A 72,089-nucleotide genomic window follows, 5' to 3' on the forward strand; every position below is an offset into this window, starting at 1 on the left:
GGTTTTGCTTCTGGAATCTCAATTCTATTCCATTGATCTATAAGCCTATTCCTGTACCAATACCAAGTTGTTTTGATGATTGTAGCTTTATAATAAAGTTTAAGTCTGGTAATGTGATACCACCTGCTTTGTTTTTTTTTTTTTTTTTTTTTTGCTGAGGATTGTTCTGGCTATTCTTGGACATTTGTGTTTCCATATGAATTCCTGTGTTGTTTTTTCTAGGTCTGAGAAAAATGTTGCTGGTAATTTGATGGGTATTGCATTGAATCTGTAGATTGCCTTAGGTAAGATGGACATCTTCACAATGTTGATTCTTCCCATCCATGAGCATGGGATATTTTTCCACTTGTTTGTGTCATCTTTGATTTCTTTTAGCAGTGTTTTGTAGTTTTCATTGTAAAGGTCTTTCACGTCTCTGTGAAAGACCAGAGGTATTCACTTTTTTTTGTGGCTATTGTGAATGGAATTGTGTTTTTATTTGGGGTTCTGTTTGTTTATTATTGGTGTAAAGAAATGCGATTGTCTTTTGCACATTTATTTTGTATCCTGAGACTTTGCCAAAGGCCTTTATCAGTGTAAGGAGGTTTTTGACAGATTCTCCTGGGTTTTCAAGGTACACAATCATATCATCTGCAAAGAGAGATAACTTGACTTCCTCTTTTCCTATTTGGATACCCCTGATTGCCTTCTCTTCTCGGATTGCTCGAGCCAGGACTTCCAATACTATGTTGAACAGGAGGGGTGAGAGTGGGCATCCTTGTCTTGTTCCAGTTTTCAGGGGAAGTGGTTCCAATTTTTGTACATTTAGGAGTATGCTAGCTGTGGGTTTCTCGTAGATGGCTTTTACTATTTTGAGGTATGTTCCCCATATGCCTAGATGTTCGAGGGTTTTTTATCAAGAAGGGGTGCTGGATTTTATCAAAAGCTTTTTCTGCATCTAATGATATAATCATGTGCAAACAACTGATTTTTAGTCAAAGTTTTTAACCTGTTTTCTTTTCCACTGTGATTTAACTCAAACTGCAGTCCATTAAGTCAGATCTTGTTTTAGAATTAGACTTCATTTGTTATAAAAATAAGACATTTTTAATTCTCACCTTTCACATGGATTTTGGATTCTTATAACCTGATATGGATAGCCATCATAAATGATATATGTTTTAAGTCTTGCTTAATCAACATTTTATTATATTTTATACTATCTCTATTATACATTGAGATTATTGGTTGGCATCATTGCAAATGCTATATACTTTATTGTCTTATTTAGATTTGATGGCCATTTAGAAATTCTATATCCTAGGAAAGTAGATATCAGAATTTTGACATAAGCTTCCTTTTTAAGTCATTTGACTAAACTATCTTTTATTTTTTCTTCCTAAAATGTATAAAACCAAGTAAATCATAATTTTAAAACATGTTATTCAACTTCCCTTTCCCCTTTTTACTTTCTTACGGTATATGATCATCCTGACTTGGTTTTACTTTTTGGGGACCATTTAACTTACAATTCTCATTAGTCTTTCTTTACTACTGTAGTTAAATATATATATATTTCTCTGCCAGGCACAATGGCTCGTGCCTATAAACCCAACACTTTGGGAGGCTGAGGGGAGAGGATTGCTTGAGCCCACAGGTTTAAGACCAACCTGGGCAACTTAGTGAGACCTCGTCTACAATAAATCAAAAATTAGCTGGGCGTAATGGCACGTTCCTGTAATTACAGCTACTGGGGAGGCTGAGGCAGAAGGATCACCTGAACCCAGCAGGCTGAAGCTGCGGTGACCATGAGTTTGCCACTGTCCCTTCAGCCTGGGCGACAGAGTGAGACTCTGACTCAAAAAACACAAAAAGTTGATTTTATAGTTGAGCGAAACACATGTATCAAAAAGTTGAGCGAAACACATGTATCTAAAGGAAGGAATTGGGTGGGCACAGTGGCCAGTAATCCCAGAACTTTGGGAAGCTGAGGAGGGAGGATTGCTTGAGCTGAGGAGTTTGAGACCAACCTGGGCAACATAGCTAGACCCCATCTTTACAGAAAACTTAAAAAATTAGCCTGATGTGCTAGCACCCACCTGTAGTGCCAGCTACTCAGTAATCTGAGGCAGGAGGATCACTTGAGCTTAGGAGTTTGAGGCTACAGTGAGCTATGACTACACCACTGTACACTAGCCTGAGCGACAGAGTGAGATCTATCTCTAAATAATAATAATAAGGAAACAGAATGATTTAGACAGATTAATACACAACTAATTTATTAAAATATTTTATTACATTTTTGAAATACATTTTAAAAATATAATCTATATACTCATCTTTATACATTTTTTATCTTAAGTATCATTATGAACATATGGTCTTGTAAAAAGCTAATTTATTTCAATTATTTAGTGTACTATTATTATTTTCACGACTTGGTCAAAAGAAGCCCTTTCAAATGGACTCCTATGCCTTTTGTCTTAAATGTTTCCTTGATTTCAGATAACAGTAAGACATTTCCAGTTTAACCTTAATTCTTTCCTCTTTACACACGAAATCAGACAAATTCCAAAGAGCCCTGGGTCTTTAAAGAGGCTGATGCCATTCGTGTCCAAATGCTTGGCACTAATTTGGGAGTGGACTAAAATGCTGTAACTTCTGTTTTGCTGAGGGATCCAGGAGAGATGGGTCATTTTATAGTCATGAATTTATCTGAACTCTTAAAATTTTATTTGACATATCAGTTGCCATTTTCTACTTTTCCTATAGTAAGAGTCATAAACCACAAAGGCTTTCCTCAATCATGAAATTTCAAATTGTATCTACTCACACCATCTAATATATCTTCCACACTACAGTCAACCTCATCTCTTAAAATGCAGTTCTTACTCTTTCTCTCCTCCATTAAAATAAAACTTCAATTATTTGCCTTATAAATTTAAGATAAACATCTCCAAAATAATTTCATCATCTGTCCTCCAACCAATTCTTCATCTTCATTTTATGACTCTCCCTAGTCTCATAATCTCCCTCACAGACCTTCTTTTAGATCTCAAATGCACAAAGATGGTATTTGGAAATAAGTTCTGTTCTTGAGGATTTGTTAGTCTGGTGGAAGAAAGCATGGCACTAAACAACAACAAAATACTGCATCATCTTAGCATCACTGACACCAAGCACAGCACCTGGAACACAGTTGACCTGCAAGTAAACAATTTGTGATTATACGACAGCAAGAACATATTGGGGTGAACATATACATTAAAAGTATTATTGCAATAATGTTTCAAACAAAACAAATATTAATTACCTAGGTCAAAACAAAATTACAGAAGCATAAAATTATTGAGAATGAGAGCAGCATGATGTAGAACACTACCCAATAAAAGATACAGAAAAAGATGAATTTAGGAAAATCTTTCATCAAAACATGCTATGCACATGCTGCAGTCTCTGCCCCAAGTTGCCTAATGATTGTGTTTGTGCACGGACACACACACATATGTAAGTATTTACATATACAGGTAATAACTTTCTGCATTATCTAAGAATAAATAGCTAATGTGCAGGATTTTAACATTTAAAAATCATTAAGGTAGGATGATATGTTTCTCATACTCCTAAACCCACCTTCCTAATGTCACCACTACAAATTACAATATATGCGTTTACTTTTTTTTTTTTTTTTTTTTTTGAGTCAGGTACTCATTCTGTCACCCAGGCTTGAGTGCAGTGGCATGATCATGGCTCACCGCAGCCTCAATCTCCTGGGCTCAGGAGATTCTTCTGCCTCAGCCTCCCAAGTAGCTGGGACTACAGACACATGCCAACATGCCCAGTTAATTTTTTAAATTTATTGTAGAGATGAGGTCTCACTATGTTGCCAGGATGTTCTCCTGAACTCAAGGTACCTTCCTGCCTCAGCCTCCCAAAGTGCTGAGATCACAGACATGAGCCATCAGTGCCTGGCTCTTTTTTCTTTCTTTGATTTTTTTTTTTTACAGCTGCTATATGACAAGAGCAAAAATAATTACTAATCAGATTTTTATATGAAAAATATGTCCTGAAGCTTTAAAAGAAGCCATAGAAGACAAGGTAGTTCCTTGCAATTCTTCCGCTGTTGGAAGCAAGTCTCAAAATGAAGCATTCACTTGGATTACTGAGAAGAGAATGGTAATAAAGGCCTAAACAGTATTGTATAACTCTTTGTACAATTCCTTGATATTGCTATTATTTTCCTAGATTACAAGTATTTTAAATCGCAAACATATGTTGGCTCAGTGTCAAATAAAACAAGATGATCTCTTCCTGTGTTTTCTGCACTGAATTAATCCACCAATCCATGATGAGCTGTTCCTCTGAGATGTTGGACTCAGCCTCATTAGGAATGTTATGAAGATCAGTTCTTCTTTACCATTAAAAGGTGTCTAAATAGACCCAGGGCATATCAGATGCAGGAAGAAATATTTTGATTTAGAATAAAGTAAAATATCCTAGGAGCTGTTAAATTTCAAGACTGACTACCTTGGGGAAAAATGAGTTATGTTTTCCTGGAGGTATACAACCACAGTAGACAAGTGCCTGACAAAGAAGTTATAAAAAGAAATTCACAAACTCATTGGGTTATTGGACATACAAGATCCTGTCCAATACTTATTGTTCTGTGAGAAGAGATGCTTACTATAACCATATTTCCTGTCAGTAGTTCTGGACTGTATTTTTATCTTTTGCCATGAGATTTCACCACTGTGTAAATATCCTCCTCAGTCATTACTATAGAGTTGAGAAACATAATGAGATGTGGAAAAAAGAGAACTTCCTCTTTAAAGGTTCAAGAAAGCAATCGTTATAATTCACACATCTCATTCAACATATAAGAAGTAGTTGCTAATGAAAATAACATTTGAGTAGAGTTTCTTCACTTACAAGAATTTCTTTGACGGGCCTTTCTGAGTAAAGTGTCTACTGGAGTTCCCCACCACTTGCGGTCTTCTGTAGGCCTAAGGGATGCTATTGCGTCAGTGACGGGTGGAACAATAGTTTGATTTGAAGGGGACAAAACTATAAGATGTTGTCATTTCAAAGAGGCTCTTCTTCTACTATACAATCAGGAGAAAATTAAAATAACAGGTCAGAATACATAAAAGCAGAGCTATCAGGGAAAGGGCAGGTGGTGAAGCAACTTTTGAGAGGTTTAAGACCTGGTTAATTTTTAAACAGCAAATCACAAGTGTTTCCTGTTTTATTTGGTCTTGCCTTGTTTTTAGTCTTAAATTATGTTGTTTGTAGCACAGTACATCCTTTGCATACTGCATTGCCCAATTGTAAGAGTACAATTTATAGCTACAGCAATAAAAAATCCAGAATTATTTTGATTTCCCCATTCTGCTTTTCCTATTAGTCCATTTCTATCTGTCAGATAATCTGTTTGTATTTTAATTTAGGGTGCGTCCACTCTTCTGTGTGAAATAGATACCATGGGTAGGTGGTTATTAGACGTGTATTTGAACACAATCCAGAAGTCAAAAAACTAAGAGGTAGTACACAGCTCAAAAACATCATCAGTGCCGTTGGCTCTCTAAATTTTCCTAATCTTCTACCCTTCAGTATGTTAACAACCTTGTGGTCACACACAGCTGCCACAGCCTTACATCAGTATTCACGACAAGAAGAGAATAGAGGTAAAGCAAGCCATTCCTGAACTCTTCTAGCCAGCTTTGTCTTAAGTTTAATGGCTAGAAGTGGATCCCTGGACACTCTAGTTACAAGATTTTGGGAAAGTGAGTAACTTGTAAAATGTCAGAAGAAAAGGTGATTTCAAATGACTCGTGGATTGGCCAACAGTCTCTGCCACCTTAGGCTAAGAATTATACAAGATTTAGCCAGATATCAATGAATTTTTGAGAGTCTACTATATATACCCAAAATATATGTGAACATCAGAATCCAAGAGGGCTCTTCACAGTACATAATGGATAAAGAAAAACATTATACTGCATTACTCATGTGGTATTGTTATCTTCTGCTAATTTACCTGCAGCAATTATCCGTTTAAAAAAAAAACTTTTTAAAAAAGGATTGAGTAATTGCCTTTGGGAAAATAAAGACATGAAGACAGCAGAGTTAGCAAGAGCCCACCTGGGGTGTGTGTCAGGGTTAATGGTGATTTCTAAGGGGTACCCTAGGTAGTAACAACATTAAATAGAAAAGGAAAGAGGGATGAGTTTCTGAAACCTGCAGCAAAAAAGAAAAGAATAGTTTGCATGTGAGCAGAAATCTTTGGATTTTTTAAAATCTGTCTACAGTATTCATGCTTATGTTTATTCTTTATTTGCCTATTCGAGCTAAACACTCAACACTGGTTGTCCCTATCCTTAACTCCTCCGATAACGTCCAATATTTTACCTTCCAGCAGGGTTCATAGTTCATGGTAAGTTACACACATTTGTGCTATAATCACGGTGAAAGAAATGCTATTCTCTTTTTTATTCAACTGACAAATGTACACTCTTGCTCCAAACTCGGTTGAATGGATTTCTTTAAAAAGACCTCCCTGATAACATCTGGCAAGTTATTTGAACAACTTAATTATGGCCCAACTGCCTATGTCTTAACATTGTATTTCAGCTCTTTGTCAGTATTTCTGCCCTTTGAAGTTTTAGCTTCCTAAGGGTCAGGTCTTTGACTTACTTACCTTTATAATTTTAGTACCAAGTGAAATGTCTTTCACACAGTAAGAGTTAAATAAACAACTGTTGAACAAATGAATAAAAAGACAAATTATATATTCACGAGTTGGACAATTTTTAAAAAGAAACAAGTGAATGCTCCATTAAGGAAAGCAATTATAAACAAGAGAAACTAAAAGAAAGGAGAAATTAATTCTATTGTAAGGCATCTAAGAAAGAACAATGTGATTTCCTTGAATGACTTTGTTTCTTTTTTTTTTTTTGAGCTGGAGTCTCACTCTGTCACCCAGACTGGAGTGCAGTGGCCACTTCCGGCCACCGCAGCCTCGACCTGCTGGGCTTCGGCGATCCTTCCACCTCAGCCTTCTGAGTAGCCGGAATTACAGGCGTGCGCTACCATGCCTGGCTAATTTTTTGATTTTATTGTAGAGATGAGGTCTCGCCTGCCCAGGTGGGTCTCGAACCCACGGGCTCAAGCAATCCACTCACCTCAGCCTCCCAAAGGCGTGGGATTACAGGCTGAGCCACCAAGCTTGGCTGACTTTGTTTCTAAACAAAAATATGAAATGCACATTTTTAAGTTTTCAACTTATAAAGAAAAGATAATTCAAATAATAGCTTACCTGTATACCTTTAGAAATTTTTTTAAAATCCTCATCTAGATTATTATAATTTAGATTTATAAATGAAGAATACCAGCTAACTAAACAGAATGATACAAAACATTAAACAAAAATAATATTATCCCAAAAGAAAGGGAAAAATAAACTTGTATCTTCTCCACTAAAATGCTAGTGTTCTGAGTTTACTGTCCTTGAATTTCAATTATTAATTCCCATTAGATAGAACTGAAGGTGTTAACAAAACTCTAGAAATAGTAGCTGATGATACCGTTGCCCTTACCTGAAAGCTCCACAGACAATTTGGTCAGAAATTGAGTTGAGAGTGGCTCACTTTCCCTGATAAATGCTGAACAGGAAGAAAATATCCCATGTCCAGACAACAACAAATGTTCTCAGCACTAGAATAGAAGATCTTGACATTTAAGAGGCATTCTGACAGTTTCTATTCTGGCAGAATTCTCACACATTTTGTTACAGGACATTGGCTCTTCTCTTCACCTAGTTAATAGACCCAAAAACAAGTACCCATAAAATAAAGATCTTTAACTGAAAGACGGAGGAAAAAAATAACATCATAGATAACTAGACAAGTAAGGAAGGAAAACAGGAGAAAAGAAAATGGAAAAGAGAAATGATAAGGGGAGAAAGGGAGGGAAATGAGAAATAATCAAGTCAAAACTGTAAATGTCTTAGTTAAGAATCTCTGTAATCACTTTCCATATAGAGATCTTGCATTTCCTTGATGCATGCATGAAGACAGTGAAAATCTAAGTGAAAACTAAAAAAAAAAAAAAAAAAAACAAGAGTACTCTGCCAGCACCTCTGGTGGTATGACAGAGTCAAAAAAGAAAATACACAAGAGAACTCCATGCAAAGTAAAAAAAAATTATGGCCCAGCACAGTGGTTCAAGCCTATGTTTCCAGCACTTTGGGAGGCTGAGGCAAGAGGATTGGCTGAGCCCAGGGGTTCGAGACCAGCCTGGGCAACTTGGTGAGAACTCGTCTCTACAATAAATTTTTAAAAAATTAGCTGGGTGTGGTAGCGTGTGCCTGTAGTTCCAGCTACTTGGAAGGCTGAGGCAGAAGGATCGTCAAAGTCCAGCAGGTCGACACTGGGGTGGCTGTGAGCATGCCACTGCACTCCAGCCTGGGTAACAGAGTGAGACTCCCAGTCAAAAAAAAGAGGAAAAAAAATTGCAAATTCAAACCATGGGAGAACAGGGAGAAGACAAATTGTTTCTTACTTAGCCATAAAAAAAATGAATAAAACTGAAAATTGTGATTTTTTTAAAATAAATGCCATTGTTCTTATTTTTGCTTTGCTAAATTATTTGGAAGGAAACAACACAACCTTCTTTTATTTTGATGAACAGACAACTGTCAAAATATTTAAATTATATAATATGTATTATATGTCAATACAACCACTAAGTCTGAAAATATAATAAAATTATTTAATAATGGTTTATTGCTATCACTTTGAGATACAATTATGTTACATGATATATTCAATGTGTTGTTTCTCTTTAGCTATGTGTTATTCATAATAGGAATAATTGTGGTACATTAATACAATATTCCCATCAATCCTTGCACATGCTTCTGTGTATGTTGCCTCCAATGATTTTTGTCTCTGATTTCCACAGTATAAACCTTCCCCTCTAGCATATCCCAGAAGAAGTAATCAAGTGGGTTAATCTGTGAAAAGCAAAAGAAAATGTTATCTGTATTTCACAACTTTATAGTCACCCTGTACTTAAAGTCTATGATGCAAAATCTGACCATCTCCATAACTGGAATATTTATTACTCATTAATAATTTACTTGCTATCTTGGATCTCTTTGCCAATTAACCTAGGTTTTAGGCGGTGATTATGTCATTCTCACTTTGAAGTCCCAGTATTTACCAGTTTCCTATACACAGTAACTGCTTAATAAATATTTCTTGAATAAAAACAACTCTAAATATTTTCTTATCATTTTCTGCAAAGTACACCTTATATATTTGATACTGAAAGCATATACTACCCAGATACTTATTTCTTTGTATAGTTTTATCGTAATTACTCTGAGAGATTTTTTTAAATAAAGTCTTAGAGCTATCACTACTCTGTTTATACTTGCACCACTGAGAAATAGCTGTCTTCATATTCAACCAAAGAAATGCTTTCTTTTTTAAATGTTCACTTTTCTTCTAAGATGTCTTTTATCTAATGGGGTTTGTTTTGTATTTCTTTAATGAAAAGGTCAAACTACTAAGTTAGGAAATAAACTTGTTTAAAATTTGTACAAATTATAAAAAGTGTGTGAAAAAAATATTTCTCACTTCAATTCAAATGACAAACAATGTAATCTAAAGTGACACAATAAAAATCAAAGCATTTCATAGAACAGGAAAATGAGCAACTAATTCTGGCTGGGCTGAAATGTGACCAACTAACTGCACAAGAATGTGCGACTTAAGCTGATTCTTGATAGAAAAATAAGTTTAGCTATGGAAGTAAAAAAGAAAAAAGCACATCAGTCCAAATGAAACATAACTGGAGCAAGTAATGGGTGAAACAAGCAGCATCTAGCATAGAGAATTCAAAGCAAAGAATAATCTCTTAAATTTGAATTATCTTATGGATTTTTGTGTAAAATATCTGAATTCTACTTTGGGATCTTGAAAGACATGGCAGATGAAATTTAAAAAGGAAAAATTGAAAACAACCCCACTCCACCTTACTGATTTCCAGTGTCCTTTTTGCATCATGAGTCAGTCTCTACCATTGAGGATAAACTAGGTATCAGGCTCACACTTTTTCCTTTTATATTTTCCAGTTTGTAGCTCCACTTGGTCTTACTACTACTGTAGCATACTGAAAAGCCTGTGATAAATAATTAACATAATAAATTATGAAATCATAGCACCTGCCATTTTTAGATGACTCTGACATTTATACCCATCTTGTACTTGGAAAAATTATCTATTATTCTCAGTTTAGTAAAATAATGGAAAGACACCTGAGCTAAGGACAAAGATCAGATGTGTATCTTTGTCAGAGTAGAGTCAGGCAGCCAGGGTTAAAACCCTAACTCAGACTATTAATTGAATAATCTTACTAAGCCTCAGTTTTCTCATCCATAAAATGAGGATAAAGATATTATCTCATAGAATTGTTATAATGATCCCCATATGTGCCATATCCCTATAACTTCCATAAAAGGTTCAGATGACTTTAAATATGAGAGAGGACCCCCCAAAAATGGAATTATCTTTTGGAGGGGAGCCCTTGGTAGTACAGCCTTCCTCTGCTAGGTGAGTGTTCTAAGAATCCATTAGCATCAGAGTACCAGCTAGCATTGTTGTGTGAGGTTGCATTCAGCTTCAGTGAATTTTTTGTGTTCATTTGCTTGAGATCTTCCCATTGCATGTGTCCATTTCATAATGGGTGTTTTATGAATGCACCTGCCCACACTATGTTCAGAATTTTTTTGACCAAAAGCAGCATGACACCCCTATGCCCCACCCTCTTTATTCACCCAATCTCACCCTGAGCAAGTTTATTTTTGTTTCTCTGGATAAAGAAAAACTCCTCAAGGGAACTGCTTTGACCATGTGGAAGAGATGAAACAAAAAAAGACAGAAACACTAAAAGGCATTAAAATTGACCAGTTCAAAGTCTGTTGTGAGCAGTGGAAAAACCATCTCAATAGGTGTATTGCATCAAATAGAGAGTACTTTGAAGGGACTAAAGTTTAAACATGTAAAAATAAGTACACGTTTTTTCATAAATAAATTCTGTTCTTTGGAGGAATCCCCTCATCATATTTCTAGCATTGTGACAGAAAAAAACAGTATGTGAAATTAAATATGAATTAATGTCCAAATAAATACGGAAAATGCCAATTTGTATAGATCCAGTAAATTATAAGAAATTCTATTTGCCAAGTAGAGAAAAGATAATGACAAAAATTCTAAGGAATTTAAGAAAATGAAAAGACAAACCCTGTACAGACTAAGAGAAAATATTTGCAAAACATACATCTAAAAGAGGACTGGTATCCAAAATATACAAAGAACTCATAACACCCAACAGTAAGAAAACAAGCAACCCAATTTTTGAAAGGGGCAAAAGTTTACCTATGGAGGGATATTTTGTTTGCTTTCATGGTTTTTTTTATATTATAAATAAAGTTAGTATGAACAGGAGTAGAGACAAGCTTCACAGATAGCAAATAAGGATATGAAAAGACATTAAATATTATATACCACTAGGAAATTGCAAATTAAAATAACAGTTTGATACCACTACACAACTATTAGAATGGTAAAATCCAAACTATTGATAGATACCACCAAATACTGACAAGGATGCAGAATGACAGCAACTCTCATTCATTGCTGGTAGGAATGCAAAAATAGCATGACTTGTGGAAGATGGTTTGGCAGTTACTTAAAAAACTAAACATACCATATAATGCAGCAGAAATACTCCTAGTATTTATTCAAATGAGTCAAAAACTTAAATACACACAAAACCTGCACAAGAATGTTTATAGCAGCTTTATTCATAATTGCCAAAAACTATCAAGGTGTCCTTCAATAAGTCAGTTGGTAAAACTGTGACACATCCTGACAATGAAACACTATTCAACTATAAAAAGAAATGAAGTATCAAGTTACAAAGAGTCATAACAGAAACTTATATGCACATAATTAAGTAAAAGAAATCAATCTGAAAACTATAGACTAAAACACAAAGAGTAAAACTAATGTAAACTATGAACTTTAGTTTGTAATAATGTATCAATATTGGCTCACCAGTTGTAACAAATATGCCACACTACTGCTGGATATTAATAATAGGGGAAACTGGAAGGAGGGGTAAAGAGAAATATGGGAACTCTCTGTACTTCCCACTCATTTTTTTTTTTTTTTGTAAAACTAAAACTGCTCAGAAAAATAGTCTACTAATTTTTTTAAACTTTCTAAAGAAATCATTACATATCTATCAAAAGGGACAGAATTTTAAAATAATGACAACAACAAATAATGGCCAGGATACTGACAAAATGAGTGGAAAGTGGAACTCATCCATTGTTAGTGATGTGTAAAATGTTATAGTCTCTTTAGAAAACAGTTTGGTAGCTGCCTATAAATCTAAACATTGTAACTTCCATAGGACTTCAGTAATTGCTCTCTTGACACTGATCTCAGAGAAATGAACTGTGTTACGTTCACACAAATATCTCTGTACCTGTTCATAGCAGTCTTACTTGCATTAGCAAAAAATAAAATAAAATAGCAAACAAACAAAAAACACTGGAAATAACAAAAATATTCCTCAATGATGAATGGTTAATCAAATTGTGGTGCATCTATACCTATTCATCAATAAAAAGAAACGAACTATTGATAACTTGCAACGCCTTGTATAAAATTTTAGGAAATTATGTTGAGGGCACATACCATATGATTTCATTTACATTTTTATAAAATTATAAAAACAGAGAAGGAGTCGAAAACAAAGAATGGAGAAAGAGAAGGTATGGCTATAAAAAGGCAAGAAAAGGAATCGTTGTTATGGAACTACTCTACATCAATATCAATATCTAGGTTGTGACATACTATAGTCTTGCAAGATTTTACCATGGGGGCCTATGGTTAGAATGTTTCCTTCAAAACTCATGTTGAAATGTAATAGTCACCGTGATGGTTTTGGGAGTTAGGACCTGTAAGAGGTAATTAAGTTATGAGGACTCCACTTTTATAAATGAATGATTGCCCTTATTGTGAAAATGGGTTTGTTATCATGGGAGTGGCTTTGTTATAAAAACAAACACAGTCTCTTCCACGTCTCTCCCCATGTATGCCTTTGCCATAGGACAAACCTTGCCAGATGCCAGCACCATATTCATGGACTTCCTTGGCTTATGGGTGTGTAACTACAACCTCCGCCTCTGAGCTCACATGGTTTTTCCCTCTGTTTTTGTGTGTCTTTTTATATCTCTTATGAGGATACCTGTCATTGAATTTAAGGTACACCATGATCCAGCGTGAGATTGAGATTACCTGAATTACATATGCAAAGACCTTTTCCCAAATAAGGTGCTGGGGGTGAGGACTTGAGTCTGTGTTTTCCGGGCCACAATTTAACCCATTACTCTGCTGAGTTAGAAACTCTGACAGTGAAACACATCAATCTGTGTTTTAACAAATTCTTCAGGTGAATCTGATGTTCACTACTGTTTGAGATCTATCAGTATGTACCCTTGAATTATTTTCTTGGCTTGCCTAATTTCACTCTCAGTATCAGACGTGGCTTCGAGATCTCCGCCCCCGCTACCGGTGCCTCTTCTGCTGCCGCTGAGCCGGAGCCGGCCTGGGTAGCGTCCTCGGTTGCTGTCCCCCCTCCGAGGACCAGGCTCTCGCGTGGACACCTGCACACCCCCAGCAGCCCGGTCCCCCGGCCCACGCGGCACCCTCTCCACGTGCTGGCCCCGCCGGGGTCCGCGTCCTGTCCCGGCGGCCGAACTGGGTCGAGCCGTAACCGGTGCCATGTCGGTCGTGGGCATAGACCTGGGCTTCCAGAGCTGCTACGTCGCGGTGGCCAGCGCCAGCGGCATCGAGACCATCGCTCATGAGTATAGCGACCACTGCACCCCGTTTTGGAATAAGATGGAAAACATAGGCCGGTGCGGGCGCTCAGCTTGTAATCCCAGCACTTTGGGAGGCCAAGGCGAGAGGATTGCCTGAGCATCCCAGGGGTACGAGACCAGCCCAGGCAACTTGGTGAGACCTCGTCTCTACAGCAAATCACAAAAACTAGCCAGGTGTGGTGGTGCGTGTCTGTAGTTCCAGCTACTTGGAAGGTTGAGACGGAAGGATCACCTGAGCCCAGCAGGTTGAGGCTGCAGTGGCCGTGTGTGTGCCATTGCACTCCAGCCTGGGTGACAAAGGAATAATTCAGTCACTGAAGACTTTTCGGAGCATTTTTTTTAGGAGAAGCAAACTGAATGGGGGCTTGCATTTCTTTTGGTCCTAAGAATCGTTCAATTGAAGCAGCAGCTAAAAGTCAGGTAATTTCCAATGCAAAGAACACAGTCCAGGAATTTAAAAGATTCCATGACCGAGCATTCTCTGATCCGTTTGTGGAGGCAGAAAAATCTGACCTTGCATATGATATTGTACAATTGCCCACTGGATTAACGGGCATAAAGGTGACATATATGGAGGAAGAATGAAATTTTACCACTGAGCAAGTGACTGCCATGCTTTTGTCTAAACTGAAGGAGACGGCAGAACGTGTTAAGAAACCTGTTGTTAACTGTGTTGTGTTGGCTCCTTGTTTCTATACTGATGCAGAAAGACGATCAGTGATGGATGCAACACAGATTGCTGGTCTCAATTGCCTGCGATTAATGAATGAAACTACTGCAGTTGCTCTTGCATATGGAATCTATAAGCAAGATCTTCCTGCCTTAGAAGAGAAACCAAGAAATGGAGTTTTGTAGACATGGGCCATTCTGCTTATCAAGTTTCTGTGTGTGCGTTTAATAGAGGAAAACTAAAAGTTCTGGCCACTGCATTTGATACATTGGGAGACAGAAAATTTGAAGAAGTGTTAGTAAGTCACTTCTGTGAAGAATTTGGGAAGAGATACAATCTAGACCTAAAGTCCAAAATCCGTGCATTATTACGACTCTGTCAGGAGTATGAAAAACTCAAGAAAGCGATGAGTGCAAATGCTTCAGACTTCCCTTTGAGCATTGAATGTTTTATGAGTGATGTTGATGTCTCTGGAACTTGCACTTTCAGAACAACAGCAACTCTCATTCATTGCTGGTAGGAATGCAAAATGCCATGACTTGTGGAAGATGTTTATTCCATACCTGCGAAGAACGTGTGGACACTGGCCTGTTTCTCGGGCGCTGGACATGGAAGGGACCGAGGCCCTTTGTTTTAAGTGAGGGGAAGGTTACTAAACATAAGTTGCTATGTAAAAGTTACTGTGTAACCAGCATGCCTGTCACAAACTGTAGTAATCTTTCTCCTGTCCAGCCTGCTGCCTCTGGACATCTTGTGTATAAGTCTCCAATAAACCTTATGTCTCCCCTGCTGTCTCCAGATGTTTATTTCCACCTCTCAGACACTGTGCCACCCTCTTAGACTCAATAGGGGTCTGTCATGAGACCATTTAAAACAGCATCAAAAAACCATAAATTTAACAAAATATGTGTAAGATCTATATTCTAAAAAGTAACATATCGCTGAGAGAAATTAAGACCTACATAAATGGAGAGATAAATCATGTTCATGAGTTCTAATACCCAATATTGTTAAGATATCATTCCTCCCAGATTAATCTATAGTGACAATGCAATCCCAGTAAAAATTCCGCCATGCATTTTTTTTTAAGAGACAGAGTCTCACTTTGTCAACCAGGCTGGAGTGCACGGGCGTGATCATAGCTCACTGCAGCTTCCAACTTCTGGGATAAAGCAATCTTCTTAGTCAAGACCTCAACCTCTTGAGTAGTTGGGACTACAAGTGTATGCCACCATAGCAGGCTAATTTTTTCATTTTCTATAGAATGGGGTCTTGCCATGTTGCACAGGCTGGTTACAAACTCCTGGCTCTGGCAGTCCTCCCACCTCTAACTTTCAAAGCACTGGCATGACAGGCATGAGCCATTTTACCATTCATCATGGGTCTTCTTCTTCTTCCTCTTCCTCTTCCTCTTCCTCTTCCTCTTCCTCTTCCTCCTCCTCCTCCTCCTCCTTCTCCTTCTTCTTCTTTTCTTTTTGAGACAAGGTCCAGGCTGAAGTGTAGTGACATGATCACAGATCACTGCAACCCTAACCTCCTGGCCTCAAAGTATCCTTCCAACTTGGTGTTCTAAAACTAGAATTTATAGGCATGAGTCACCATGCCAATACCATCATGCATTTTTAAAGAAATTTCGGGAAAATGCAAAGCCTGTAAATAACCAATATACTTGTGAAAAAGAACAAATTTGGAGAATGAGCACATTTGATTCCAAGGATTACAGTAATTGAGACATGGTATTATTACAAGAATAGGCATATAGATTACTGAGACAGAATAGAGAATTCAGAAATAGACCCACATAGTCAATTAATATTCTACAAATGAGAAAATTCAATGGAGAAGTAATTCTTTTTTTTTTTTTTTTCTTTTGAGTTGGAGTCCTGGCCACCGCAGCCTCGACCTGCTGGGCTCTGGCGATCCTTCCGCCTCAGCCTTCCGAGTAGCCAGAATTACAGGCGCGCACTACTATGCCCGGCTGATTTTTTTATTTTATTGTAGAGATGAGGTCTCGCCTACCCAGGTGGTTCTCGAACCCGCGGGCTCAGGCAATCCACTCACCTCAGCCTCCCAAAGGCGCGGGATTACAGGCTGAGCCACCGAGCCCCGCTCATTTTAAAAATATTTTCAACAAATTGTACAAAAACATCTGGATATCTATATGAAATAACAGTGTTACGTTCCCACATATATAATATAAATTAATGTTCCCATATATATAATTTTCTCATATATATGGAAACATTAACTTGAAATGAGTAAAAGATATACATATAAGTTAAAACTATAAAACTAGCCAGGCTCGGTGGCTCAGCCTGTAATCCTGCGCCTTGGGAAGCTGAGGTGAGTGGATTGCCTGAGCCTGAGGGTTCAAGACCCACCTGGGCAACTTGGCGAGACCTCATCTCTACAATAAAATCAAAAATTAGCCGGGCTGGTAGCGCGCGCCTGTAGTTCCAGCTACTTGGAAGGCTGAGGCAGAGGGATCTCTGGAGCCCAGCAGGTCGAAGCTGCAGTGGCCGGGAGCGGCCACTGCACTCCAGTCTGGGCAACAGAGTGAGACTCCAACTCAAAAAAAAAAAAACAACTATAAAACTTCTAGAAGCAATCATAAGAAAAAAATCTCTGTGATCTTGATGTAGGCAAAGACTTCTTAAAACGTTAGAAAGAATAAAAAGATAAATTAGGCTTCATTAAAACTATAAAACCTCTGCTTCTCAAAAAACACTATAAAAATGAAAATGCAAGACATAGAAAATAAAGAAAATATTTTAAATACATATATCTAACAAAGAAAGGATTGGTATTCAAATTATATAAGGAACTCATACAACTCTATTATAAGAAGACAGATGGCCAAGCATGACGGTGCATGCTTGTAATCCCAGCACTTTGGAAAGTTGAGGCAGGAGGATCGCTTGAGCCCAGGGGTTCAAGATCAGCCTGGGCAACATGGGAGGACCTTATCACTACAAAAAAATAAAACAAATTAGCCAGTCATGGTAATGCACACCTCTAGTCTCAGCTACTCATGAAGCTGAGGCAGAAGAATAGCCTAAGCCCAAAAGTTTGAGGCTGTGGTGAGCCATAATTATGTCCAACCTGGGTGACAGAGTGAGACTCTGACTCAAAAAAAAAAGATAAACCTGATTTTTTTTTAAAGTGGGCAAAAAATGAAGGCTTTAAAAATATACAAATGTCACATAAACACACGAAAATATGCCCAATATTAGTCTTTGGGGAAATGCAAATTAAAAATCACAATGAGATACCACTAAACACTCACCAGAATGGCTAAAATTAAAAAGACTGACAATGTCAAATGTTGACAATAATGAAGGCACACTGGAACTCTTATATGTTGCTAGTAGGAAAGTAAAATGATGCAACCACATTGGAAAACAGTTTAGAAGTTTCCTATAAAAGTAAACATGAACTTGCCAAAGGACCTATCAGTTAGACTTCTAGGTATATACTAAAAAGAAATTGAAACCTATGTCCACAGGGACTTGCACATAAATGTTCATGGCAGCTTTATTCATAATTGTGAAAAGTTGAAAACACATCAAGTGTCCATAGGTAAATGAACAAACTGTGGTATATCTGTACAATAGAATACCATATAGCAACAAGAATGAACTACTGTTTATACACACACACACACACACACACACACACACACACACACATACATGGACTAAGTTAAAAGACATGTTGAGCAAAAAGAAGCCAGATACAAAAGAATACATAATTCATACAATTCTAGAATAGGTGAGACTAATTTATAGTGATAGAAAGCATATCACTGGTTGACTGGGGTAAAGTGAGAGATGAGGGGCAAAAAGAAGTGTTTTGGAGGTGATGAAAATGTTCTCTATCTTGATTTGATAGTGTAAGAGGTATATATATCAGTTAGAATCCATATTACTCATGAAAATGGGTGCATTTTACTGTATGAAAATTATAACTCAATAAAGTTAATTTTTTAAATGTCAAGGTCAAGAAAGACAAAGAAAGCATGAAGAACTGTTACAGATTAGATTTGGGAGACTAAAGAGACACCACAATTAAATGAATTGCATGATGCTGAGCATGAATAAAATGTAACTATAAATGGCATTATTGGAACAATTGACAAAATTTGAACATGGATGATAGACTAAATCTCAGTACCATATTGATGCTAAATTTTCTAAGTTTTATAACTGCAGTATGACTATAATAAGACAACATCCTTGTCCTTAGAAAATATTTAGACAAAGGGACATGAAGACCTCAATTTATTATCAAATGATCAACAAGGATTGAGAGAGAGAGAATGAACCATGAGTAAAGGTTATATGGAAGTCTCTTGCACTAGCCTTGCAACTTTCAGTAAGTTTGAAATTATGTTTTACAGAAAAATAAATTTGTAAAAGATGAGGTAAGTTTCTAGCTGGGGAAAAAAGTATTCTAGTCCTTAATTATGCTGTCTTTCAAAGCCAGAAGTCAGTAAAATGATTTGTCCTCTTGACAAGGAAACAATCCAGGTTATTTGTCAGGATTCTCCAATTGGTTCTGTGATGACTCCAGAAAATAGAAAGAATAAATAATTCTTCAGGACCATTAAAGAAAGGGGCAACTGCTCTCCAAAGACAAAATCTTTGCCTCTTCCCAGAAAGAATAATGGTATCTGATCCCTTAAGTTGTCATCTAAAAGAACATTTTCTTTCTCTTCCAGCTCATCTCACTCTGTTTCAACTAAGTCCTGCAGTTAAAAACATTTATTTGTTAGAAATCACAAATGACTACAAGAAACAACAAAAAAAGACATTACATTTTCACCTTCCATTCTTAGTGCACGTCGGAGCAGGGAAAATACAATCAATTCTCTTTTCACAGATACAATTGTAAGTTTTAAGGCAATCAATAGTTGCTATTCTTGTTGCGGCTAAAAATGCACAATCTCCTTTCCCAGAAAGCAAACTCATTATTGTAGAATTGCTGTAGAAGAGAAAACAAACATGATCAATTGTTTAATTCTGAAGCTTACAATTACAAAAAATTGGTGATTTTTAAAAAATTATGTTACCTAAATATCTAGAATATTGGAAAGCTAACCATAACTTCATCAGTAATTGTTTTTTTTTTTTTTTGGCTCTTAGTTCATTAAGTTCACTAAAGAGAATTGTGGCCCTTAATCGCACCCATGATCTCCCATTTTATTCCACATTGAAAATTTATGGTCAGAAGTCAAAATTACTTTGCAATATTGTGATGAAATTGGAATATGCCAAAATTGCTTTCCTATGTTAATTTTCTCACTAAAAGTTAGAAATTAAAAAGGAGAACTGAATTTCTGTGACAGAGATAACTAGGTCTCATATATATGTATAAATACATATTTTGAGTTGGGGGTATCATTCTATCACCCAGACAAGTGTAGTGGCACAATCATGTTTCACCACAAACTTCTGGGCTCAAGAGATTCTCCCATCTCGTCCTACTGAATAGCTGGGACTACAGGTGCACGCCACCACACCTAGCTAGTTTCTTTAGTTTGAGGTTTTTGTTTGTTGTAGATACAAAGTCTCATTATGTTGTCTAGGCTGGTCTCTAACTCCTGGGTTCAAGTGACCCTCCCACCTCAGCCTCCCAAAGTGCCAGGATTACAGGCATAAGCCACCACACCTGGCTTCTGCATATATTTTAAAGAGAAAAAATTAGAACTGGAATGTAGTCAGAGATTATGTTGCTTGATTGACATTATTGTTTTGTATCTTTTCCTCTCCCACCCCACAGCTAATAATAATCAGCTAAAACATGACAATCCAATGAAAAATATCTATAACCAGGACTTGTATTTCAGTAAAATGGTGAATTAGTTGCCAAAACTACTTCCTATTGAAAACAATTTAAAATGCTGCTTTAAAAAAAATTAGCCCAGCGCGGTGATTTATGCCTATAATCCCAGCACTTTGGGAGACCAAGGTGAGAGGGTTGCCTGAGCCCACGGGTTCAAGACCAGCCTGGGCAACTTGGCAAGACCTCATCTCTACAATAAATCATGAAAAATTATCAGGGCATGATGGCACATGCCTGTAGTTCCAGCCACTTGGAATGCTGAGGTGGAAGGATCACCTGAGCCCAGCAGATTGAGGCTGTGGTGGCCATTTCCAAGTCTGGCCCTGGAAACCACACCATCATCAGGGGACGGTTGTGCAGCAGAGAGACGTAGGCCATATGAAGATTGCCTAACCCAGGCAGGTGATCCTCTCACCTTCTTGCACCTTATCTCAAATGCAACAACCTAACCTACTTCTTTCCCTTTGCACTGTGCTATTGATATAATTAACTCTGATTCGAGCACTCCAGCCTGGGTGACAGAGTGAGACTCTGACTCAAAAAATTAAATTAAATAAAATTAAACTTCTTGATTACATTCACAGACTGTCAAAAACAAGGTTCATACTCAGGCTGAAGGTTAAGTAAAGGTGGAAACCCACAAGATAAATGAAACATTGAAGCCAGTTTTTCCCTTAATGGAAACTCTGCTTGAAAAGTAGGCTGAATAATGAATTCCACCCGAGATGGAATTCCTTTTTTTTTTTTTTGAGTTGGAGTCTCACTCTTGTCACCCAGACTGGAGTGCAGTGGCCGCTCCCGGCCACCACAGCAGGAATTTCTAAGATAACAAGTTACATAGGACTGAGACCCCCAAAGGTATATATCCTCAGTATAAACCACTCCAGAACTGTCTTGAACCTTGTATTTAAGCAAAACAGAAGAAGAATAATCCCACCTAAGGATTCAAAATCACAAAGCATTTCTCATGTAATTTCATTTGCTATATTATTTAAGAATATTCAAATCTGCTACAGGAAAAAAAAAAAGAAACAAATAAACAAGGAAGATAAATAAAACCCAGCAGCTTGTGAGATATAGGCAGAATCCTTAATAAGGTGTGCTAAGTATGGATAGGTAAATTAGTAACCTATGAAACACGTTAAGTAAAGATACAGTAAGTAAAGCATGTATGTGTTAAACATAGACAAGATAGGAAGAAATATACATGATGCACATACACACTCAAAAATCACGAGGTCTTAAATTCACCATCCATTGGTGATACCCATTCTGGTCCTGCCCAAGAAATACAAATTAAATCTATCACCACTTATCAGGTGAATTAGAAAGTTACATTGTGCGTCGGGCGCGGTAGCTCATGCCTATAATCCCAGCACTTTGGGAGGCTGATGTGAGAGGACTGCCTGAGTCCATGGGCTCGAGACCAACCTAGGCAACTTAGTGAGACCTCATCTCTACGATAAACCAAAAAGTTAGCCAGGCGTGGTGGCACACACCTGTAGTTCCATCCACTTGGAATGCTGAAACAGAAGGATCACCTGAGCCCAGCAGGTCGAGACCGTGGTGACCGTGAGAGTGCCACTGCACTCCAGCCTGGGTGACAGAGTGAGACTCTGACTCAGAAAAAGAAAGAAAGAAAGTTACATGGGCCCAGGCTTACAAGTCTCACCCCAGTAGAGAAACTGTGTGTGCTGGCTGCATAAACCTTCTGTCTGTTGGAGTTGGAGTTGGAGTCTCACTCTGTCGCCCAGACTGGAGTGCAGTGGCCGCTCCCAGCCACCGCAGCCTCGACCTGCTGGGCTCCGGCGATCCTTCTGCCTCAGCCTTCCAGGTAGCCGGAACTACAGGCATGCGCTACCACACCTGGCTGATTTTTTTATTATTATTATTGTAGAGATGAGGTCTCGCTGCCCAGGCGGGTCTCAAACCCGCGGGCTCAGGCAATCCACTCATCTCAGCCTCCCAAAGGCGTGGGATTACAGGCTGAGCCACCAAGCCCAGCTCAGCACTATTAATCAAACCTCAAATCTGGCCTTGGAAACCACACCATCAGGGGAGGGTTATGCAGCAGAGAGACGTAGGCCATATGAAGACTGCCTAACCCAGGCAGGTGATCCTCTCACCTTCTTGCACCTTCTCTCAAGTGCAACAACCTGTCCTACTTCTTTCCCTTTGCATTGTGCTATTTGGTATAATTAACTGTGATTCGAGCACTTTGATTCCACCTATGAGACTTTCTGTTCTGTGACCTTCTGGGATAGTTTGCCTGGGAGTGTGCTTGGAGAACACAATTACATCAAGTTAATTTCCTACATGACATCTTTTGCAAGTTTGCAGCCAAACCATAATACTTGCAAGTACTCAAATTTAAAATGAAAAGTGTCTCAGATTCACAATGTCCCAAGGGATCCAACAAAAGCAAATTCTTTCTTGAGGAAGCTACCACTTTCATCTCAGACCTCAAGCAGTTTCCACAACTCAAAAAGAAAAAAACGCATTTAACAATATAAAGAAAACTCCATCGTGAACAAAAGCCAGCAGACGCAATAGATTAGACCAACAAAACTTCAAATATTAGAATTATCAGATACCGAGTATAAAACATGTTCAATAGCTTTAAAAAATAAAAGACAGCTTAAAAATATAGTGATTAACAAAGATATTTGAAAGCACAAAGGAGAATTCCTAGAAATAAAAATTAGAACAGCTAAGTTAAAAAAAAATCAGTGAATAGTTTAATACCAAATTAGAGCTAAATGTAAAACCAAGAGTTTACATAACACCACAATTCAAAATAGAAGGACTATAGTGAAGGTATATACAGATACATAAACAGATGTAAATGTATAAACTAATTATATAAAGGAATTTCAAATGAAATTTAGGGATACTCAGGATGTTCATTTGTGGTTGTGGAAGGGATCACTGTGACTAAGCGAGGATGGTTCAATCACTTCATATCATCTTCACGAATTTGTTTCATTTTGTGTACCTTATAACACATACTTCTTTTTTTTTTTTTTTTTTTTGAGTTGGAGTCTCACTCTGTCGCCCAGACCGGAATACAGCAGCCGTTCCCGGCCACCACAGCCTTGACCTGCTGGGCGATCCCTCAACCTCAGCCTTCCAAGTAGCTGGAACTACAGGCGCGCACTACCACGCCCGGCTAATTTTTTTGATTTATTGTAGAGATGAGGTCTTGCCTGCCCAGGTGGGTCTCGAACCTGCGGGCTCAGGCAATCCACTCACCTCAGCCTCCCAAAGGCGCGGGATTACAGGCTGAGCCACCGAGCCCGGCTATAACACATACTTCTGAGCATATGCTTACCATCAGACTTTTAAAATGATTACATGTAACTGACCTTCCTCTTCCTTTTCTAACTGTACCACCTAAAACATCCTTACCAAAAATCTCTACTTGGAAATGAGTTAAGCTATGTCAAATGAGGAGAGATTCTTTTTAAACACAATCCTTTCAACCCCTATAGCAACGTCACAGTTTGAATGCATTCTAGAAACTTACATGCCAGAAGATGTGCCATTATCAATCCACTTCCACTTACTTTCCCTTACATCATATGATAATCCAATCCAGTAATTATTTTTATAGGTCTGGGGCTGAAGAAAGGCCTATATAGGGGGAAAAACGCATCACGTGATTCAATTCCCATCTGTTAGATGGATGAAGAGAAGGACAGATCAAGGGGCAGGCTATTTTTGTAGTCAGTTCTCTGCTCCTCTCCACATCATCCTTCATCCACACTCCTAGAAAAAACAATCTTCCCTCAATCCCTATATTTTCATTTCCAAAGTAAAATGGCTGCCAGTCTCATAGATTAATTCAAACATGGAAAATTTTAAAATCTAAATAACTAGCAATAGGAGATTTGTTAAACCATTTATAATGCTCTATGAAACTATCCAAAATTATGCTCAGAAGAATATTCAGGATGTAGAAATTGATCATTATATGACCTTAAGTTAAAGGAGGAATCTTCAAAACAAATTTATTAAAGTAAAAATTGTGTGTGAGAAGAAGACTTAGTAAAAGCTTCATCCTCATAAAAGACAATTTTGCTGTAATTCAGTAATTGGAAAGAATGAAAGGAAAGGAGGCAGTATTGGGAAGCGTTTACTACGTCAAAAATGTTATATATCAAAGTGACATATAGCATCTAAAAAATGAGGAAACATACTTTAAAATAGAGGTTTAAATGTATGTTTGACTTCATCATTGACAATTATTTTATGACTTAATATTAATTCTTTCATGTTGGAATTTTAAACATTTATTAGATTTGCATATTAATTTTGTGTTGTTTTCCTAAATAATAAACAGAGGTTATGGGCTGATTTTTGCACACACTTCTCTATAAAAACACATTTTTGAGTATCCAGATATTTTTATTAGTAATTTTTTTAATTCGGTATTGTCATAACTATGTTTTCTATTTCTAAAATGTTGTAAAAGATATATATCTTGCCAGACTCAGTGGCTCAGCCTGTAATCCTAGCACTTTGGGAGGCCGAGGTGAGAGGATTGCTTGAGCTCATGGGTTCAAGACCAGCCTGGGCAACTTGGCAAGACCTCGTCTCTACAATAAATCGAAAAAATTAGCCGGGCGTTGTGACTCACACCTGTAGTTCCAACTACTTGGGAGGATGAGGCAGAAGGATCGCCTGAGTTCAGCAGGTCTAGACTGTGGTGTCCATGAGCGTGCCACTGCACTGCAGCCTGGGAGACAGAGTGAGACTCCAACTCAAAAAAAAAAAAAAGAAAAAGAAAAAGCTCTCTAAAGAAACAAAAAAAAAAAGGAAGGAAAAAGAAAAAATGGCAGCCATAGCTCAAAGAACACATGGCATGGCCAGTGCTTAACAAAACAATGGTCCTGGATTCCTAATAGTAACTACTAGACTATGCTGCATCCCACTTCTTAGTTACCACCTTACAGATTAAAATAACCATTGGTTTCAAGCTGCAATTTACAAAATTGTTAAGTACTTCATTGAGGGAAAGGCATACTTCTTTGTGAGTGGTTCTACTAAAGACTCTTTAGAAATGGAGATTATTGGCCAGGTGCAGTGGCTCATGTCTCTAATCCCAGCACTTTGTGAGGCCAAGATGAGAGGATTGCCTGAGCTCATGAGTTCAAGACCAGCCTGGGCAACTTGGTGAGACCTCCTCTCTACAATAAATCAAAAAGTTAGCCGGGTGTGGTGGTGCATGCCTGTAGTTCCAGCTACTTAGAAGGCTGAGATTGAATGATCACCTGAGCCCGGCAGGTTGAGGCTGCAGTGGCCATGAGCATGCAACTACTACACTACAGCCTGGGTGACAGAGTGAGACTTCAATTTAAAAAGCAAAAAAAAAGAAAAGAAATAGAGATGATTAAATTGGGTGCGGTGGTTCAAGCCTGTAATCTCAGCTCTTTGGGAGGCAGAGGTGAGCGGACTGCCTGAGTCCATGGTTCGAGACCAGCCTGGGGAACTTGGTGAGAACTCATCTCTACAATAAATCAAAAAATTAGTCGGGCGTGGCAGCGAACCTGTGGTTCCAGCTGCTTGGAAGGCTGAGGTGGAAGGTTCACCTGAGTCCAGCAGGTTGAGGCTGCGGTGGCCATGAGCGTGCCACTGCACTCCAGCTTGGGTGACAGAGTGAGATTCTGACTCAAAAAAAATAGAAAAAAGAAATGGAAATGATTGTGAAGACGCTAACTGCATCCTTAATAATAATGATCATCACAAAAAATCATATATATTAAATACTTTATGAGTAGAAGTATTATACAACCATTATATACTCCCAGACAGAGTATTCTGGGAGACTCCTAACTATACAGTTTTTGCTCACACAGAAGACAACACAACCGATAGCTGAAGGATTTTCTTTCTGAACTCCTGCCTATCCTCAATATCTTAAGTGCAAGTGTGAGAGACAGAGCCCACAAAAGTGAATGTAAGAGTCCATGATACCAGTTCATCTTCATCATCTATCTTCAAAAGGGATGATCTGTAACTTTGGCAAATCTGTTTACATCCCTTCCAGTTGTTATTTTCCATGGTAAAATAATAACAGTTTACTCCACAACAGGACCACTGGTCTTCATAGAGTTTGCCTACAACATATAATGTGAACGTTCAAACTTCTTGTCATCTGGATTCTGTTAACCAGAGAAATATATTTACCAGCCCTCCATAACTAAATAAAATTTTAATAGTTATCGATAAAGATAACACAAAGCTCATCAAGATTCTGGAATTCCAAGAGATACCTGCACATGTGGCAGGAAGATATGAAAACAACCTAAATGTCCATTGATGGGTGAATGAATTTTTAAAATGTGGTATATACATACAACCGATTATTATTCAGCCTTTAAAAAGAAGTACATCCTGCCACATGTGACAACCATGGATGAACTCTCAAGAGGTTATGCTAAGTGAAAAAAGACTGTCACAGAATGACAAATACTTTATGATACCATTTATATGAGGTAGCTGAAATAGTCAAACTTACAGAAGCAAAGAATGTGGTTGCCAGGAACTGGAAGGGAGGGAGAGATGAGGAGTTGTTCAGTGGGTAGAAAGTTTCAGTTTAGGCAAGATGAATAAGATCTAGAGATCTGTTGTACAGCACAGTGCCAATAGTTAACAATACTATAGTGTACACTTAAACATTTGTTAGGAGGACAGAGCTCATGTTAAGTTTTCTTGCCACAAATAAATAAAAGGAAATTTTTGGAGATGATTGATAAATCTGTTACCCTGATTGTAGTAATAATTTCATGGGTGTATACATATGCCCAAACTCATCAAACTTAATATGTGCAGTTTTTGTGTATAAATTATACTTCAATAAAGCTGCCAAAAATAATAAAATTAAATTTAATATTTAAAAAGGGATCTGGAATGACTTCTATATAAAATAAATTATTTTTTGGAAATTTTCTTATATATCTTATACCACATTTAAAAAATATTATTGACCCTTTAATAATAGAGACAAAACATGCCTAATAACTACTATAACTATATCAAACTAAATATGCAAAAACTGTTGGTGAACTCTAAATCCTAGACAAATATTTAGTAGTTGTTCATTTACCAGTTCAATTAATTCCATCAGTATGCAAAATAACAGATTTTAATATATGGGATGTATGTTTATCTCGTGGGTGTTTTTAATGGTATCATAACTCAGAGTTTCACAAACATTAACACTATGGTAAATATTGCAGACGTATTGCAAGGAGTATATATTGGTGACAACTAGACCAAATATCTGAAGTCAAGACAGTATGGACACACATACACACACACACACACACACACATATAGGCACACAATTATCTTTATAACAACATCCAAATAAAAGCCCTTATACCCATTTTAGCCTAAATATATTTTTATGGAAAACCTCCATATTCTATGTCAACAAAAAATGGGAGTTTCTAATTTTCCCACAGAACCAAAATTATCTGAACTTTCAGGGAAACTGACATGCTGTTTTACCTTCTAGGAGCAGTAAGAATGTAAGATCTGCCTTTGAGTTTGGGAACTCTAGGGTTCTACTAACCCAAACATGACTCCTATGGTCCCAATCCCTTATTTGAAATAAGCAAGCCCAAATACCCACATTATATCTAAGAGATACAAATTAAATGTTTGCCCAGTAGAATCCATAGACAAATAGTACATATCATAAGCCTTTTGATTTTACTTCAAAACTTCTAGGAGGGAGAGAGATAATGCAAAGTCATGCAATCTTTTATTCAAGATTTCTTCCATACCTGTATTTTGCAAAGATTTTGAAAAGATTGCATTTTTCCTATGACGGTGGTTCTTTCTTGTAAAGAGTGAGTCCAGTTTCTTTTTCCGCTGAAAGGTTTCGCTTTTGAAAATGTCGTATTCTAAAGTCTTATTTGTCAAAAATTGCTCCTTTAAGTAGTCATTTTGTATAATGTGGTACCTTTGACTAAGGTTTCCTAAAAGTTCCTGCTGTTGATGTTTTTCTCGAATATACTGAAAAACTAAAATTAATAGCATAGATATACAAAAAGTATTCATAAATTAAATATTGAAATGTAAAACAAGAGAGAAGTCTCACTCTAACAACAACCCATATTATTACTTTAGTTAGCAATTTGACATTTAGAAAGTAACACCTCAATGAACTGACCACAGAAATGGAAATTAAAATTTCTCACAATTGCCAACTTAACTGTCGAATAAATAAGATATCTGAATAAAATTATGATTCTAACACCTTACTTTCAGCTCACTTTTTATCAGCACATCATTTACAAATAAGTACCAATTTAAAAATCAGTTAGTCAACATTTAGCAACATATCTTCTGCATACGAAATTCTAAACTAAGAAACATGAAGAGACAGGACAATTGTTATTAGAGTAGATGGAATATCTATAGGGCAAAAGAGATCTAGATATGTAATTTTATCTGAGTATAATATATCCATTATTTTCTCTAAAGATGTGAAATAATTCAAATAAAAGATAGCTTGAATTCAAAATCATTTTAACATCCATGTAGATTTACTCTTTTACTAAACCACTTCCTGGTTATGTACTTTGAAAAAAGTCCAGAAAAAAATCATAATTTCTTTTGAACAGCTGTTTCTCAAAGAATATTTATCTCAGACTCACAATGATCTAAACCCAGATGTCAGAATATGCATATTACTAAATCGTCTATCAAATAAAATATTACCATGTATTATGCAAATAAAATATTACCATGTATTATCACAGCTACAGAGTCAAGGTTAAGTAAAATGAAAGTGACACAGTGATATGCACACACAAAAAATGACCAACAAGGTCAAGGACCACCTGGGTCTTTTTTTTTTATTTTAGACAAGAAATAATAGATGCAACCTTGTTAACAACTGCACAATTCGTTATGATTGCTACTACTCAGACAGGAAGATGCATTTCAATTACTCACTCTTTGTCACCAACACTGTGACTGTCATCAGCAGAAATAAACAGAGAATCCCAAGAGTCACTGCAATGAGACGCCAAGGCACTGAAAACTCTAACAAAACAAGGAAGAAAATAAGCATCAAAGAAAGAGCCTCTCTCAATACTAACCTTGACCTGGGACACCGCTTAAAACACAGGGACAATCTTCTCTAAAGATTTTACAAAAATATGTTATACCAATTTATTTAAATTTGTAATCTAGAATTACAGTTTTAACGTTTCAGCTTTGGGGCTGACACACACCCATTGTAGAAATCCTACACATAAGAAAAGTGCTATAGTATTTCAAAAGTATATCCTTTACAAAATCAGCGATGGCAATAGACACAAAACATGTAGGAGAATCCAAATTGACGTGTGTGCACCTTCCTGTGATAACAACTAGTCATGAAGAAGAAAGAAAAAGCAATCCACTTTTCTGAGGAATTGATAGCCAATCATGGGTATTCTGAAGTTGCAAATGAGATCAGAGTTCATCCTTAAAAGAGTTTCTAGAAATCAACTTTCTTTTCCTTTTTATCAATTTTATTTTTTCTTTTGAAAAGACCATATTTATCCTTTGACTTTTGAGATCTTCAGTATCTGAAAGTCATATTCCTGATTATTACTAAATTAATGCAGTAAAAGTTATTCTCAATTTAGAGTTTAATTATGACTATATTTGAAGAGAGAAACTACATAATACAATTAAATGCCCTTTTATTGGAATATAATTACTTCATCATTACCATTAAGGTTTTAAAAATATTTGACACCCAACATATCTTGTCTAAATAAAGACATTGTTTTTAACATGTGTTTTTCATTTCTTAAACATTCTCTAAAACTTTCTCTAAGAAATGCTATGTTTTCTTCAGATTCTAGTCGGTCCTTTATTTTTTAAGTCCTCACAAATTCTTAACCAGATTTGAAAAAAACATTCTATTAGCATCTGTAGTTTAAAAGAATTTATAAACTTTTCCATTCTTACAAACATTTTTTATTTTATTTTATTTTATTTTTTGAGTTGGAGTCTCACTCTGTCACCCAGACTAGAGGGCAGTGGCGGCTCCCAGCCACCGCAGCCTCGACCTGCTGGGCTCCGGCGACCCTTCTGCCTCAGCCTTCCAGGTAGCCGGAACTACAGGCATGCGCTACCACACCCGGCTGATTTTTTATTATTATTATTGTAGAGATGAGGTCTCCCCTGCCCAGGCAGGTCTCGAACCCACGGGATCAGGCAATCCACTCACCTCAGCCTCCCAAAGGCGTGGGATTACAGGCTGAGCCACCAAGCCCAGCTTCACAAACTTTTTTTAAAAAAAGACTTCTGTTCTTCTTCTCTACCCCATTGTGATTTCTTATTACCATCTGAGAACCAGAAGTACAGGTTGGAACATTTTTCAAACATCCAAAATTTGACAATCCATAAAAGACAGGTGAGTTTAGTTGCTTAAAATACATACCTTTGTCATGAGTTTTCCCAGGCCTTTGAGTACCATCAAGCCTTGATCTATTCTGTGACTCTGAAGAAGTCTGAAAAAATCTTGGGGTTGCATAAATCACTCCTTGATCGCTCATCTTTGGAGTAAGAAGGGAAATACGTTTTGCACTAAAGCATTACAACAAGAATATTTTCTGTTGAAAGAAAAATTAAAATGTCAGTCAGTAAGAACATACCAGAATTTAATGCTGAGAGGTGTGTGTATCTATGTCTGTGTGTCTGTGAGTGTGTGTTTATTAACTTTTTTAAGTGCTTAAGGCATGTAGACTAAGGCTGATATATAAGAAACAAAAAACCTTTCAACATTTTTGTTAAAGGCATTTACACTTCTAGTCATCACTGCCATGATTATGAGAAAATACATAAAGGATTTATTTAAATCTAATAGATTATGCTTATATTCACCCAGCCAATTTTGCTCAAAACGTTCAACAGACATATACCAATGTTAGGCAAAATTTATATCACTTCAAATCACCGAAACACATTAAATCCATCAATTAAAAAAACAAAAATTCTACATTCTGAAAAAATAGAAATATCTTGACTTTAAAAACTTCCACACATTCTGATATACACATAAATATTTAAAAGTTATTGCATTATTTTCAATTATACATGGCTCTACCAGAATACTTCCCAAGATATATCCCATACACCATCTGCAAAAGAATTATTTGAGGGATAATATTGTAGATTAGCTATCTGTCGGTGACCTGCACTGACCAGAGGGAGGGTTAGGACCGCACCGGTGAATCAGAGACGGAGAGAAGAAAACTACTCGGAGGCAGCTCTTCTGGGAACAGCCTGGCCAAGACCGAAGCCGATTTTATTCAAACCTTTTCCAACTTATATACCATTTTCTATACCCTCCAGCAATGTGATAATCACTCACTGGGGGCGTACAAGTTTCGTGCTTTACAAACTATGCATCACAAGACCACCACGAGATCTGCAATTTCCAAGCAAACAATTCAAATTCCATGATGCCTGCCGTGCTTACATCAAGGTCACAGGTGCACAATTTCAATACAAATCGTTCAAAGTGTTTTCCATAATGTTCAACGAATCATTCATATTATACTCTTTGCTCTATACCCTGATTAATACAAAAAACTTTCCTGAGTTAACTCTAGGTTCAATCCAAGTTCACTGATTCCCAATATTTTTAACAATTAATATTATCAACTTAACACTATACTATTAACCTATTACAATTTAACATAACGCCTTATAACTCAGTTAAAACTTATTCTTAAACTACAAAACTTTACTATAATTCATGTTTCATATGTCTAAACTTTAATTTTCATATGATCTAGTTATTGGACTTTAATACTATGCTATATCCTATTAAGCTAATACCTTATCGTTAATTCTTTTATAAATCATATAGTAACTATTACACTTGAATAATGTAGCAAAAGGAATCAAAACAGCAAGCATAGATTTACGCAGCTATGAGTGTATATGTATATATTTTATCCCAACAAGTCTACTCTAAAAATCAAATAGTAGCTGTCACACTCTTGAACAAGGAAATGCAGGGCTTCCAAGATGGCGGCCATGGGCTGAAGCAGACAGAGTTTCGGTAATTAACAAAACAAAAGAAAACGTTCTACCTGGCTAGGGGCAGGGGACAGAACTATCATGGTAATTTAGTTTCTAATCTTAGCCCTAGGGGAAACAGCTTTCGGGAACAAGGACTACCCAGTCTACCAGGAAATAGAAGTAAAAAAATATCTAGAAAGAAGCTAAACTTAGAAAGACAGAAACAATTCCGCCATGCACCTTCCATCAAGTGTACTGAGATTCACTTATAAGTTTTACTGCCATGTATGCACACTGGTCACCAATCACACGCCAATATCATAGGTATAACTGATATCCTATGTCAGAGGCGATCTTCCAGATGGGCCTTTACAGGCCTCAGCCATGTAGCTATAGATGTTGGCTCCCAACAGCTATCAGTCCAGATTCTAGTACCCTGTGCAAAATGTGCTTAATAAAAATCTTTTAAATTGAATCCCAGACACATATATTTTTAATCTCAAATGATTTCATGTACATTAAAATTTCAGAAATAATCTTACATTTGGGATGTTTCCAAAGAAACCTATGTAAAAATAAAATTAGTCAATTCACAGTCATTAGTTAATGTTCATAATAGATTAAATCTATTAATAAATATCAATATAGAAAAGAAACATTAAATAGTAAATATTTTGAATTTACCTTGCTTCTAACATTAATCAATATAAAAATATTATATCTAAGAAACAGGAAATATAAAAAACAAATTTCACATAGAACTCTTCTTTTTCTGGCTGGATGCTGTGGCTCAGACCTGTAGTCCCAGCTACTCGGGAAGCTGAGGCAGAAGGATTGCCCGAGCCCAAGAGGTCAAGGCTGTGGTGAGTCTTGATCATGCCACTGCACTCCAGGCTGAACGACAGAGTGAGAACCCCAACTTAAACAAAAATCTTAGCATACTGAGAAAAAGAAAAAAACTTCCCATGAATGATGAATGACAAATAATTTGCTTTCTAACAAAATCAATAGAGAATGCATTCCTATTCATCTCATGCTAAGTTATTTGTTATCTAGTGTCATATTTCTAGAACAATATTATTATCAGGTACTAAGATCTGTGGAAAATAAAAGCAGATGTTACCTATATCTGTACCATGAAGTGATGAAGGTGGAAAAACCAATCCAAAAATGAGGGCAAAGTTGGAGTTTCCAGGCTTGGATCCTTTCAGGGCTGAAGCATAAAAGGCAGAAACGGATTGTCTCTGAATGATTCGCCAACTCAACCTTTTCCGCCCCTCCTCTTGACCAAAGTGGTAAGAGGAAATTGTATGATGAAAGCTGATGTTGACGGAAAAAGGAGAGATGCTCATGAGCTGTTTCTTCCTCCTTTTCAAATAACCAGTTACTTAGTACTTGTTGCAATATAATGTTCAAAATCAATATTTGAGAACTGAAAAGATAAAGGCACACATCCTTGGAGAAAATAACACTGACATCTTTAACAAAAAACTAACCTACTTAAGAGAAACTGCTAGTAAAAAGATAACTAAAGCATCTAGGCATAAATAAATATCTATGTATAAACAAGAAATGTCATGACTAAATTCCTTAGCTTCTAGTTTAAATAATAGCTTCTTTGTTAGAAACATTCTCATATATGTCACTATTTGAAAGAAAATTCTTTTTTATGTTTATTCCTTGTAAATGTGTTCTAGAAATTATTTTTAAATATAACTAATTCTTCTACAAAAATTGTGATATATATTCTAGTTTTTTTGTATCTGAACATGATGTTTATTATCAAAGTTGATTTCATTCTATATACAGTATTTTTATTTGTTTCTGATAAGTAATATTTATTTTATTATTTTAAAAGTATTTCTCTAAAATGTGATTTACAAACCGTATATAGTTATTACCCAGGTGTATAAACCATAATTTATTTAGGCAATCCCCTACTATTGAACATTTAGGTTGCTTCCAATTTTTTGCCAGTATAAAAAATATTTTTGAATATTTTCTTGGAAACCTTTTTTAAATATGAAATTATGGGGTCAAAGGGCATATACAGTTAAAGAACTCTAATATATATATTACCAAATGCCCTCCAGATAAATGTTCCCATTTATACTCCACCAGTTGTATGTGAAAATGTTGACATTTGATTTCTTAAGAAAAGATACTGGCAAATTCTTTTTCTACTTGAGTTTTGCCCACATAATCTCACTCTAAAATCTGCCTCTACAACCTTCCAGCGAGGCCTCACATTTTCACATACGTTGAACACTAAAAAGAAATTCATTTCTGTCACTCTGTTACCATGAGTCAGACCTTGCCAGAATATACTCAGATCTCTCACTGAAGTTAACTTTCATTTGATTCAGGCCTTTTCAATCTTATGAATACAGTTCTAGAAAACCAATTTAAATAGCTCTTCAAATCAGGTGACAGTGGTTAATAAAAGATGGAATAGTGAGGGGGTAGAGAGCACAGGGGAAATGGTTTGTGCAGAGACAAACCCCACCCATTTAACCAGGGTCTGACCAAATTCCTAGCTTATTATTTCTTCCCTTGCCAATTTCTAGCCACCATTAAACCACCATTCTTCAGTAGGCCTCCTTCTTCCGTTTGCTCATGCCTTCTGCTTTCCCCCCAAACGACTTCACAGACATCGTCTACTGCATGTTCTGACTGTGGTCTGGGTTGTGCTGCCTGTTATAACTGACCTACCTCTGTCCCCTGACAAAATCCATAATCCCTGAATTACCACTGAAATCTGACACTTGTCATCATGTGCAGGCAGTCAGCTGAAATACCTCCCACAGACTAATTTTACTCCGTAATACAAGCCAAGTTTCATGGGGAGAGTCTGGATGCTTCAGGAATACTTGCTGCTAGGCATTTTCTTCTCTCTTTCTTCTAGCCCTGGACTGACTTTGTCAATCCTAAACCAGAGAAAGGTGATTCCTAGTCCTCTATTCTAATGCCAAAATAATAAAGAAAGTCAGCTTTGCTGAGAGAAGATAGGAAGTGACTGGTGGTGGTGGGTGGGGGGAGATGGGGAAAGTAATGGTGGTGGTTAAAAAGGTGGCACAAAGAAGCCGGGCTCGGTGGCTCAGCCTGTAATCCCGCGCCTTTGGGAGGCTGTGAGTGGATTGCCTGAGCCCGCAGGTTCGAGACCCGCCTGGGCAGTGAGACCACATCTCTACAATAAATCAAAAAATCAGCCGGGCGTGGTAGCGCATGTCTGTAATTCCGGCTACCTGGAAGGCTGAGGCGGAAGGATGGCCGGAGCCCAGCAGGTCGAGGCTGCGGTGGCTGGGAGCGGTCACTGCACTCCAGTCTGGGCTTCGGAGTGAGACTCCAACTCAAAAAAAAATAAAAAGGTGGCACAAAGAAGCACTGTCATTTATTGGAGTGACTCCTGTGTATATAACCACACTGAAACCTCCACAGCCAGGCGCCGTGGCTCATGCCTGTAATCTCAGGACTTTGGGAGGCCAAGGAGGGTGGATTGCTTGAGCCTAGGAGTTCTGGACCAGCCTGCGCATGGTGGCTCATTCCCGTAGTCCTAACTACTCACCAGGCTGAGGTAGAAGGATGGCCTGAGCCCAAGAGGTCAAGATCAGCCTGGGCAATATAGCGAGCCCTCATCTCTATAGATAATAAAATTAGGAGGCTGAAGCAGGAAGATCGCCAGAATCCAGGAGTTGGAGGCTGCGATGAGCCGTGATCATGCCACAGACTCCAGCCTGGGTGCAGAGTGAGACCCTGACTCAAGAAAGGAAGGAAGGAAGGGAAGGAAGGAGGGAGGGAGGAGGGCAGGCAGGCAGGCAGAATGTAAAGAAGGAAAGAAACCTAACACTGACAGGTATTCATTACTGTCCTCATTTTGCAAATGAAGAAACTAACTTGGAGAGAGAGGTTCATTGACTTAAGGAAACATTATTGCTTTCTTGACCCATGTTTAAAGCCAGGCCTGACAAAGCACGAATTCTGGAACCAAGCAGATCTTGCTTGAAATGCCGGACCCTAGCTTCCATGTGTGACTGCAGGCACTTGACTTCTCTGTCTCAGAGTCACCACAGTAAAATGGTGATACTATTTGCTATCCAAAGTTGTTGTGGGGCTTAAATGAGAAAAGATATGTAAAGTGCCTAACCAGAACCTGGTGTGTATACAGACACACACACACACACACACACACACACACACACACACACACTAAATGTTATTTGAAGTCCAAGATTCAATTTCTTCTTATCTAAAAATTTGAATAAGTTCACTCCAAATCTTCAAGTTTCAGCTTTTTGTTATTGTTGTTGTTTTGAGTTGGAGTCTCACTCTGTCACCCAGACTGGAGTGGAGTGGCATGCTCCCGGCCACCGGAGCCTCGACCTGCTGGGCTCGGGCGATCCCTCCGCCTCAGCCTTCCCAGTAGCTGGAACTACAGGCATGCGGTACCATGCCTGGCTAATTTTTTTAATTTATTGTGGCGATGAGGTCTCGCCAAGTTGCCCAGGCAGGTCTCGAACCCGAGGGCTCAGGCAATTCACTCACCTCAGCCTCCCAAAGCACAGGATTACAGGCTGAGCCACCCAGCCCGGCAAGTCTCAGTTTCTATATGCTCAATATCACCCACTTCATAGGCTTGGAAGAATTAAATGAAATTAACACTACAGACAGGATTTCTTGTTGTTGTTGTTGTTATTTTCAGTCGGAGCCTCATTCTGTCACCCAGGTTGGGATGCAGTGGCATGCTCACGCCCCCACCGTAGCCTCTACCTACTGGGCTCAGGTGATCCTTCTGTCTCAGCCTTCCAGTAGCTGGAACTACAGACGTATGCCACCATGCCCAGCTACTTTTTTTTTTTATTTATTGTAGAGACGAAGTCTTGCCAAGTTGCCCAGGCTGGTCTCAAAACTCTGGACTCAGGCAATCCTCTCACCTCTGCCTCACAAAGTGCTGGGATTGCAGGTGTGAGCCACTGTGCCTGGTCTTCTTGTTATTTTTTGTTTTCACTCTTCTAAGGTTCTAATAGGAGCACCAGAACTGCAGTCCAGAAGTCCTGGCACACTGAACTAGGTCCTCTATTCCATCATGAGGTTTGGAGTGCAGGTGTTTGGAAGGACAGGATGGGACTGCACAGTAACACAATTTAGGAGCTGGAAAACATGCCTCAACATACCACTATCACCCTAGAAAAATCATTCTGTGGCCAGGTGTGGTAGCTCATGCCTATAATCCCAGGACTTTGGATGAGATGGGTGGATCACTTGAGCCCAGGAGTTTAAGACCAGCCTGGACAACATAGTGAGATCCCATCTCTACAAAAAATAAAGTTATTCAGGCATGGTGGCATGCACCTGTTATCCTAGTTACTCAGGAAGCTGAGGGAGAAGGATCGTCTGAGCCCTGGAGGTCGAGGTTGTTGTGAGCCATGATTGTGCCACTGCATTCCAGCCTGGGTGACAGAGTGAGACTCCAGCTCAAAGAGAGAGAGAGAGAGAGAGAGAGAGAGAGAGAGAGAGAGAGAGGGAGAGAGGGAGAGAGGGAGAGAGGGAGAGAGAGAGAAGAAAAAGAAAAACCATCCTGTGGCCTCAGATCTTACTGCCCTGTGAAGACGCTGGTGATGCTGAGGTTTTTTTCTGTTTGGGTTTACATTCTTAGAATGAATAATTCTCAGGATAGAGGCCAGGTAAGTGCAGAGCACAGCACACTTTTTTAAACTTGTTGCATATAATTTGTCTCCTTTATCATAATGTAAAGTTCATAAGAGTGAGTACCAAATTTGTCTTGTCCATTACTGTAATTGCAATATATACAAGAGGCTTGATACCTAGGAGTACATTTGATAAATATAGTAGATAAAGTGGATTGACTATAAAATTTAGATTTTTCGTAGTTTGGAAAGAGGGAGAATGATACTAATGATTGGAAAGACAAACTGTATAGCTGCTCCAAGTTCTATTTTATTTTCATTACCAAGCTCTGAATTTCTGGAAAAGGTTAACTTCTTTAAAAGAGAAGATAATCAGCATCAGAACATAACACTAACTTCACATGAGATTGCTTGAAACTCCTAACATAACCTTGATCAAAGAAACACAAAATTGGAGGTACTAAATTTTATCACAACCACTCTTAATAGAAAAAGGAGAAGTTTGAAGCCTTTGGAATGGTTTTGTACTTTGTCTTCCAAATTTGCATTTGTGCAAAACATATACAGACACACATACAAATATGAATATATATTCATTTTTCTGGCTGCTTTGCCATAAAACCCTTTTTTATTTGGGAGACGCATTTCACCCATTCCTTTCTGACAATATTTTTGGCTAAAAGCTCAGCACACTGCCTCTAGCCACACCTTCAAAACTTCCAGTCACACCTTCAAACCTTAGTGGCTTATGGTTTCACAGCAGCATGCTGGTTTTCCTGCCCTAGGCTGAAGTGAAGGATGTCTAGAATAACCACTAGCACACAGGCAAGATGGTCGAATCACTTTATAGGGAGGAGTAACTTAACCAGTTTCCCATCTCCTTAGTTATCTTCATGCCTTACATCACTGATTAATACTAAATTTCTTGGTTCTTACAGTAAAAAATAAAAAGATTTCTAGTTTGAGATGTCCTGTTCCCCTAGTCATTCTATTTGTCTTTCTTGTCTTTATTTATTTATTTTTTTGAGTTGGAGTTTCACTCTGTCACCCAGACTGAAGTGCAGTGGCCGCTCCCGGCCACCGCAGCCTCGACTTGCTGGGCTCCGGTGATCCTTCCGCCTCAGCCTTCCACGTAGCTGGAACTACAGGCGTGTGCTACCACACCCGGCTAATTTTTTATTTATGGTAGAGATGAGGTCTCACCAAGTTGCCCAGGCGGGTCTAGAACCCGCGGGCTCAGGCAATCCACTCACCTCAGCCTCCCAAAGGCGTGGGGTTACAGGCTGAGTCACCAAGCCCGGCTCTTTCTTGTCTTTACATAAAAGTTATTATAATGCTTTAGATTAAAATACTCTATATTGTTCCAATTGGGCCTCCAGCAGTCAAATAGTAACCATTCTTCCTCCAATTTTTTTTCTTTTTTCTTTTTTTACAGATAGGTACTCACTATGTTACCCAGGGTGGTCTTGAACTCTTGGCCTCAAGTAATCCCCCTACCTCAGCCTCCCAAAGTGCATAGATCCTAGAGACGTTGAGCAGTAGTTCTCCAACTTTACTATTCATTATTTGGGGAGTTTGGCTAGGCAGACTCTGAGATCAAGCTCCAATCACTCATTTCTCTTTGCTTATCTTTATTAATTTTTTTGAATTTTCTCCTCACTCATTATCCATCCATGTTAGAAATCCAATTATTAAAATAATTAAAGAGGCCAGTGGTTAAACTTACACCACAACTCATTTTCACAGGTATCACACACTTCAAATCAAAACAAAGTAGTCTAACAATAAAATGTATACTCTTGGCTATCATTTATTTATTCACAATTAAAAATGTCCACATGAATAGACAGCCTGATATTGATGAAATTCCAAAGATGAATAATCTGAAGGTGATAAGAACAAGAGACTACCAATTCAACAAACTTAGAAAACACCTACTATATGGAAAAGACCGCACTAGGTTCTGGGTGACACGCCATCCCATGTAAAAGGAAAAGGCAGGATAAGGCATAGAACCAGTATCTAGGAAGGAAATTTTGATTACCACGAGAGATTTATTTTATTTATTTGTTTATTTATTTATCTGAGTCAGAGTCTCACTCTGCCACCCAGGCTGGAGTGCAGTGATGCGCTCACAGCCACCACAGCTTCAACCTGCTGGGCTCAAGCTATCCTTCCACCTCAGCCTTCCAAGTAGTTGGAATTACAGGCATGCACCACCATGCCCAGCTTATTTTTGGATTTATTGTAGAAATGAGGTCTCGCCAAGTTGCTCAGTCTAGCCTCAAACCCATGAGCTCAGGCAATACTCCTACTTCGGCTTCCCAAAGTGCTGGAATTATAGGCATGAGCCACCGTGCCTGGTCAAGAGATCTCTTTATTAAGGCAGTGGTAAGAGGAACATTACCTGAGTACAGTAAAAATCTAGTTTTATATAGAATTAATGCTATATAAAATTTAATTTATGATGATCATCATGCAGTTTACAATCAAGAGTCAGTTCGAAGTATAAGAAAGCTATAGACAACAATATATGTTCCTAATGACCTATTCTCCAATCCGCATTTAAACATTACAAATCTTAGTAGATAATGGGGACAGGGCAAAATAAGTAAATCAATAGCACAGGGAAGTTAAAGAATGGGGACAAAGATAATGCTAAAGACTTCTTAATCTAAGTACGATTTCTCCCCAGCCTTGCTCAGTCTTGAACGGATCATCTTATTCAACACAAGTCACAGAATGAAGGTTATTCTGATGAAAAACCAAAAACTGTGGGCCCACCAGTGGCTCAAAGTGGTTCCTTTCTCTTTAAGGTTGACACCTAAGTGAAAGAGAATTATATGATTTCATTCTGCACATTCATCAAGGTCTACAACTTGAACATATTTATTTTCATACAAGAGATCTAAAGATGACAGTGGCACAATGAATTGAAGATCAGTTGACTTTCCACAGCAAACCTGGAGACAACAGGCATGACCAGTGCAAAGGATCAGCTAGTGCTCCATGGCAAACAGGTTACTGAGCCATATGCTAAAGCTGTAATGTACAAAGGGGAGTTACCAGATACATGTGGATATCTAAATGTAAATTAATCAAAATTGAGTAGTATACAAAAACTAGTCTATTGCCACCAGTTACATTATTTAAGTGAAACATCAAGATGATTTATTATAATAGACTTTATTACAGTAAAAAAGCATAGAACCTAGATTGGCATATGAGAGTTAACTTTATAATTCTCAAGTTTTGCATATTTGACATTTTTAAAAAATTTTATATAAATTTATTTTTTTTCCAAGAGGAAGTCTTGTTACGTTGCCCAGGCTGGTCTCAAACTCTTGGGTTCAAGTGATCTCCGGTTTTGGCCCCCCAAAATGCTAGGATTACGGGTATGAGGCCACTGCAGTCAGCCTTTTTTAAAATTTATATATACATTTGAAATTTTTCATAGAACTTTGCTTAAATAGAACTATAAATTCAGTTACACTAGGTACATCTCAAGTACGCAGTAGCCACATATGGCTAGTAGCTACACTAGTGGACTACACAGGTATAGAACGTTTCCATAATTTCAAAAGTTATTGGACAGAGCCACGCTAGAGCTTTGTAGCTCAGGAGTCCTGGCAGGTCTTCAGAAACTAATTCCTCCATCCTAAAGTCAATAGTAACTGGTCCATCAAGCAGGTGGATCACAACTACCAAAACAGCACAACTTTTAGTGAGTAGGGGTTCAGATGGAGAAGTAACAGAAAACCAGGGACATGGCTACTGAAAGAGGAAGTCTATGAGAAAAGAAGTTGAAGGGAATGGGAAACATAAGTGAGACCTGTGTTCATTATGAGTTAAAAGAGTATGTATGTACACACACACACACACACACACACACACCCCTAACTTTTTAACAATGTGTAAAGCTGAGAACTCATTTAGCTCCCACACCCCTACACACCCAAAACATATTGTGAAATAAGGATTAAGGACATAATCAAAGATGTGCCTAACGTAGGATACTGACTTTACTCGTATAACACTTTAGGAAATTACTGCTTATACCAAAAATATTTAAAAATGAATAACCCCTGGTAATTTGGGATAACTGTAAAAAGCTCAGAACCTTCTGTAAACACCAAAAAAACTGAATCCAATCATGTATGAAAGAAATAACGAAAGATCTGCAATTGCCTTTATTGGATGGGAATGTGGATATATAGTTCTACCTAAAAGATATTCTGTCATAGGATATACCTACTAGAAAAATTTCTTCTTATCTTTAAAAGTGAATCAAAGAAACAGCCTCCTGGGGAAAAAAAAAATCACTCTCCAGTCAGGCTTTGATATGTTTTATTGGAGCAAATTTTAAACAAAATGTGGCTTTTATTTACAGAATTTAATGTGTGTAGGTACTGTCCAATGCACTTGGACACAAGTAAAGACTACCCCTAAGCCTATTATGTATTTTCTTATTTTCAGTTTAAATATAAAAGAAAATTATTTTGTTTGCTTCACAGTCATAAAAATCCCAATATTGTAAATGGCAAATAAAACCTCCCTTACCCATCCCTTCATTAAATATACAAACAGCTTCAAAATAGATATAATTTAAATCGGCTTAATCTTGAAATGTAATCCAATGAGACTGAAGACTAAACATTTCAGATCTTGTACCAAATAGTAAAATACTCGAAGGCCTTCAGGATCCCTAAAATTGAAAAGGGTAAAAGTTACTTTTTTGTTCCTAGAATGAAATAATTTTATAAATTCCTACCATACAACAAAAACTTATAATAATTAAGTTAATGAAATTTAGGAGAATGGAAGAATTTTAATGACTACTAAAATGAGCAGACTAAACAAGTAACATCTCTTTTCTGTAAGGATAAAAATAGTTTCTTTGTCAGTACTCATTTTTAGATTTAAAGTGTTTATCTTCTTATGTTTATAATAACTATGGATCCCAAAAATATATAAAGCAGAAAAACTAATATTCATAATACTGCTAATTCCATCATTCTCATGAAATAATTATAAATATTTTGAGGATTATCAATTTTCATAACTAAAATAATTCCCTATGCCCTTTTTGGCATTATTTTCCATAGCATTAAGAAATTAATAACTTTCAATTAATTTAATAGTTATCTCCTTGTTAGATATGTGGATTATTTTCCTATTACAAATGATGCTTCAATAAGCATCCTCATGCATAATAAAGCTTTTCCAATATTTGAGAGTATTTCCCTACAATAAATGCTAAGAAATAAAAATTACTAGGTCAAAGACAAATTAAAAATGTTAAGTTTTTGATGCCAATTGCTTTCCAAAAATCACTACCAATTTACAGTCCTAGCAGGGTAGGAATGCCACACTGTCACCAAGTGCAGAAAACTAAATTTGATAGTTTAAAACCATTTGTTGGTCTTCAGCCTTTTGTATCTAATAGTTATTATGTATTCGTTCCTTTCTCCTTTCTTCTCATAAACATTTATATAAACCATCTATTATGTGCCAGGCATAGGTGGCTAAAAGAATACTTAGGGTTTATGGATTTTTTTTCCATTTTTTTCTAGTATTGAGCCCAAGGAGGACAGTGTTACAATATGGGGCTAATGAAGCTGATATAATTCTATACAGAGTTTTTCTTTAAATTTTCTGATACTGTATCCACATTTTTACACAAAATAGTTAATAAAATATGGCCATTATTATACATAGCTATTGGATTAAGACCTTTTTGACAATCAGTGAAATACTCTGCTAACTTCTTTGAGAGACAAGGTAAGTCTTTAATGACACAAAAATCAAAATTATATTTGCATAATAAACTAGTAGAATGTCAGGGATAATCTTGGCTAACAAACTGACTATAGTTACAAAATAAGCCTCTTTAATAATGTCAACCTAGCCAAAATGCTTTAACATACTTACTTTGACTGATTTACATCAATAAGAGAACCTATTTTTGATGTGGTAAAAGAAATGTGCTCATCCCCAATTACAATTTCAAGCTCCTGAAAAAAAAAATAGAGAAATGTAGTTAATGTAAAAATCTATCCCAGAGATATCTGTATTCTTCCTATAGGGAGTCTCAATTTTAGTTCTAAATTTTCTAGCAGTCATTAAAAGGAGGGGGGAAAAAAAACTTGATCTGTCACAGATAAACTATATCCTTAAAATAAAAACCTCATCAATTTTTCACAAGCATTACCCCCAATTTTAGGGCTAACCAGGAATTGCTTTCCAGCAACATCATAAAAAAGACACCATAGAGCCGGGCTCAGTGACTCAGTCTGTAATCCTGCACTTTGGGAGGCCGAGGTGAATGGACTGCCTGAGCCCGCGGGTTCAAGACCCGCCTGGGCAACTTGGTGAGACCTCATCTCTACAATAAATCAAAATGAGCCAGGCATGGTAGCATGCGCCTATATTTCCAGCTGCTTGGAAGGCTGAGGCGGAAGGATCGCCGCAGCCCAGCAGGTCGAGGCTGCGGTGGCCAGGAGCAGCCACTGCACTCCAGTCTGGGTGACAGAGTGAGACTCCAACTCAAAAAAAAAAAAAAGAAGACACCATAAAACGACATGAGTGTTTCTTACAATGTCAGTAAAAACTAAAGACACAACTTTGAAGCACATTTTACAAAAATGATGAGTATAAGCCCATTTGAATATAATAAATACAAACGCTTTCCCTTTCTACAAAATTCTATAAACAAAAGGCATATTAGTAATAGCCACCACTCTAGCACCTACTATGAATCAGGCTGCTAGGGACTTTACCAACAGCCTCTGTAATCCCTAAAGTAACCTTTTAAGGTAGGCTTTATTAGTCTATTTTACAAATGTGTAATCTAAAACTCATAAAACAGAGGAAAATACTTGTTGATATTTACAATCACTAAAAGTGATGGTACTAATATTTGTACTGATATTACACATCTACCTAATGCAGATGCTCCTAGTGTTCCACAATTACTGTATAGATTTTTTGGTGTACTGTTTATTTGCAGATATAAAACCAGTAATTAAGAGACTATGTCCGCCAGGCTCGGTGAATCAGCCTGTAATCCCGTGCTTTGGGAGGCCGAAGTGAGTGGATTGCCTGAGCCCGTGGGTTTGGGACCCGCCTGGGCAACTTGGCGAGACTTCATCTCTACAATAAATTAAAAAAAAATGAGCCGGGCGTAGTAGCGCATGCCTGTAGTTCCAGCTACTCGGAAGGCTGAGGTGGAAGGATCACCGGAGCCCAGCAGGTGGAGGCTGCAGTGGCCAGGAGCGGCCATTGCACTCCGGTCTGGGCGATAGTGAGACTCCAACTCAAAAAAAAAAAAAAAAAAGAGGCTATGTCCATAAGGAGGAAACGAAAAAAAAACAATTATTTTTTTGGAGGGCAGGCTCCTTGTAGTACAAGCTCCCCCCACTAGGTAAGTATTTTAGGAACCCATCAGCATCAGTGGACCCGCCAGTGTTGTTGTGAGATGCTGCATTCAGCTTCAGTGAATTTTTTTTTTTTTTTTTAATTCTTTCAACGCATATGCCCACTTCATGACAGGTAACTTATGAGCGCACCTGCTCATACCACGCTGAGTGTTCGGCAGCTTCTATCTCAAAACAGCATGATCTTCATGCTCTACACTCCATATTCAGTCGATCTCGCCCCTGAAACTTTTTTTTTGTTTCCCCAGATGAAAAAAATTCTCAAAGGGAAATGTTTTGAGGATGTGGAAGAGGTGAAACAAAAAACAGCTGAAGCACAAAAAGACATCAAAATGGACAAGTTCAAAAACTGTTTGAGCAGTGGAAAAAGCATCTTGACAGGCATATTGTATCAAACAAAAGTACCCTGAAGGTAACTGAAGTTTGAGTATGTAAGAATACACAATTTTTAATAAATAAATTCCAAGTTTTTTGGAGTCCCCCCTCATTTAATTAGTTCTCAAGATCAATGAACAAACAGGCACTATTAAAGACAGTTTGGGCTATGTCTTTAATCAAAGGGACTAATCATGCACAATTTATGGCACACATCAAGTGGAGAATTAACTAAGACCTTCTAACAAAAATCATAAAATCTTGGACTTAATGATCCAACAGGCAATTTCGAGAGCACACCTACTCCTCTCCAATAACCAAAACCCATGAATATACTATCAAATGGGTAGATGAATTACTAGGCTCTCCCTGAGTCTAAAAGATATAAAAGATTAGCTACTGATGTGTTTTTTAGTGTATATGCATAAAACAAACTGAGGTCTAAACTGACTTTTTAAAAGTGATACAATACATAAAATCAGTACTGTTAACTGTTACCTTTGCTTTCCTAAATACTGTTTTAGATAGAAGAGTTAAGTTACAGTTACAGAGTGCTAGCATCTGTCAGATTTCTCCACATTTTCTTCTAATCAAATAAGGTGGTATAAACAATAATCCTCAGGAATATATAAAAGTGATATTAAATGTTTCTTTCTTTCAGGGTTGTATCTCATTTCTCCAAAAGTTGAAAAGACCTAATTCAGAAACCAAACTTTCTTTCTGCAGAGTGTAATTAGGCCCTCAGAATTCTTCAAAAGCTTTCTGAGAAACATCAATTATTCTGAAGGGAATATGAAAGGCAAATCCAATTACCAGTTTAAACAAAGAAACCACTAATCAAGTCTCTCTCCAGAACAAAAGGATGCAAATGAGAATTCCAAAAGTTATAATTTGTAAAAAGTGAATTTTGCATCATCAATGGCAACCCAAAACCTCAAATTTACTAAACAGTACTTGTACTTATTTCTAATAAAAGTGATTAATCTAGGCCAGGGGAGGTAGCTCATACCTATAATCCCAGCACTTTGAGAGGCTGAGGTGCAAGGATTGCCTGAACCCACAGGTTCAAGACCAGCCTGGGCAACTTGGTAAGACCTCATCTCTACACTAAATCAAAAGATTAGCAGGGCATGGTGGTGCACACCTGTAGTCCCAGCTTCTTGGAAGGCTGAGGTGGAAGGATCGCCTGAGCCCAGCAGGTCAAGGCTGCGATGGCCATGAGCATGCCACTGTACGCCAGTCTGGACGATGGAATAAGACTCCAACTCAAAAAAATTTAAAAAGTGATTAACATACAATAGAAATCATTCACAACAGTGTGAAAATGCCCTAACTTTGGCAAGGGTGGCTGCAGAGAAGACTGTTCAGAAAGATGTCTAAATTTAGAGTTAAATACTGACTCCTTTATTACTAGGAGGTAGCACAAAAAATTAAACTAAGTGAAATAAAATTAAAGAGAATTTAGCAGGTACCTACTAAATGGAAAACTAAAGAATTCAATGAGGACTTATCATTGTCATCAATAAGAGGAAACAATTCCATTATCAATTTTTAAAATGTATGCGTGTGAAGAATCACTAAATACAAACCTGTCGGCCAACCCTGTCAGGGGGAGGCCACAAAGCATCATCTTCTTTTGTAATTTCACTGTCATCAATAATTCTCTTCAGTTCTTCCATTACACTCTTATGTACATAAGCCTGAAAATAAATTATAATAAAATCGATAAAGACTATCTATATCATCCCACAACTCAGAAGGAAACTATAAAATGGAGTTACAAACCCTTAATATTCTAATAGCATGGAAAATTTAATTCTTATTCTACAAGTACAGAATGAGACTCATTTAGCCTTCTTATGTTATTTTTCTTCATCTATTACTTTTTTTTAAACATATATTTTTCCCTCTTTTCATCACTAACCCCCTTCAAAAGCCCTGTATCCTTCCTCTGTAACATGGGGACTCAAGTATCTCTGGATGGTTAACAGTGACAACACAAAATCTATAAGGTGAACAGTAACAAATGCAAGTATACATCTGTGTTCTCAACTTCCTTCCTTCCCTCTTTCATTTAAGTCACACCATCATGATTATCAATTAGTTTTAAGTAGTAAATTGAGTAAAAAGACAATTATAAAATGAATTAATGATGAAATCAAATATGAGATAACAATTTAATATATTCAAATTGTTTTTTTACTGTTACAGATGTTATAGTTATACCTAATTTAAATGTGTGAATTGACGTCTTCTTTACAATACAGAATTAAATGTATTTTTGTAGATTCAACAGAGACTTGAGAAACATGAACTATTTTTAAAAAGCAGACATCTGAAAAGAACTTACCTCTTTTCTGATCATGACATCATTTTTGTAATTGCTGTTGTTGGCATATCTAAGCTTTCCTGTGGGAAGTGGAAAAAAATTCAAACTATAACAGCAAAAACTGCTAAAACGAATAAAGAAAGAAATGACATCATAAGCAGATTTGAAAGTAAAGACCATTTTATATTATTACTTTCATTAATATTTTCTCCCTCTTAGTGTAAGATGTAGACATGTAGACACTCAGTAAATATTTGCTGGTAAATTGGCTGAAGTTAAAGCTAGTCAAATTTTTTAAAATTCCAAGCCTTCAATATATAATTGGTCATTTTTTTTTTTGAGTTGGAGTCTCACTCTTTCACCCAGGCTGGAGTGCAGCGGCATGCTCAGGGCCACTTCAACCTCAACCTACTGGGCTCAGGTGATTCTTCCACCTCAGCCTTCCTAGTAGCTGGAACTACAGGCACACGCCACCACACCCAGTTAACTTTTTGATTTATTGTAGAGAGGTCTCACCAAGTTGCCCAGGCTGGTCTCGAACCCACAGGCTCAGGTAGTCCTCTGACTTCGGCCTCCCAAAGTGCTGGGATTACAGGCGTGAGCCACTGCGCCTGGCCCATAATTGGTCCTTTTTAAGGCCCATGTTATGAACTAGAAAGAGAATCCGAAAAAGTAACACTATCTATTTTAAAGTCTATTATATATGTATATTGGTGCTAAGTACCTTACCAAGAGCATCTAATCTAATCTGTAAAACAATCCTAAAAAGCAGGTGCTTTTCTCTCACCTACTCACAGGAAAAAAGGTAACTTGTCCTGGGTTACACAAAATTCAAATCTAGATCTACTTTTTTCCAATACTCATGCTTTCCCCGCTACATCAAAATCTTCGAATTATTTTTCTTCAAATTAACGTATGTATATAATTATGGTAATGTTGATATTTTAGAATTATGATAAGGAAGTATACAAGCTATGTGCCACTTCTGGATTAATCTGACCAGTTTGTTAGCTAATTTATATTTAATTTCAATCCATCATGACCTTTGAACTCCCTGATGCACGCTTCCCCAATGGCTAGACAGTTGTACGGATACAGCTATAATGTGCCGGTGATACTTTAAAATGATAAAAATCTGTCTTTGTGACTCAGTATTACCAACGGAAGTATATGGATTGGTGTGGTAGCAGAAAAATGAATGAGAGCCACTATTCTAGCACAAAATTTGCCTGATAATATTGGGGTAATGTATGAAACTGGTTCAAAGTGATATGGACAAGCAGAATAATGTTCACAGGGAAAACTATACTACACAAGGAAAGGACTGATGAATTTGGGTAAATTTGGCTCTTGGGTTAAATTTACAAGAGATATGGGAAAAGCAAGGGTGAATAAGAGGATTGAGGATTCTAAAAAATTGCACAACTGTAGTTACCTTGCATTCTGCCTGAAATGTCTGATACTCTTCTCCTTTTTCTCTCTTCCCCTAATTTTCATTCAGGCTTTCATAGACCTTTGTCCAAATCATGCATATAGCACTTAGTATGCATGTTGCTTTATGGTTAGTTACACATTGTTTCTCCCACCAAGACATAACTCCTTCAGGAAAATGTAATCTTACTCTTGTAGGTACCCTCAATTTTTGTATTTATTTTCAAAAAAACGTATCCAGTTGTTTCAAGTAGTTCAAGACACAGTGACACTCTCTAAAGAGAGTCAGAGCTGACAAGAGATAGAATTGTTGCACACTACATGGGTAGCAGTTTCACCTAAGCCTCTATTCACACTGCTCTCGCAGTCTTTTTCTCTCAGAGGCCAAGAAAACACCTACGTTCATTTCAAGACTCACCTCAAGAGTCTCCTCTTCTAGGAAGCTTTCCTTGACACCCTCCTGTAGAACTAAACACCCCCAGCTTTGTACTCTTAATGCATCCTATGGTGAACCATCGTGTTGAAGCACTGAAAACATATCATTACACTCATTTGTTTACAAGTCGGGCTCCACTCCTTCAAAAAAGCCTTAACACACAATGAAATAATACGAACGAACAGACAGGCCGAAAGTTACTGGTCACCGGAAGGTTTTAAGCATCCATTGGTGGGGGCGTTTTTAAATATGTTCAGGCATTTTAAATGAAGGCGATCTAAGAAGGCTTAAAAGTTCCTTCTAAGCGTTGATTATATGACTCTGATTATTGTAGGTTCAACGTTTTCAGTTTGTGACTGAATTAGCTTTCCTGAATTAATCCTCTTTTATTCACAAAACCAACTTGGGCCTCCCATATTCTTAAGCTTCCATTACTTCGATCAAGTAGTGGCCCCGCCCCCACTGTACACTCTCACGCCCACCCGCCCCGCTCGCCTAGCCTCTCAGGCTGGCTTCCCTCTCCCGGCTCGGCGTGCCACAGGCCCTTCCTCCGCTCACCGTCAGGCCGAAACTCGAACTCCAGAAACTCGTGTCCAAACTTGCCCTTGTGTCCTACATAGTAGCGCAGGTAGAAATCGCTAGCCATAGACATCTTGGTCCCCGGGAAGCCCGCCGAAAGCCCAGCCAACGTGCCGCCGGCGCCTGGCAGTGACGTCAGTCGCGCGGGTAGGTGCGTCACTGACGCGCGTCACTTCCGCCTCCCGCATCATCCCACAGAAGAGTGGAAGCGGTGAACGTCTAGGGGAAGAGGCGCGAAGACGCCGAAGGGAGGTTCCCTGTGACGTGACCTTCACTTTACAAAGCTTGGAGGCGCATTATTTTCAAGATTAAGTGGATGACATTATATTACCAAATAACAGAAGTGTGACCATATGACAACTTTTTTTAATGGACTTAGAACTAAGGTTTGCCAGTCGCTCTTGCTTTTCAGGTCTCCCCGCGGCGTCCGATAAGGTGGGTGTGGCTTTCTTCCCGTTTGACTGGTTGGAGGAGTCAAGATAAAGCTTAGAATGAGAATGGTAGACCCGGAACGTAACCTGTTTCGCCTGCTAATTCATTCCTAGCCGGGTCTTTCCCCTTTGGAGAATGATTGCTAAGTCGTCCGTCAGCTGTAATAATAATATCTTTCACCTGTAATAATAAGAGCCAAAGTAAAAATCCATCAGGTGAGAGGTCTGAAGTTTTAAAAAGCACATGAAAACGAAGAGCCCTGTTAGTGTACAGAAGAGTTCATTTTAACAGCAGAACGTAGAACGTGCTTCGTTCATTCTGTATGGGTTAGCCTTTAACGACCTGTGGAATTTGGGCGTAAGATCACATAATGGTTTGTCCCACGTTTCTCACCAGATAGAATTAAATTTGGAAAGGGAAAGAATATGTGTGGGGGGTGGTTTTGAAGGACATGAGAAGACATAGTGGGCTTTTACACAAAGTCTTGCTTGTCAAATATTAGTAATCACTCTTTTGTTGCCAACATAGAGTTATCCTGTCTGTTGGATGACAGTTAACCTTTAGTAGGATTTGGAAGAAAGTGGTGGTCAGAAGATCTGCGATTCAAGACCAGCACTGCCCTTCCCAACATTGGTCAAGCCACTATCTTTAAGGCTGTTCATTCATCAACCATACATGTACGTCAGTCAGCTTTGTCAAAGTCACAGAGTTTTTGAGAGGATGAAATGACATCATGTATGTAAAATAAGCTTTGAAATTTATAACATTATGAGGTTTAACAATCATTTCCTATGTGCCAGAAACAGTTGGACACTAACAGAAGAAAGATAGCCATTTGCTCTGGTAAAAAGAAAAAAAATGTAAAACAAATATCAGCAAAAGGAAGCAATTGCTATAATATAGGTAAAACATGCTGGTAGTACAGCAGAGGAAGCTAGTCAGTCTGTTACAAAGTAAAGGAATTTGAAAAAGGAAGTATTGGAGAAGACTTGTGAAAAGAGGTGTTATTAGAATTGGATCTTAATAGGTAGGTTCTGTGTATGTTCAGTGGGAAGGAAAAGCTTTCCAAGCAGAGAATGGCCTAAGCAAAGGCGCAGTGCTGTGAAAATGCATGTTTTGGTAAGGTGTTTGGAAGTGGAATGACTATAAAGATAAACTGGATCAGGTTATTTTGAGTCTATATTAACACTTATATAACTTAATATAGAAAAATCAATCAATCTCTCAGTAGGCCACTGTTTTGGAAAATACATAAGAAACATGAAACACCATGCCTACCACTAGGGTGACTGACTTGCCATTCCAGTTTGTCAAGGACTGGAGATTCCTGGAACATGGAACTTCCAGTTTTAAAAACTGAGATGATTTGGTCACTCTACTTACAGAAACTTGAGCACAATAGTCCATAGAATCTCCAAAAATATCAGCTGTAATCCATTTTGTTGAATTATGGAAGCCTCATTTAATATCTGTAGATTTCCAAATGTAGTTCTTTCATGTTTCCGCCACACATGCTGGTGTTCATTGTATTATTAACCTAAATAGAGCTAAGGATACCAGAATCTGTGACTATGTAAATAGAGGTTATGGAATACACAAAGTATTGAAATCTTTGTAAGTTATTGTCCTTGATCCCCCCAAAAGACTTAGAGATTCAAAACTAATTCTCTACAACCCTACCTGTTTTTAAGATACAATATGAAAAACTGTATTTACTTCGCTCTTCATATTTTAAGCCAAAAATGTGCCAAAATATGCATCTCTTGTATTATGACAAGAATTACAAAGTGTTAAAGCATTTGTGTTTTGTGGTCTTCTCGGCTATTACATAACAGTGATGTGGAAATGTTCTATATGGCTACTGAGCACTTGGAATGAGGCTAGTGTGACTGTGGAACTTAATTCTTAATTTTTGATTAATTGACTAACAGCCACATATGGCTAGCAGCTACTGTGTTGGCCAGCAAAGTTAAATAAGATCCTTTTCAACACTTGGTGAAGAATATTTTGTGAACATTTTTCAGTCTCAGTTACTGTAGGTTCCAAGTTAGGGTGTACTTACTGATATCAATACTGTCTACTTATGAAAATAAATATTTGAGCTCCCTAAATGAAGCCAAAGTACTATTTCGGCTTGGTAGCACAGTGCTCAACTTCAAAGCACAAAGTGAAGAAATAAACATTTCCAGCTCCAACTGAAATTGAGACTTAAGAAGTTCTTCAAATACACAGTATTCATCGACAAAACAATGATTTCCCACTAGAGTTTTTAACTTTATTTCTTTCAGCTTCTTAGTGATTAATTCAGGGAGCTATGGTCAGAGATAGTTCTTTCTTACAATTGTTAATTTAATCTTTTAAATGTTCTGGTTTTTTCTACATCCAGAGGTCTCGTTTCCTTTCATCTCTCTTATATCCTCTCTACCCTCTTACCTCTTTTTGCCTCTCTTTTCAAAATGATCATATCATTTCCAGTTTCTATTTTCAGAACATGTTCTAACTTTATTATGATAAACCATAGAGATAACAATCTCATGTTTGTTTTCTTTATTAGTTACTTTTGATTAGCTTTGATTTTGTATTTACTGAATGAAAGTTGTCAGTGCTTCCTCAGATAAATGGATCCAAGTAAAGAATAAGCATATTATTTGGCCTAAAAAGACATGGTAAGGTGGTTTAAATTTTCTTTTAAAGCTGGGCGGTGGCTCATGCCTTTAATCCCAGCACTCCAGAAGACTGAGGCAAGAGGATTGCCTGAACTCAGGGGTTCGAGACCAGCCTGGGCAATGTGGTGAGACCTCATCTCTATATAAATCATAAAAATTTGCCAGGTGTGGTGGCATGCTTGTATTTCCAGCTACTTGGAAGGCTGAAGTGGAAAGATCACCTGAACCCAGCAGGTCGAGGCTGCAATGGCCATGAGCATGCCACTGCACTGCAGCCTAGGCAAAAAAGAGTAAGACTCTGACTCAAAAAAAAAAAAATTTTTTTTTTTGTTTTAAAAGCTTACAATAAGGTAGTCTATTTCAGTTTTTAATCCATCTACCCCCTTGCTCATCTCTTTTCCATAATATACTTCCCTATGGATTTTAGCCATATCTGTCTTTTTAAATAAGAAAATCACTGTCATACAGAAACACCAAACTTTCCACACCATTGTTTATCAGATGTGTTCATATATGATGAATACTTGTAACTATTTCTAGATTATCATGACCTGATGATATATTTAACTTCATTCTTCAATCTAAGAGGCTTTTTTAACATATGACAATATTACATGCTTCAAACACATAGCATAACCTCTAACTCTTATGGTCAAAACAAATAAACGTGGTCTGCTAAATTAAGGACTCCCTCTAATTTTCCATTGTATTTGCTACCTTTTTATTTATGTAAATGAGTATGTTAAAGCAAAATTTAAAAAAAATATTGCAACAAAGTTAAGATTAAGAAAATTCTGTCCATTAACTTACTTTTTTGTTTTACAGTGGTAAAACAAAAATCCCACTATTATTTAATTTTAACAACAGAATGCCTAAATCAGGCATGAAAAACAGTATTCTGGATGAGCAGAATTTAAGAACTGCTAGTTCAGACTATTTTATGTTAAATGATCTTGTCAGATTTCCATTAGACATCATATCTAGACAGTTGTTTGCTTTGTTCCTAACTGTTCGGAATTTTTTTTTTTTTAAGCAGTAAAGTGTAAATTGGAAATACAAGAATGGAAGAGGAGGCAATCAAAACAATTTTAAAAATCTGGATTACACTTGATGAAATGGAACATTTTTAATTCTTTCTCATTCATTAGCTTAGAAATGCCTAGTTTAGCTGAAAGGTCAAATATGCCAGAAGCTTGCCCAAGTAAGGGAAAGACCAAGTTTTCATGGAATAAAAATTACTGTATCCAGTTTTCCAGGCCTATCTCCAGAAAAACAAATAAAATGGGGTAAAAATTTAAGATACCAATTGTCTGCTTCTTTCCTTCCTACCAAAACAAATATGAGCATGCAGTATGAAAGTACAACCCTCCATTTCACTGTATGTCCCTTTCCCTTTAACTCAACATGCTGCAGCCCTATATGCTTCCTGGTACCTCCTCACACTAACTATGCTTTTTCTTGCCTCAGAGTTTTCATACATATGTTCTTGAAGGCTCTGACTCTGTCTTACTTACCCATCCCTAAGATCTCAGTTTAAATGCTATTTATTCAGGGAAATTTTTATTTTAAACTTCCTTCTCCTAACCTATACTTTTTCTTTGTAACACTTAACATAATGTATAATCAATAGACATCCATACAAATAAGTATATAATGTCTCTTACCTTTTAGGCAGTAATCAAAAGGTCCCTGTTTCTTTTATCCAACATCTAGCTAAGTGTCTGGCACAGCAAGCCTTAACACTTAATTTTTTTAAATAGTCAGATAAATAAATTGTAAATTGGACTTAAGTGAATAGCTGAGTGGCAGCAATGGGATTCCAAAAGACTTCATCATTTTGTGTGAAGCCACTGTACCTCCCTTTTCTCTATTGCCATTTGTTCTCATTTTAATCCTGACTAGTCATTGTGGTATTCTCACAGTGGTAAGAATCATTCTTCACTTAGCTGACTCATCATGACTCCATAGGATTCCAACTTCTACAACCTTCTCAGCTGCCAGTCATCTTTCCAACTGCAGCCTTAGATGTCCTTTCTGGGGTGTCCAGAGTGTTCTTTAAAGTCACAGATCATCATGTTGAATAGAATTGCCCTCATCGTGATATTTTCAATATTTTGAAATAGTAGGGGCTACTAGTATCATCCAAAAGCTCACGCAAAACTGATGACTTCATTATTTTAAGCATGTAGTACTTGTGCTATACAGTCATCTTAAGGCATGCCCTGCCTTGTGGTGTCACAGACTGAGGTTCTCTTCTTAGCCACAGTAGATTTTAAGTGAAAAAGATATAAAAAGTCCTGGGTTAGGAAGGGTAAAAGAAAGGAAGTAACATTTATTGAGCACTTATGTGCCAGACACTGTACAAATACATACTCTCATTCAATCCTCACAACAACCCTGTGAGGTAAGTATTATTTCCATTTTACACACAACCCCTTTTCTGACCTCGTAAATTGTCTCTTGAATTTTTTACATTAACTTCCATTTATTTACTTTTATCCTTCCTATTGTATAGATTTTGGCAATTGTAAACCAGAAAAACCAACTTCCATTCAATAAATATTAATAAGTTTCACAGTTTATCAATGCATGATTGGAAATTAGAAGCTACCATCCTCCTGTATCCAATTACATTATTTTCTAACCCTTGTTAAAGACTGAGTTACTAAACCTTCTTGCCTGGTTTCCACATTTTCTGTTATGCACATACACACACACACACACACACAAGCATTTTAATCACTGATCTAACTTTGACTCTCCAGGCTTAGTCTCAGTCTAATAGGGACCAGGAAGCTAAGATGATAGCTCATTGAACAGTACATGCGTAGTGTTCTTAATCCTTACTCTTCCATGTTCTAATTAAAAGTATTACCAAACAGGGTTTACCTGTCTCAGAATTAGATAAAAGAAGGCCATCTTTATTTTATCTATAATTAGGGGGCAACTCAGAAGTTTTCCTTTATAGTTTTCCTCCAACCCAACATGTAGGGATCAGGACTAAAGAACTTTACATCCTCCCATTTTCTCTGGTCTTGGCCCATAACTATAATTCTGAGCAAGTAGAACCTTGAATTTTCTTTCTCTTCAACTCCTTAATTAGATTTCTATTCCTTCATTTCCTTTTTTCTTTTTTTTTTTTGGTGAGTCAGGGTCTCACTCTTATTGCCCAGGCTGGAGTGTAATGGCACAGTCAGATCACGGCACAGTCAAATCACAGCTCACCACAGCCTGGAACTCCTGGGCTCAAGTGATCCTGCCACATCAGCCTGCGTGCCACCATGCCCAGTTAAGTTTTTTATTTTTATTGTAGAGATGAGGTCTCACTGTGTTGCATAGGCTGGTCTCGATCTCCTGGATTCAAGCATTCCTTCTGCCTCAGTCTCCCAAAGTGCTGATTATAGGCTTGAGCCACTGGGCCTGACCTTCATTTCATTCCAAATTCTCTGTGCCTCATAATAGTTATACAAAAACATGGTTCAGGAGGAAACTAGCCAGGATAGGAGGGACAAGCTTGTTTGTGCCATGCCCCAGTAAGCACTGCCAATTTTTTAAATCTTTGCAATGACACTGCCCTCCTCTTCTACCCAAGTTCTCTAGGAGTACAACAGCAGAAATGGGAACAATAGTATTTGTCAGCTCAGCATATATGGTGTGTAAAGCCTCATTCAGCATCATTTCAGATTTCTAGAGAAATGCATAAAGGCTTATCCAGGATTCATATGCCATTTCTCCCTGTGTATTCCACCATAAAGTCCATTCTCTTTTCTTGGAGGAATTGGTTCCAAGAACAATACAATCACTCATATGTGTTTCTTGCCTGAGGCTCTTCAAAGAATGCTGTAGTTGTAGGAGAGACTCTCCACTCTGATGCCGGCCACAGCTGCATACAGTTCAGGTACCACCAACTCTGGTACTTGTAATACAGCCTTGTCATCTGCAGTTCTAGCAGCAGCTTCTAGGCGCAAGCGTAACTCTCTAGGTAAGGGGCGGCCCTTCTCACTCCAGCGCCAGCAGGACTTCATAATACTATACCTAAGAGAGAAAAAAGAAAAACTGACTTCCTTGGCATGGCAATTGTATAAGGAACGTGTCTCCTTTCCTAAAAATTTTAATCTGTTTAACCTGTCTCATCTCTCATATTCTTCCCAGAGACTGAAATTCTTTCTCATCTTCTTTATATCACGTCACTTAATATCATCTTTTCAATGGGTGCTTTTTTATAATAGAAATGACTTACAATTTTTTTCAGACTACAGAGAATGACAGTATAGTTTTTTTCACTATACATTGCAGGGCTAGGATTGAACATGTCTTTTTACTCTGGTATAAGATGGAACTTTTAATCATTCTATATTGCCACATATTTTATGCTGATTTTTGTGTTGTTTTGGGTAGATCCTCATTAAAATTTTAAGTAAGTTCTTTAAGGTCAGTTATTTTGTCAGTTTGGTGTCTCTCCCAATGTCAAGCACAGTGTTTTACACATAGAAATGTTTATCATCAATCTTGTTCTAGTATACCAACCACATTATATATATATATAATTACAATATTTAAACTTTATAATCGGATATAATAACTTCATTTTAGGGAAAACCAAGTGCTATAAATGTATCCATACAATGCTTAAACATTTACAAAATAGCAACAGTTCTAATAGAAACATTAATGTATTTTCTGTTGTCTTCTCAGATATAATTTAACCTTTTCTTATGTTCTATAACAGTCCCTTTTTGAACTTAATTGGTAATAAAAATATGCATGTAATTTTTAATTTTCACATTTCTGCCTCTAGGTTGGTTCACTAACTGCCCATATCTTCTAACAATATTGGATCCTCCCTTTCCAGCCTTTCTAATTTCTTTTTACTCTCTTTATTCTGGTTGGCTTCTTCATACTGAGAGCTGGAAAAATAGGAAGTCAGTAATTTTTAAAAGTTAAATATTAAATACAAACCAGTATATTCAGTGAGTAACTCTAGTGCAATGGATTTTATGACAGCTATCTGAAATGAGGTTGGCAGAAGACTGATATTTAGTCAAAACACTAGTGTCCTTGCATTGGTTTGGCTTATTTCCTGCCTATTTTAGAAGCTTCCTGTGGAATTAAACTTTAACAAAATTAGGTTCCTAATATAGTTATCAGTGGTTGCTTGAACATTGGGTGTGGAGGGGGGTAGGTGTGTGTGTGTATATGTGTGTGTGTGTGTGTGTGTGTGTGTGCATATATGAAATGTGTCTCATATGTGCAAATCATTTGTATATGGACTAAAAGTTCTTATTAGTGCATAAGAACAGCTGGGAATCATCTGAGCCACTTTGAAAAGGCCATTATTGATAGTGAACAAAAAACAAAGAGCAGGCCTTTAAAACCCACTTACATGGTTTGTGTGCAGCTGCTGGGTCTCTTAATGATTTTCCTTCTCTGGAGATGCTGTAGGATGCTGGTAGGAGGGACTTCAGGATACGGTGGTGCCCCTGTCATGGAAAGAATGAGAACTTTGGGATTCTTTAAAATATGAATTATAACTAATGCTACTCTCCATCCACTTGGGCTAATTGCCTGCAAAAGGTATAGCTATACGAAACATACTAGGTATAATACAATTGCTCACTGGTGATCAAGTAAGGATATAGCTTAGTGAATTTGGATGAAAGATATTTTGGGGAAAAAAACTGATGGAAAAGCTTGAGTCCTTAGGAAAGCAATAAAATAAGACAAAGTAAGAACTAAGACCTGCTCTCCCATAACATGAGATAGTGCTGCAGCTTCTCAGTCAAATGGTTTAATAAATCTGAAGAAAACATCTTTATACTTATGCAAGATCACGTGATAATTATCCTTGGGATCTGAAAACATCCCTTGGAATTGGTAATATTTTGGGGAAAAGAAAGAAAGACAAAGAGTTAAGAGAAGGACAAAGAGAGAAAGAATAATCACTTTACACAACTCAGGAATCAGGCTTAGATTTCATGTCAGCACAGTTCGACCTTCAGAGCTGTACTGAAACATTTTCTGAAAGCAGGCATCATCCACCACCTAAACAAACATACTTGCATATTTGCATACAGATACATACTATTTTAAGGATTATTCTTACCTAGAGTCACCATTTCATACAGCAGGATCCCAAAAGACCAGCTGTAAAAGAACAAAGCAATCTACTTAATTTCTATTTCTGCTTTTCTTTTTTTTTTTTTTTTTTTTTTGAGTTGGAATCTCACTCTGTCACCCAGAGTAGAGTGCAGTGGCCACTCCTGGCCACTGCAGCCTCGACCTGCTGGGCTCTGGCGATCCTTCCGCCTCAGCCTTCCAAGTAGCTGGAACTACAGGCACGTGCTATCATGCCCAACTAATTTTTGATTTATTGTAGAGATGAGGTCTCACCAAGTTGCCCAGGCGGGTCATGAACCTGCGGGCTCAGGTAATCCACTCACCTTGGCCTCCCAAAGCACTGGGATTACAGGCTGCGCCACCAAGCCTGGCCTATTTCTGCTTTTCTAAAGAGAGTTCACTTAAAGGAGCTTTTAGTAAGAGCTCCATAAAAAAGGCAATTAAGGAGAACAAGGATGAAAGTCTGGTAAAATAAGTAACAGTGCCATTAGAAAGCATTTCTGTTGAGTTTCCTTAGATTCTAATCTCTTTGAAGTCTGGTTCTACTGATGTCCTAAATTTCTTCTGCTGCTCATAACATTCATGGCTAGTAGGATATTCTACATTACGTCTGTGTGCTTCTCCAAGCAACTGAGTTATATGGCTACCAAAAGTCTATTGTGATTCTTTACAATCCTGTTTATCCCAGTTTTACATGTAAATGTAAGTGTGGGTAATTATGTAATCAATTAAATACTATATAAGCTGATTAAATACAAAATAAAGTGTTATGTCCCTGCAAACTAGGTTAAATGCTTTGAAAATGGTCTATAAAAATACACTGCTAAAAAGAGAACACTGTGAAATTGTGTGAGACAACTGTAGAAAACTGGGAAAAATAACAAAAGTCTACAGTCAAATTATTTCACAATTATTTTCAGGTTTCTCACTCTACGTAGAATCATTCCAAACTAGAACTCAAAAATAAGTCATTACAGATGCTATTTATACAAGAAATACTATATACAACTTCATTTAGAAGGCCTGTCTTCTTAAAAAGAATCCTTGTCCCTCTTTCAAAAGATTAATAAATCAATATACATTTACATGTTTTAAGTTAAAATAAATAATTGGAGGTATTTTTATTTTATTTATTTTTATTTTAATACTTTCTGGTTTAACTGATCTTTTGATTAAGTAGACTCACCTCCTTCAGATAAAAGAGACTACTAGATTAAGTCCTCAAATAATATTGACAAGAAAGATTCTTTTTTCTTTTTTTTTTTTTTGAGTTGGAGTCTCACTCTGTCAGCCAGGCTGGAGTGTAATGGCATGCTCACGGCCACCCCAACCTTGCCTGCTGGACTCAGGTGATCCTTCCGCCTCAGCCTTTCAAGTAGCTGGAACTACAGGCATGCACCACCACACTCGGCTCATTTTTTTGATTTATCGTAGGTAGAGATGAGATCTCACCAAGTTGCCCAAACTGGCCTCAAACCCATGGGCTCAGGCAGTCCTCTCACCTTGGCCTCCCAAAGTGCTGGGATTATAAGCATGAGCCACCGTGCCTGGCCTCTGTTTTGTTGTTATTGTTGTTGTTGTTGTTGTTGTTTGAATCAAGGTTTCACTCGCTACCCAGGGACACCATCATGGTTCACAGCAGCCTCGGATTCCTGGGCTAAAGTAATCTTCCCACCTCAGCCTCCTGAGTAGCTGGAACTACAGGCATCTACCAGCATGCCCAGCTAATTTTTAAAATTTTTTGTGGAGGCTAGGTCTCGGCTATGTTGGCCTAGGCAGGACTCAGGCAGTCCTGTGACCTTGATCTCCCAAAATACTGGAATTTTAGGTGTGAGGTACCACACTAGACCAAGGCTGCTAATCTAATATAGAAGAAATGCTTTAGAAAGCACCAAAAATGATTGCAGACACCTGCCAAACATGACCACTATCACATAACATTCCTGCCTAAGGGTATGTCTGATTTCTAAGTAGAGATTTCATTTGCAGACACAATTAGTAACAGATAAATCATGTTCTGGGAGGACACCTAGGTTATGAAGGGAAGAAATCCAAAGGCCAGGAACAAACCATACATGTCTCCTCTGATGCCAGCAGGTCTCAGGAGAAGCCGTTCTGGGGCAAGCCACTTTAGAGGTATGGTTTGAGTAGAGGAGATGGCCCCATGAGAGTGGACTTCATAAGCCAGACCCAGTCCACAGAGCTTAGCAGTAAGATCGCTTTGAATCAGGATATTCCTGGCTGCCACATCCCCATGTAACAGATGTTTATCCTGCAGAAATTCCTGTCAACATAAGATCAGAGATGATCAGCTGTCTGAGATCATGGGTTGAATCACTGATAAAGAGAGGCAGTCCTTGTAATCCTCAAAAAGACAAGGACATTTTCTACCCCAAACAAGTCTCGTTAATAATGGCACCACCTCCAAAGCATGCTAATGAATCACCCATTTTTGCATTGTGTTTAAGATTACCAAACTGAGCAGATAATCCAAATGACATCAATACTGGATTTTGAAAGTATAATTGCCCATTCTGTGTCAAATCCTGACCTTCTTGATTTAATTTTCCTCTCAGGACCCAGCTAGACATTGGAAAAGTGAGTTCCAAGTTTGTAGCAGGTACATAGCAAAATGTAATAAATACACAATAAAATTGAGTGTTATGATAAATTTATGTAAAGTTTTATATCATCTCATTTTGTCCCTGATATAATTGGATGCAGTGACTTAGGAAAGTATCTTTTAGATAAAACTAAATGATTACATAGCATCACATAGTTATTAAGTGGTAATGACCAGAACCAGCTATTCTAATTCATAAGGACTATATAAACTCTCCTAATAATTCTTGAGCCAGGCTGTAAAACAGAACTGCCTGAGAGCTTTTGAAACACATAATATTTTCTAAACCCAAATTTACTAAACCAAAATCTAAGAAGAGAGACTTGATAATCTATATTTTTAAGAAGCATCAAAGAAGCCAGTAAAGCATTGGAGAGCCACTGCACCTGACGACACTGATTTGCTGACATCATTTCCTCCAACATCAAGCTATTCGAGGCACATGGAGAAACTGAAAAACTACACATGACCAAAGAGCTATAGATTAAGATTTATTTGTGATTGATAAGGATGGTATAAAAGATTTTTAAATAGAGGTGATAACTTCCAGTCATTGATAAAAGAAAAGCAGCTTCTTTAGAACAAAGAAATTATACTGCAATGAGAAGAATTAAGGAATATACGGACTTTGAGGTTGTTAAAAGTAAGAAAAAAGTAGTATGATACTGCCTTGTAACGACAGGTAAGGTAGGGCCCTGATGAATGCATTCATTTGATCAATTCATCCCTATAGGGCACCTTTGCAATTATGGTTCAGAATACAAGATAGGCTGTATCCTGACACTCTAACTTTATCAAGGGAACATACCAACTAGGCCCTCCAAACACCAAAGATAATATTCATTTATATATTGTGTTCACTCACTTGCCCCATGGGCATCTCAACTGTAACTACTACTCTTCTGACTGTTTATCCATTTTTTTCTGAACTTTTTCCTAATTCCACTTTAATACATGGTATATTTCAAACCTCAGGGTAGAAAGATATATCAAATACTTAAAATAACTTCACAGATCCCAAATTTTCCATAGAAAGTGCTAATTTTAAATACAATTATGTAAAGAATTTGATAGAAATAGTCATTTAAATTCCCTGAGTAATTCTAGTAAAGGTTTTTTTTTCCTTAAACTCTAAATTATTTTTACCTCTTTATTAAAGTTGGTTCAAAATAAAGGAATAACTCCACCATTGCTCCTCCTCATTCCTCCTCCACATGTTCCTTGTTTTTTCTTATAAGACATATACTCCCTATCACATTCAGTACCAAAGCAAATCTCCAGCCAAACATGTTCTGAACTAGTTTTGCTTGCTTTTCAGGCATAAAATTGTATACTTCCTTATGGTTCTGTAGCCTTTCACCCATTTAGTTTCTCTTTCTATATCTTCTCCCTGCTTGCTTCCCTACTTTCCCCCTTATACATGTATTATTAATAGCATATATGGGGAAGTAAGAGTATCAAGTAAATAGACGTATGGGTCTTGGTCCTGGCTTTTGGCCATTAAGACTGAAAAAGCTTTAAAGTCCTTCCTGTTCCTTCTATAAATCCCAAGTTGACTGCTTTCTTTCTGGAATTACCAACTCTGTAATATATTATTTAAAAATTTCATAAAGAAGAGACTAAAAACTATTAGTACTTAAGTTTCTGCCCCCTGACTTCTATATAATTTTCTTTAAAATATACACCCAATTGAGAATATGAATATGGGAGATATGGCAGCAAATCTGAGGCTAACAAGAAAAAATCCCCATCATCTATTGTCGTTTTGCCTAGTCTTACCAGAGCCAAAAGGACCTGCTTTCCAATGTGATATACTTGTTTTTCTGTGATATCATAGAGAAGACCATCCATGGTCATCACATCCTAAAGAGACCAAGAAAAAAAAACATATAAAAACAGCATTAACAATTGGGAAAAAAAAATAAAAGATGAGCACAGAGATGCTTGAAAATGCAGATCCAAAGCTAAGAAAAGCAGGGACTAATTCAAAAACTGATATGGGATATGTTCAGATATGCAGAGAAATACAATTATTCATTGAACTGGGAAAACAAAAAATGTAGATAAGAGACAAAAAAGACAGGTATATATAACACTATCTACTGAAATAATGGAGCAGTTTTCCTGAGGCTGTGTGTGTGTACACCCATGTACGCTTGCGATTAATTTAGCACATTAACTCAATACCTCTTTATTGAATGCCTCCAATGTGCCAGATCCATGTTAGGAACTTGGAATACAAAGAGTGAGCAAAATAGCAGGGTTACCACCTTCTAGAACTTGGTGGCAGACACATGAATCAGAGTCAAATACACATAATTAAAGGGTTACATATACGTGCCATGAGAAAATGTACAAAGTGCTAAGAGAGTATATAATGGTGGGAAGAAGAGGGCTGATTTGGTTGGCAAGACAGAAAATGCTTTTAATAAAAATCAGAAAGCTCCCTTCTCTTCCACGGACATAATACAAAGAAGAGAAGGGAGAAGTGTGGCATAACAAAAGTATATGTCTAAAACAGAGAAGCATGGTATTTTTGAAAAATGAGTAAAAGCTAGTACTGTTAGAGTACAAAGCAAGTTAAATGGTAAACTCTTAAAAAGGTTTAAAATGCCTAAAGACTGGCACAATTGTTCTATTTATAACAATGGATGGAGGACATCAACAGGGCTTTAATATACATTCAGCTATATAAAAAATTATACAGCTGAATGTATATTAAAATAAATTATAAAAAATTAAAAGGTACAAAAACTTACCAGATGAATTTCTCCCTGAATCAGTCCTGTCATACTGTGATGATATTACTACAACATGCTTAATGACAACAGCAAAATTACAGTCATTACTAACAATAATTATGTAAGTATAACAGCTACCATTTTGAGTGCTTACTATGTATCAACCACTGCTGTGTTTTTACATACATAATTTATTTTATTTTTTATAATTTATTACACCCAAGGTATGGATCCAGAAAATTTAGAAAGGTGACCTGCCCAAAGTCACATAACTAGTAGTTGGTGAAGCCTAAAAATTCATGCTCTAAATTGCGCTGCCCAATCTGGAGGCCATTAGCCACATATGGCTATTTACATTATTTAAAATTTAAAATTTAGTTTCTCTTTCACAGCAGCCACATTTAAAGTGTTCAAAAGTCACCTGTTATCAGTGGCTATCATACTGGACAGAGCAGATACAGAACATTTCTATCATTACAAAAAGTTCTATTGGATGATGATGTCCAATTACTCTGTTATGCTATTGTAATGTCTCTGGGTTTTGTTATTTGTCACACTAATTTACATGTGAGCAGTTAATCAACCAGGCCAAACCTTTCCCTCCTAATACCCCACTCTACTGCTCACCCGGCGACAGGTCCAGAGAAAGCTGAGCAGGTCTCCGTGGGCCACATCCTCCAACACCATATAGAGGGGCAGCCTTTCTGTGCAGCAGCCTTCCAGCTGTACCAGGTTTTTGTGTTTCCCCAGGTACTGGTAGAACTGGATTCGCCCTAAGAAATCCTGAACCTCATGGAGCTCAGCTGGTTCTGTGGATGAAACAGGAGCCAGTAGTGAGCAGCCACTCAGTGATGAGTAGGAGGCAGGGAGCAAGAAGCAATTTCAGATGATAATTTTTAAGGCCCCATTGACTACATGGGAGTCAATGTAACAAAAATAAATAGAAAGGGGACCAGTTAGAAGAGAATGGTGCTCAATGCCACTGATCTTTTATCAACAGGAACATAGAATTACAAGTCTTAGAATTGGATAGGCTTTCATCTACCTAAGTAGAATATTCTGGTCACATTAAAACATTATCGCTGTCTAGGCCTTTTGATTAAAATCCTTGCTTATCTTCCCCTTGTTCTCTTGTAAAAGGCAACCCCCAAACTCCCAGAATTTATTTAAAAATTACACATTCTTCCATGTTCAAATTTCAGTCACCTTCAAAGTACTCTCTGTAGGCCAGGTGCGGTGGCTCACGCCTATAATCCCAACACTTTGGGAGGCCGAGATGAGAGGACTGCCTGAGTCCATGGGTTTGAGACCAGCCTGGGCAACTTGGTGAGACTTCATATCCACAATAAATCAAAGAAAATTAGCCAGGTGTGGTGGCACATGCCTGTAGTTCCAGCTACTTGAAAGGCTGATGCGGAAGAATCACTAGAGCCCAGCAGGTTGAGGCTGTGGTGGCTGTGAGCGTGCCACTGCCCTCCATCCTAGGCAATAGAGTAAGACTCTGACTAAAAAAACAAACAAACAAAAAAAGTACTCTGTTTAGTGCAATACACCTACCGAGATGCTTTTTCCATTGCTCAAAATAGTTTTGAACTTGTCAATTTTGATGCCTTTTAGTGCTTCTGCCATTTTTTGTTTCACCTGTTTCACATCAGCAAAACATTTCCCTTTTTCACCCAGGGAAACAAAACAAAGTTGTTTGGGGGCAAGATTGGGTGAATAAGGAGAGTAGGGCAAGGGGTTCATCCTGGTTTTGGTCAAAAACTGCTGACTTAGTGTGGTGTGGGCAGGTGTGCTTGTAAGTCACCCATCATGAAATGGGTAAATGATGAAAGAATCTCAAAGAGAAAAAAAATTCACTGAAGCTGAACACAGCCCCTGACAACAATGCTACTGGTATACTGCTGCCAGTGGGGGAAGCCTATACTACAAGGGGCTTGCCTTCCAAAAAATAATTCTTGTTTTCTTGGGGTCTCTTCTCATATGTATATGCCCTTAATGACCCATATCATAAGTATCATCAAAAATAAAAAATAAACATAAAAAATACAGTATCAGGAAAGTATACAAATCATAAAGAAAAAGGAAAAAACAACCTTAGAATCCTAGTCCAAGTATCTAACCAATGTTAAAAAAAAACATCAGTTCTGACAGGCAAGGATATGCTAGAGAAAGTGAGACCCCAAGAAGAACATTTCTGTCTCAGGTTTCCACCCTCTATTCCTTTCTGTATTCAGTTGTGATCACAACTATCAGCTGATTAACAACTCAATGTTTGCTAAGCCTGTTAACATTTTTCTGTTAGGGGTTCACAGTGGAAAAGTAAAAAGGAAAAGGAGGTCTAATACTTTTTTTGTTTTTTACCTTTTAAAGCCTTGAGGACAACACTCTTGCACTTAGCAGAGTCCCCAGTGTTCATTTTGGCTCGATAGATGGGCCCACAACTACCACTGTGGATCTGCTCCAGAACTTCAGAGAGTTGCTCCCGGGGCACCTGCAGCTTAGCCAGTGCAGGTGTGGTAGCTTGTAGAAAGCTTTCCACTGATGTCTCCTTCAGTGGCACAACCACATTTCCCCCGTGTCTTGCTGCTTCCCAGCTTGTGTCCCTAGATGGAGATGTGGGGGCAGTGCCTAGAACAAAGAGGTGATATCAACCAACTTTTCCCTGCCCTGGAGACTCCAGGAAAGCAGAGCCTGGAACAAACTGACAAGGAAATTTCTTTAGCAATTGTCTCTCTGGCCATTGTGGCGTTTTCTGATGTTTCTCTGTAAACCAGTATCAACACCACCTTGTAGAACCTTTGTAATAATCCCCATTACTTCTAGAACAACTCAAGATGAACCCCGAAGAAAGTGGTCATGATATTTCTGTCTTCCCCAGGGAAGATTTCCCATGAGTGTAGTAAAGAAACAATGAAGGAAGTTCTTCAATAGTTTCCCAAACCACAGATATCTAAAGGTAATGGTAAGTGGGGACTATCATTCAAGTCAGTGGCTTTCAAAGTTGGAAGAAAAGTAAGGATAACTAGGCAACTTTAAGCCATGGTTATTCTTTCTTCCTCGAGTTGCCCCAAAAGTCAAATTATTCTCTATTTCCTTGAGGCTGGGGATGAGAAAGAAGTTGTCTTCTGGTATTTTCTCTTTTTCTTAGCACAAACTTCCTTCCAATTAAAAAAGAGAGGTCAGGCAACCCCCTCGGGTCCCCTCCCACTGTGGGAGCTTTTCTATCCTCTTAATAAATCCTGCTTTCTCAAATAATAATAATAATAATAATTTCATGCTTCTTAATTCAACTTCATTAATTAATCCATCCACTTATTGAGCAGACATCATCTACTGAAGTAGGGTCTGAGCAATTAAATAACAGCCCATCGACTTAATTTTAACAAAGGAGAAGTTTATTAGTCAAGGCTCTGCCAGCTGGTAACCGCTTGCAGGAAGAGAACTTCAAGCAAGTCAGCCCCAAGCCCCCGCTTAGAGCTTCCTTAAGTAGTCCTAGTTTACATCTCAGTTAGCTAAAGTTAGAGTTGGACATTTTCCAGAGCTCTTATCACAATATTCTACTGACATCAGCAAGCTTGCGAATTTACAGAAACAGATGTGCTAATTAGACTGGTATAGTGGGTAAAGATACAATTTATCTTGCAATGTTTACAGAGGAGAAACCTTCAAAGAAAAACCTCCAGGAAGGGAGTAACACCTGTTTCAAGGCTGAAGCCATTTCTTTCATCCCCCACTTACAATCCCAGGAGCAGAGGCTGCTTCTTTTCTCTTTTACATACTACATGACAGGTCCTGTTCCTGGTGTTGGGAACAGGCAAAGTTCAGATTCACCCGAAGATTACTTTATTGTGGCAGGAGAGAGAAAGGAGATAATGTATCAGGCAATGTGGTGGCAAATGTGAAGGAAAATAACAAGAAAAAGTCACATCAGTGATGCTATTTTATATATGATGGCCAAGAGCCTTTTTGATGAGATGACATTTGAGAAAGATCTATAAGTAATTAGGGAGCAAATCATACTAGTGTCAGGAAGAGTCTTGTAGGCAAAGGGAGCAAGAAGTACAAGGGCATTGAGCAAGGAGCATACTTGGAGTTTTTGAGGAAGAGCAAGGAAAACAGTGCAGCTGGAGCCAATTGGGACCATTGGAGATTTGTAGTAGATAAAGCCAGGAAGGCCAAGATCATGCAATTCCACTTGAAGAATTTTGTCATTTTCCATTCTGAGCACGCTGGGAAGCTATTGGGGGCTTTGAAGCAGAGAACTGACAAGACTAACTCTGTCTTAAAAGACTCATTCTGACTTCTATAGGGAGAATAGATCATGAAGGGAGAAAGGAGATAATATGTCAGACAATGTGGGGAAAAAGTAGGAATGTGTTACAATGATCTGTGAGAGGTGAGACTGATGGGTTTACTTTGAAGATAGAGTTAACATGGTTTGCTTATGGCTTAGATATGGACTATGAGAGTGAAAGGTGCCTATAGAAACCTAAAAGAATCTTAACTTATTCTTTAGTCTTTTTGCCTCAGCATAGCAATTAGAAAGCATTCAGACATTCTACTGCAGGACAAACAGCAGCCTATCCCCCCCACCCCAAGCAAATCTCCTTCAGATACAAGATCAGGACAACCCAAATAACCACCCCACCTCTGGTCAAGGAATTTGTGATTTGCAAATGTCTAACAAGTCTCTTACAGGAAATCCCCCTCAGGTTAACCTAATCAGCCCTCTGTGAACTACGTGACACAGATAAGCCCCACCATGGCAGCAATCATGTGACTAACCCACCCATTGCCTGCTGTCCATCACCTGACATCAGTAGCACCTGCACTTGTCTGCTCCTTTGTGATGATGTGGAAGCAGACCACCACCCAATCACCTTAATGATCTTCCCCCATCAAGGGGAATGGTTAAAAGGACTCAACCACAAGCAACCAGGGGCCATTGCCTTGCTAGAGTCTGGTGTGGCCATGTGCTCTTTGAGCCATGGCTGTTGCCATGCTTCCTGGCTTTGGTCCCCCTCCCCCACCTTGGGGAGGTGAATATTCTTTCTTCTGTCTCTTTCTCTCTCTAACTTACTTTCAAATAAACTTTTCTTTCTTAACCTTTTTGTGTGTCACAATTCTTTGCAATTTACTCAGATCTCTGGGTTGCCGGTGTGCACCTCCGGCTTGCCAGCTCCCGCAGTGCTTCGCACTTCCCTGCCCTGCACCTCTCCACCCTCACCTCCGTCCTACCCTAACAGAGAGAAAGCGGGAGTGAAGAATATTTCCAAGGTTTTAGACTGAAAACCTGAAAGGTTGAACTTGGCATTTACTAAGACTACTGGGGAAGGACATTTGTGAGAGAATTTTCGGACCTTTGTTATCAACATGCTATATATGAGACATGTATCATATCCAAGCTGCAGGGTAGGTGGTTTAATATAAAAATCTGGAGTTCAAGGGACTATCAGAATAGAAAATTATTTGAATCCATAAGACTGAAAATTATGCCATTTAGGAAGTGGATTTCTGGGGTTTTTTTGTTTTAAGTATTTCAAGGAAAAGGAAGGAAAAATTGTTTCAAATGCTTTTGACAAGTCAAGTATGATAAAGACTAAGAGTTGATCATTGGACTTATCAACATAGCTATCATTTATGAGCTTGGAAAGACTTGTTCTGGTGTTGTAGTAGAGATAAAAAGCCTTATTTTAGTGGGTTCAATATAGGATGAGTAGAAATAGTGGGAGTGAATTTAGACAACATTTTTAAGAAGTTTTCTATAAAAGTGAAGTATAAGAGAATTGGGATAAAATTTAGAGAGAGACTAAGGATCAGCCACTAGAGAATTTCATATCATTATTTGAGGTTTTGTTTTGTCTTTCTTTTTACTCTTAGTTTCATGTATGAACTGACATCTCCTTCAATGGAAGTCTAGAACAGCCTGTTATCATCTTCTACTTATTGCTTCAAAGACTAACATGAGGGCCATACTTTTTCATTGTATATTCTGTAGGCACAGAATAGGGACAGAATGTATCATGGGGTAAAGCATCATTCTTCAATGATGTTAACAAAGCCTTGGGCTTTACCCTGTAGATCTTTCATCTTGGTCCTTAGGCACTCATGTGGTCAAAGGTTTGATAGTCAATGGAACAACGAGGAAAGAAGTCATGTGACCTTTCTTGCCTACTCTCTTTTCAGTCAACAAACATGTGCTGAGTTCCAACTTATGACTTCCTAGAGAGGAGGTCACTCCCTCTCCATGGGAGGGAACCCATGCCTCTCTCATTGCAGGTACCTAGACTCCTAGACTTGAGCTCATTGAAACTTGGACCACGTTTCTCCTAATCTCTATCTTCCCTGAACCCCTACCCGGCCCCCAAATTTGAGCTTTACCTCGGAGTCCAGAATGCTGCTGTTGGGCTCTTTGTCCTCTGATAAAGAGCCACAGGATGACCCCAAGAAGGATGAGGAAGATGCCAACCAGGAGAGCTGGGACAACGATCACTTCATACTGCCGCTCCTGGACAACTGGGTAGGCAGTCCAGCAGGAAGAGAAGAAAATGAAGAGAAAGGTTGATCTGAAGTTCACACAATTTCCCCTACCTGCCAGCTCTCCACTCATCATACATGAAAAAATCATCTCTTCTACCTTTCCCTCTATTTCTACTCAACAGAAGCACTATTGGGAGCAACTCTCTAATCAGAAACCCCAGTGTCCCTGTTCCTTCATCCATTTTTTGTGCATTATGCCTCTTCCGTCATTTTCCCTACTGAGATAGAGAATGCAGTACCT

At 37.8% G+C, this 72,089-nt stretch overlaps 4 protein-coding genes across 5 annotated transcripts in view; 1 reads left to right on the forward strand and 3 right to left on the reverse strand.

The window, feature by feature from the left end:
• The first annotated feature begins 13,838 nt into the window (after nt 1-13,838).
• Nucleotides 13,839-14,578, forward strand: LOC103267490 (heat shock 70 kDa protein 4-like). Its single transcript, XM_021716072.1, has 2 exons — nt 13,839-13,945; nt 14,302-14,578. The coding sequence occupies exons 1-2, from the start codon at nt 13,839-13,841 to the stop codon at nt 14,522-14,524; spliced, it is 330 nt and encodes a 109-aa protein (XP_021571747.1). The 3' UTR covers nt 14,525-14,578.
• A 4,851-nt stretch (nt 14,579-19,429) lies between these two features.
• On the reverse strand, nt 19,430-31,046 carry LOC103267491 (killer cell lectin-like receptor 2). The gene is made up of 6 exons (XM_008065078.1): nt 30,907-31,046; nt 29,424-29,513; nt 28,247-28,486; nt 26,430-26,572; nt 23,980-24,086; nt 19,430-19,592 (listed from the first exon to the last, which is right to left on the reverse strand). The coding sequence occupies exons 1-6, from the start codon at nt 31,019-31,021 to the stop codon at nt 19,430-19,432; spliced, it is 858 nt and encodes a 285-aa protein (XP_008063269.1). The 5' UTR covers nt 31,022-31,046.
• An 11,424-nt stretch (nt 31,047-42,470) lies between these two features.
• LOC103267487 (protein mago nashi homolog) lies at nt 42,471-50,867 on the reverse strand. Of its 2 annotated transcripts, none has more exons than XM_008065076.1 (5): nt 50,706-50,867; nt 48,302-48,360; nt 47,541-47,651; nt 44,072-44,154; nt 42,471-42,845 (listed from the first exon to the last, which is right to left on the reverse strand). In XM_008065076.1, exons 1-5 carry the CDS (start codon nt 50,797-50,799, stop codon nt 42,746-42,748), a joined length of 447 nt encoding a protein of 148 aa, XP_008063267.1. In that variant the 5' UTR covers nt 50,800-50,867; the 3' UTR covers nt 42,471-42,745. The 2 variants fall into 2 exon arrangements, with proteins under 2 accessions (XP_008063267.1, XP_021571748.1); XM_021716073.1 differs by having other exon boundaries at nt 50,751-50,799.
• Nucleotides 50,868-57,213: 6,346 nt separating this feature from the next.
• Nucleotides 57,214-72,089, reverse strand: part of STYK1 (serine/threonine/tyrosine kinase 1) — a 15,144-nt gene continuing 268 nt past the window's right edge. Inside the window, exons 2-9 of the mRNA XM_008065077.2 lie at nt 71,690-71,824; nt 67,670-67,936; nt 65,933-66,114; nt 64,344-64,427; nt 62,017-62,225; nt 59,928-59,968; nt 59,208-59,304; nt 57,214-57,859 (exon numbers count right to left, since the gene is read on the reverse strand). Coding sequence (XP_008063268.1) covers nt 57,655-57,859; nt 59,208-59,304; nt 59,928-59,968; nt 62,017-62,225; nt 64,344-64,427; nt 65,933-66,114; nt 67,670-67,936; nt 71,690-71,824 — 1,220 coding nt within the window. The 3' untranslated portion in view covers nt 57,214-57,654. The remainder of the gene's footprint in view (nt 57,860-59,207; nt 59,305-59,927; nt 59,969-62,016; nt 62,226-64,343; nt 64,428-65,932; nt 66,115-67,669; nt 67,937-71,689; nt 71,825-72,089) is intronic.

The sequence above is a fragment of the Carlito syrichta genome, unplaced genomic scaffold (assembly GCF_000164805.1).
Source record: "Carlito syrichta isolate Samal-C Ts95f unplaced genomic scaffold, Tarsius_syrichta-2.0.1 Scaffold308152, whole genome shotgun sequence".
Taxonomy (NCBI): domain Eukaryota; kingdom Metazoa; phylum Chordata; class Mammalia; order Primates; family Tarsiidae; genus Carlito; species Carlito syrichta.

Excerpts from the sequence above, each read along its gene's own strand:
- LOC103267490 (XM_021716072.1), top strand. The coding sequence starts at position 13,839 with ATGTCGGTCGTGGGCATAGACCTGGGCTTCCAGAGCTGCTACGTCGCG. Across the intron at positions 13,946-14,301 it reads TATAGCGACCACTGCACCCC|GGCTTGCATTTCTTTTGGTC; the intron begins GTTTTGGAATAA and ends AAACTGAATGGG.
- LOC103267491 (XM_008065078.1), bottom strand. The coding sequence starts at position 31,021 with ATGAGCGATCAAGGAGTGATTTATGCAACCCCAAGATTTTTTCAGACT. Across the intron at positions 29,514-30,906 it reads TGGGAAAACTCATGACAAAG|AGTTTTCAGTGCCTTGGCGT; the intron begins GTATGTATTTTA and ends TTGTTTTGTTAG. Across the intron at positions 26,573-28,246 it reads AAAATCTTTGCAAAATACAG|GCAAACTCTATGAAGACCAG; the intron begins GTATGGAAGAAA and ends TATATGTTGTAG.
- LOC103267487 (XM_008065076.1), bottom strand. The coding sequence starts at position 50,799 with ATGTCTATGGCTAGCGATTTCTACCTGCGCTACTATGTAGGACACAAG. Across the intron at positions 44,155-47,540 it reads CTGACAGGGTTGGCCGACAG|GAGCTTGAAATTGTAATTGG; the intron begins GTTTGTATTTAG and ends TTTTTTTTTCAG. Across the intron at positions 42,846-44,071 it reads ATTGATGTAAATCAGTCAAA|GGATCCTGAAGGCCTTCGAG; the intron begins GTAAGTATGTTA and ends TTTCAATTTTAG.